Source organism: Heteronotia binoei, chromosome 2 (genome assembly GCF_032191835.1).
Source record: "Heteronotia binoei isolate CCM8104 ecotype False Entrance Well chromosome 2, APGP_CSIRO_Hbin_v1, whole genome shotgun sequence".
Lineage (NCBI taxonomy): Eukaryota > Metazoa > Chordata > Lepidosauria > Squamata > Gekkonidae > Heteronotia > Heteronotia binoei.
The window spans coordinates 14,873,330-14,943,969 of NC_083224.1; the positions used below are offsets into that span (position 1 = coordinate 14,873,330).

The following is a 70,640-nucleotide window of genomic DNA, read 5'->3' on the forward strand; positions in this document are numbered from 1 at the left end:
TGGCTCTTTCCTTCCTTCCCCAGGGGACTGGGAGGAGGGCCTCAGCCAATAGAAGGAAGAGAGGCTATGCTCAGTAGCTCTGCTGTTTGATTGAGAGAGCCTGGAAAAACAAGCTCTCCTTCCCCCCCAAAGAGGAGCCTCAGCCAATGGAGAAAATAGAGATTTTGCTCTGCAGCTCCTGTGCAATTGAGCAAGCCTTGCAAAGCAAGCTGTTATGCAGAAGGAAGCAAGAGAGAGGGAGAAGGAAGCAGATAGCAGCCAGTTGCTCAGGGCCTGATAGAAACCTTCTGGGGGCCTGATTCGGCCCCCAAACTGCATGTTTGACACCCCTGTTCTAATCAATACAGTGCACTAACCTGGATGGCCCAGGCTAACCCAATCTTGTTAAATTTTGGAAGTTAAGCAAGGGTGGCTCCAGTTGGTATCTGGGCAGGACACCACCCAGGAAGTCCAGGGTTGTTATGCAGAAGGCAGGCCACGGCCAACCACCTGTTTGCCTCTCGCCTCGAAAGTCCTACAGGGTTGCCATCAGCCAGCTGCCTTAAGAGCACCTTGCACCACCACAATAAACACACAACGATAAAGGCGAAGCATGCTGCAATGCAGACGGAAGCAAGAGAGCGGGAGAAGGAAGATGACAGCCAGTTGAGCGGGGGCCTGATTCAGCCCCCGGGCCACATGTTTGACACCCTTTGTCCTCGCGCCTTCCCTTGCGACAAAGCCTATGGGCGGAGCCTCGCTGTCAAACTACAACTCCCGCAGTGCCTCGCGGCACACCACCAGCTCGGCGCACTGCCCTCTGGGATTCGTAGTCTATGCGAGCCGGAGCGCCGCAGAGCAGACGACGGCTTCCCGAGGCGTCGCAGGACTACAACTCCCGCCGTGCCCCGCGCCGGCGCATCAACGGAGTCGGGGGGCTGCGAGGGAGCGTCTGTGTTCTTTTCTCGCGGCCTGCCGGACTGCGGCACGGCTCGCCTGGGAGCGCCCGCCGTTATTTGTGCCCCTCTCTCCTCAGCGAAAGGGACTCCCGCCGCCATGGGCGGGGAGGAGGAGATCGTGCGCATCGCCAAGCGGCTCGACAAGATGGTGGCGAAGAAAAGCGCGGTGAGTGCCCCGGCGTCGCCGCGAGCCCCGCTGACTTGACTGACGGGCCGGCCGACCACCCGCCCTTCCCCTCAGCGCTTGGGAGCCCCGCCTCCTTGGCAGCGCGCGCTCTCGCTCGCAGGCCCCGCCCTCCGCCGTGGCCTCCTGAGGGAAACCGCCGCTCCTTAACGACTCCCTCGCCCCGCCCCTCCCTCGCGCCTCCTGAGGCAGTAGCCCCGCCCACAGCAACGGCCCTCGTCTTTAGCCCCGCCTGCAACGGCCGCTCCCCTCAGCGTTTCCCTGGTCAGCTCCGCCCTCCTTTGCGAGTCGGCCACGCCTCTTCCCCTCGAGTGTCTTCTGCCGAACCTTTGGCCCCACCCACCATCTCGCGCGCCCTCCTTTCCGCTCTTTGGCCTTTATAGACTTTTGTCTCTCTCAGATGTTTTCTCATAGTGGGGTTGGCTCCCCTCAGATGGCAAGCTCCGCCCACCATCTGGGGCTTACTCTTCCTGCCTTTGGCCTCAAGGGTCTGTCTTGGTTCCTCACGGGTGGCAAGCTCCGCCCACTGTCATGCTTTCTCGTCACATCTTTAGCCTCAACAGTGCCTTTAGCCCCGCCCATCTGCCTTTCTCTCAGTCTGATTCGCTCCACACAGGTGCCAAGCTCCGCCCACTTTCTCATGCTTTCTCTTCACATTTTTAGCCCTGCCCATCTGCCTTTCTCACAGTCTGATTGGCTCCACACAGGTGGCAAGCTCCGCCCACTTTCTCACGCTTTCTCTTCACACCTTTAGCTCCACTTGTCTGCCTTTCTCACAGTCTGATTGGCTCCCCACAGGTGGCAAGCTCCGCCCACTTTCTCATGCTTTCTCTTCACACCTTTAGCCTAAACCAGGGGTGGCCAGTGGTAGCTCTCCAGATGTTTTTTTGCCTACAACTCCCATCAGCCCCGGCCATTGACCATGCTGTCTGGGGCTGATGGGAGTTGTAGGCAAAAAACATCTGGAGAGCTACCGTTGGCCACCCCTGGCCTAAACAATCTTAGCCCCACCTGTTTGGGATTCTCACAGTCTGATTGGCTCCCCACAGGTGGCAAGCTCCGCCCACTGTCTAATGCTTTCTTTTCACACCTTTAGCTTCAACGGTCTGCCTTTAGCTCCACCTCTCTGTCTTTCTCACAGTCTGATTGGCTCCCCACAGGTGGCAAGCTCTCCTGACTGCCTCATGGTTTCTCTTCACACCTTCAGCCTAAACAAGCTTAGCCCTGCCTGTCTGTGTTTCTCACCATCTGATTGGCTCCCCACAGGTGGCAAGCTCCGCCCATTGTCCTGTACTTTTTCTTCACTCTTTTAGCCTCGCCCTGCCTGGCAATATGATTGGCTCCCTGCAAGTGGCAACCTCCACCCACCGTTTTGTACTTTTCTTCTCGACTTTAGCCTTTGCTTAGCTGTTTCCACTTTTTGGCCTCAACTTGGGCAAGAATGGTCCTGGTGTTAGATATTGTTCATTTCTGCTTTGACATTTCTGCTTTGCTCTTCATCTAAATTTACTTTACATTTTCACCTCACAACAACCCCGTGAGGAAGACAAAGCAGTGGCAATGTTAATTAAGGTAATTAATGTGTTTGAGTTATGGCACTGGCAGAAAAGTAGATAAGATCGAAATGGTGGTCTAGGGTTGCAAGAGTACATGTGTGTGTGTCCTTGGTTCTCTTTGGGATCTTTACCTGGAAGTGATGCTCTAGTTTTTGGGCAAAACTCTGTGGTTTGTAGCCAATTTTATCAGAGTTTTGCCCCCAAACTAGTGTATCACCATGTGACATCACCAATGTGATGATGTTGCTTCTGGGTGATGTCATCACATTACCCTTTGGGTCACTTAACATAAGAACATAAGAGGAGCCATGTAGGATCAGGCCAATGGCCCATCCAGTCCAACACTCTGTGTCACATAAGAACATAAGAGAAGCCATCTTGGACCAGGCCAGTGGCCCATCCAGTCCAACACTCTGTGTCACAAAGGAACATAAGAGAAGCCATGTTGGATCAGGTCAATGACCCATCCAGTCCAACACTCTGAGTCACATAAGTACATAAGAGAAGCCATCTTGGACCAGGCCAGTGGCCCATCCAGTCCAACACTCTGTGTCACAAAGGAACATAACAGAAGCCATCTTGGATCAGGCCAGTGGCCCATCCAGTCCAACATTCTGAGTCACATAAGAGAAGCCATCTTGGATCAGGCCAATGGCCCATCCAGTCCAACACTGTGTCACAAAGGAACATAACAGAAGCCATCTTGGATCAGGCCAATGGCCCATCCAGTCCAACACTCTGTGTCACACAGTGGCCAAAAACCCCCAAGTGCCATCAGGAGGTCCACCAGTGGGGCTAGAAGTCCTCCCACTGTGCCCCAAGCACCCAGAATACAGAGCATCACTTCCCCAGACAGAAAGTTCCAACAATAGGCTGTGGCTAATAGCCACTGATGGACCTCTGCTCCATATGCTTATCCAATCCCCACTTGAAACTGTCTATGCTTGTAGCCGCCACCACCTCCCGTGGCAGTGAATTCCACGTGTTAATCCCCCTTTGGGTGAAGAAGGGCTTCCTTTTATCAGTTCTAACCCGACTGCTCAGCAATTTCATTGCATGTCCACGAGTTCTTGTATTGTGAGAAAAGGACTTCTTTATCTTCTTTCTCTAGTTGGGGGCAAGATTTCCCCTTGCTGGCTACGTGGCTGGCGGCCACAAAATTAGAAGTTCCCCCGCCCGCAGGGGGGGTCTGGCAAACCTCGGTGGCCTCATATTGTTGGCCTGCTCGGCAAGCGGTATCTAGGAATGCCAGGGTGGTCATGCTGAGGCAGGTCAGCGGTGAACCGCCTTGAAACATCTCTTGCCTCGAAAACCCTGGTTCTGAGTTGACGACCGAAAAAAGAAGGGGGAAAAAAAAGATCCGGGGGTCTCAATGTTCCAAGCTAAAATTCTCTTAAGCGGAGGACTAGGTGTGTTCCGCAGCCGTTTCCCTCGAAGCAGAATCCCTTTATGGAAATCCATCCATATATGTATAAAAAAATTAACTTGCGTTTAATTTGCATAAGTAATACAGGTGGCAGAGCTCAGCCGTGCGTGGAATAGCTTTTGGTTTACCTTGCCGAACGTTTGCCTTCTGAATGCCTCCGCGGCGGCTGTCAAAGATGACTGATAATTTGCTTTGCTTTGGCGCAGAGGCAACACACTCCTGCTAATGATGTGCGAAAAAATGCACGGGTCTCTGTTTTCCAGCCTCACGCGCGTCTCGAAGCGGAGACTGGGTTTTGGATGCCCTCTGAAAAAGAGACCCGTCAGCCGTGGCGTGTGATGAGAGAGTATGAAATAATACCCTGCAGAGGAGCTGTCTGAGAAGGTGGCCTTTGTCTACACGCTCTCTTCTTTCCTCACCTCCTGTCATGTGTTCTTCCATGCCCTTCTCACCTTAACCAAAATGGAGCCTGTTCTTCGGAAAATAGTGCTCCCCTTTTAGGACTTCGTCATATTGGCAAAGAGATTGTTTGTTTGTTTTAGCTGGAAGGGGCTACGATCCGAAACAATTGGCCACCGTGGGCCTCCTGGCTACCAGCTGGTTGAGAGAGCACAGGAACGACACAGCTCTTCCCGAATACCAAGAGTCAAGCTTGCCAAAAATGTGGTTTTGCTCAAATGGCAACCGACCGTTTGACCAATAGAAGTATAGTGTTCAGATCACGTGAAGTGATGCTATTGCTTTACTCTGCTCTGGTAAGACCTCATCTGGAGTATTGTGTTCAGTTTGGGGCACCGCATTTTAAGAAGGATATAGACAAGCTGGAACGGGTCCAGAGGAGGGCGACGAAGATGCTGAGGGGTCTGGAGGCCAAGTCCTATGAGGAAAGGTTGAAGGAGCTGGGGATGTTTAGCCTGGAGAGGAGGCGGCTGAGAGGTGATAGGATCCCCATCTTCAAGGACTTGAAGGGCTGTCCTATAGAGGATGGGGTGGAATTGTTTTCTGTGTTTCCAGAATGTAGGACCAGAACCAATGGGTTGAAATTAAATCAAAAGAGCTTCCGGCTCAACATTAGGAAGAACTTCCTGACCGTTAGAGAGGTTCCTCAGTGGAACAGGCTTCCTCAGGAGGTTGTGGGTTCTCCTTCCTTGGAGGTTTTTCACCCGAGACTAGAAGGCCACCTGACAGCAATGAAGATCCTGTGAATTTAGGGGGAGGCGTTTGTGAGTTTCCTGCATTGTGCAGAGGGTTGGACTAGATGACCCTGGAGGTCCCTTCCAACTCTATGATTCTAGAACCACCTGAAGTGTACTCTGGGAAAGCTCCTCGGAGGCCTCAAAATGGCTGCAATCCTGTTCTCTGTAGTCTTTGCCCCCACCTAATTCGCTATATACCCAGACGTTTGCTCCGAACTTCAGAAATGTGTGTCAGGCTTCCCAGAAGCTAACCTTTTGCGCGCACCGGGCTGTCGGTCGAGGGCCCTGCCCCAATTGCTCTCGGAGAGCTGCCGAAGAAAGAGAAACAAAAGAGAGTCAATGTTTTTTCTTTTTCTTTTAAAAAAAAAAAACTGTCCCAGTGATAATCGAAGCCAGTCTTTCCCTCACTGTTCCCTCTTTCTGGAAATGAGAGCAGCTGCAGAGAGCCTCCGGCTCACTTGGCAACAGCGAGCTTCCTTCAGAGATTGGTTTGGCCTTTCTCGACAAAGAGGCGTGTGCAGCATCTTGCATGGCAATCCATGGGGTGGTCAGGAAATCTGATTCAGTATCCATGATACTATGTAGAATCGCCTTTCGAAACGTTAGTTTTTCCTACCCCCACGGGACTTATAAAATGCTCACCAGTTCCAGAAATCGAACAAGCTTGTCTTTTATTACTAAACATGAGGCTTTGGTTTGTTTGTTTTGCTTGGGCTGGCCTTGATTTATTTATGTTTTAATATACTTATATCCCACCCTCCCCTGCCAGGTTTTTAGGGCACCAGAATTCGCACTATGGCAAACGGATAAAGTCAATTCTGAAATATCCAACACAGTAAAGCAGGGGTGTCAAACAGGCAGTCTGAGGGTGAGGTGATTGTGCTGGATCATTGGGCTGATCCAACGTGGCTTCTCTTATGTTCTTAAGAACGTAAGAGAAGCCATGTTGGATCAGGCCAGTGGCCCATCCAGTCCAACACTCTGTCACACGGTGGCCAAAAAAACCAGGTGCCATCAGGAGGTCCACCAGTGGGGACAGGGCACTGGAAGCCCTCCCGCTGTTGCTCCCCCAAGCACCAAGAATACAGAGCATCACTGTTCAAGAGAGTTCCATCAATACGCTGGCTAATAGCCACTTATGGACCTATGCTCCATAAGCATAGGTCCCCCAAGCACCAAGAATACATAAGCATAGGTCCCCCAAGCACCAAGAATACAGAGCATCACTGGTCCAGACATAAGAAAATAAGAGAAGCCATGTTGGATCAGGCCAATGGCCCATCCAGTCCAACACTCTGTGTCACACAGTGGCCAAAAAACCCAGGTGCCATCAGGAGGTCCACCAGTGGGGCCAGGACACTAGAAGCCCTCCCACTGTTGCTCCCCCAAGCACCAAGAATACAGAGCGTCACTGCTCAAGAGAGTTCCATCAATACGCTGTGGCTAATAGCCACTTATGGACCTATGCTCCGTATGTTTCTGCAATCCTCTCTTGAAGCTGTTTATGCTTGTAGCTGCCACTACCTCCTGTGGCAGTGAATTCCATATGTTAATAACCCTTTGGCTGAAGAAGTACTGAGAGCCAGTTTGGTGTAGTGGCTTAGTGTGCAGACTCTTATCTGGGAGAACCGGGTTTGATTCCCCACTCTTCTACTTGCAGCTGCTGGAATGGCCTTGGGTCAGCCATAGCTATCGCAGGAGTTGTCCTTGAAAGAGCAATTGCTTTGGAGTCCTCTCAGCCCCACCCACCTCACAGGTGTCTATTTTGGGGGAGGAAGATAAAGGAGATTGTGAGCTGCTCTGAGATTCGGGGTGGAGGACGGGATATAAATCCAATATCATCTTCTTCCTTTTATCCATTCTAACCTGACTGCTCAGCAGTTCCATTGAGTGCCCACAAGTTCTCATATTGTGAGAAAGGAAGAAAAGGACTTCTTTCTCTACCTTCTCCATCCCACGCGTAATCTTGCAAACCTCTATCATGTCACCCCGCAGTCGACGTTTCTCCAAGCTAAAGAGCCCCAAGCGTTTTAACCTTTCCTCATAGGGAAAGCGTTCCAACCCTTTAATCGTTCTAGTTGCCCTTTTCTAATGCTGTCATATCCTTTTTGAGGTGTGGTGACTAGAACAGCAAACTGCATATTCCGAATGTGGTTGCTGGAGCTCTTGGCCTTCCAGTGTTTTCCCTCTGATCGATCTGTCCGCAGCCTTGCAGAATCGCCCTGCGGACCGAAAAGGCAACTAGAATGATTGAAGGGTTGGAACACTTTCCCTATGAAGAAAGGTTAAAACGCTTGGGGCTCTTTAGCTTGGAGGAACGTCGACTGCGGGGTGACATGATGGAGGTTTACAAGATTATGCATGGGATGGAGAAAGCAGAGAAAGAAGTACTTTTTCCCCCTTTCTCACAATACAAGAACTCGTGGGCATTCGATGAAATTGCTGAGCAGTCGGGTTAGAACAGATAAAAGGAAGTACTTCTTCACCCAAAGGGTGATTAACATGCGGAATTCACTGCCACAGGAGGTGGCGGCAGTTACAAGCACAGACAGCTTCAAGAGGGGATTGGATGAGCATATGGAGCAGAGGTCCATTGGTGGCTATTAGCCACAGCCTATTGTTGGAACTCTCTGTCTGGGGCAGTGATGCTCTGTATTCTGGGTGCTTGGGGGGCACAATGGGAGGGCTTCTAGTGTCCTGGCCCCACTGCTGAACCTCCTGATGGCACTTGGGGTTAGGGTTAGAGTGTTGGACTGGATGGGCCATTGGCCTGATCCAACATGGCTTCTCTTAAGTTCTTATCTTCGTAATCTCTTTGAGATATGAATCAGTAGCAGCTCCTCTTTGTGTGTGTGTGTGTGTGGGGGGGGGTATCAAAAGCCAGCGAGCCTGTCAGTTCAGACCACTCCCCGCCTCTGTGGTAAGCCTCCGCACAGCTCACATTTTGAAAAAGCCCAGAACGTTTATGGAACATTTCCTGGCCGATGGAACGGGTGGAGAAACTACTGGACAGTAGTGATATGTTCCAGGCTGGACATGTGCCCGGTTAGCACTGTAGAAACTTGGCCCGTGCAAATGTTTTTTTGTCATGTGGAGAGGTGGCCGAAAGAAGAGGAGGAGGAAACCCCCGAATTGACGGGTGCAGCTCAAACCAGATTCGTTGAGTTTTTAAAAATCCCTGGATGTACTAAAACCCTTTGGATCTTTAAGGTTTAATAAATGCGTGGGGTTTTGAGTTCAGTAAATCGCTTTCCTCTTGCATCCCTAGATCGATTTTCCCCTGCCTTGCTTGTTGTTGTTTGTTTTCTGGTCTTTCATTTCTGCTTGCAAATATAGTCAGGGACCAGGGACAGTGGAGCTGGCTAGAAGGTGTTTTTTTCTGCTCATCCAGAGACATTTCCAATCAAATCAGGTTTGTTACGGTCATGACCAGGAAGCTTAAAAACAGATAAAAAGACAAGAGACATTTTGATTTGGAAACTTGTTGGAGGAGATGAAGGGGAGGGAAGGTTTCATAGAATCATAGGGTTGGAAGGGACCTCCAGGATCATCTAGTCCAACCCCCTGCACAATGCAGGAAACTCACAAATACTTCCCCCAAATTCACAGGATCTTCATTGCTGTCAAAGGGCCATCTAGCCTCTGTTGAAAAACCTCCAAGGAAGGAGAGCCCACCACCTCCCGAGGAAGCCTGTTCCACTGAGGAACGGCTCTAATGGTCAGGAAGTTCTTCCTCATGTTGAGCCGGAAACTCTTCTATTTAATTTCAACTTGTTGGTTCTGATCCTGCCTTCTGGGGTCACAGACAACAATTCCACACCCTCCTCTATATGACAGCCCTTCAAGTACTTGAAGATGGTGATCCTATCACCTCTCAGCCGCCTCCTCTCCAAGCTAAACAATGCCCAGCTCCTTCAACCTTTCTTCATAGGACTTGGTCTCCAGACCCCTCACCATCTTTGTTGCCCTCCTCTGGACTCGTTTAACAGGTTTAGGTGACACGATCACCTTCTCTTTGGGACAGTCTCCCGAGTTGGATGCCGCTGGGAGTGCTCTGCTTGGATCTGACCAGCAAAAGTAATGCTGGGCTCAGCTGTTAACTTCTCTGCACTGCTGTGAGAAGAGGCAGCGGCTTAGCATGCTGGTTATCCTGGCCCTTGCTGAATCCACGCTGGCTTCCGGGCTCAGTTCTCAACTGCCTGCAACCCACAAGGAACTTTTCCTGTGGTCGTCGACTAGGTCAGGAGTGTCAAAGATGCAGCCCGGGGGCCAAATCAGGCCCCTGGAGGGCTCTTATCAGGCCCCTGAGCAACTGGCTGTCATCTGCTTCCTTCTCCCTCTCTCTTGCTTCCTTCTGCATCGCAGCTTGCTTTGCCAGGCTTGCTCAATCGCACAGGAGCTACAGAGCAAAACCTCTATTTTCTCCATTGGCTGAGGCTCCTCCCTTGAGGACGAAAGGGAGGGATAGCTTTCTTTGCCATGCTCTCTCAATCTCACAGCAGAGCTACTGAGGCAAGCCTCTCTTCCTTCTATTGGCTGAGGCTCCTCCCCCTCCTGGTCCCCTGGGGAGGGAGGGAAAGAGCCAGAGCTTCCTTTGCCCAGTTCCCTGGATCTCGAGGGAGAAATACAAAGAAAGCACCTTTAAGACCAACAAGCACTAATGTTTTTAAAATGTTTTATTTTAAGATTTTTTAAAAAAATTTAGTTGTGTTCGTCTGTGTCCTTTAAAAAGTTTATATCTCTGCTACCTAATCTTAAATAAGAAGACACAGCCCGGGCCCGACAAGGTCTCATTTATGTCAGATCCGGCCCTCATAACAAAAGAGTTCAACACCTCTGCACTAGGGTGCATGATAAACTCATTCACATGTCCATTCCCCTCCAGGGTGGAGTGCTTGCAGATCGCCACCTGCCAGAAGAATCCAGAGTCCTCCTGAGTTTTTATGCAATTCGCTGCTGCAGCCGCTCAAGCCAAAATTTCCCGATTGTGTTCCCGAGAGGACGTCTTGTGTTTCATTGATCCTGTGAATGAACTCATTATTTGCTGGCTTTGTTTCCTGAAGATCTGGTAGAAGCTGTCACGATTAATTTTGACTGTCATTTTATAGCATTTTATTTGTTTCCTTTTTTCAGGAAGGGGCAATGGATTTGCTGAAGGAGCTGAAAAGTATGCCGATAACTCTGGGCTTGCTGCAGGTAAAACTGTGCTGCTGCATATCCTCACTGTCCATCTGGGAATCAGATTTTGTCATCCACACCCCTTTAACGTAGGTCGTTTAATTTTGTGGTCCATGCAGAGACATTAGAACGCCTAAGAGATTAGAAGACTACAAGGGTTCTCTGTATGCTGTTTCTCAAACGGTTCAAATTCTTGTGATAAAGTTTGGTGTAGTGGTGAAGTGTGCGGACTCTTATCTGGGAGAACCGGGTTTGATTCCCCCCTCCTCCACTTGCGCCTTGGGTTAGCCATAGCTATCGCAGGAGTTGTCCTTGAAAGGGCAGCTGCTGTGAGAGCCCTTTCAGCCCCATCCACCTCACATGGTGTCTGTTGTGGGGAAAGAAGATAAAGGAGATTTTGAGCTACTCTGATTTTCAGAGTATGGGGTGGGATATAAATCCAATATCATCACAGGGCGTCTGTTGTGGGGGGAGAAGATATAGGAGTTTGTAAGCCGTTCTGAGTCTCTGATTCAGAGAGGAGGGCGGGGTATAAATCTGCAGTCTTCTTCTATAAAGGTTTTCTGTATGTTGTTTCTCAAATGGTTCAAATTCCCGTGATAAAGATAAAGGTAAAAGCACCGAGTTGTTACCGACCCATGGGGTGATGTCACATCATGACGTTTTCACGGCAGACTTTTTACGGGGTGGTTTGCCATCGCCTTCCCCAGTCATCTACACTTTCCCCCCAGCAAGCTGGGTACTCATTTGACCGACCTCGGAAGGATGGAAGGCTGAGTTGACCTCGAGCCGGCTACCTGAACCCAGCTTCCCCCGGGATTGAACTCAGGTCGTGAGCAGAGCTTGGAACGCAGTACTGCAGCTTTACTACTTTGCGCCGCAGGGCTCTCAATTCCCGTGATAAGGAAACCCCAGTTATGTTTATGTAACCAATTAAAGCAAATGATTGCTTTTGCCAAAGAGTCTGCATGTGAAGACTAGACGATTTAAGGATTTTAACAGTAAAACATAATATAAAAGATTATTATTTAACCCTTTCAAACTTTTAAAATGTCACTTTAAAAATTTGTTAAAAAGATTTACAGTTTGGTCCTATTTGTCTCGCTTTTTGCGTTCTTTGTAAACCTGGGAACAGAACCTAGCCATTTGTCTTGCTGTCTGGTAGTTCCTCTCAGACAGAAGATAATCTAATTTGAGTTTATATGACTTGCCAGGGAACTCTTCTAGCAGCAGGCTGATCATTCCCCTTCGTCTCACTGTATGAAAAGAACAATTCAAAGCATATATGCTCCAGAGAATCTATTTCAGGCCAGGAACGGGGACAGAGCCTAAGTGCATCAGGCGTCCCTTTATACCTCCCCCCTACGACTGCAGATGGCAGGGACATACCCCTAGCTAGGGTAAAGGCCCTTCTGGTGTTGTGAGATTCAAGGACGGCGGCAACTATATATCTACTGTTTGCTGAAGAGAAATAATCTGGGGAGGAAATAATCTGGGGAAGAAATCATTTGTTTTGTACAGTGGCCAAAAAGTTACCCTGGAAAGTCAGCGAACGGGGCATAGGAGACAAAACCTTCTGCTGATGTTGTCTCATAGCGGCGGTTTGCTGCCTCTGAATATAGAGATCCCCTTTAGTCTCTGCAGCTAGTAGCCACTGATGGAACTCTCCCCCACATAGCCGTCTAATCCAGGGGGTGTCAAACATGCGGCCCGAGGGCCAAATCAGGCCTCCAGAGGGCTCCTATCAGGCCTGCGAGCAACTCGCTGTTGTCTGCTTCCTTCCCTCTCTCTCGCTTCCTTCTGCATCACAGCTTGCTTTGCCAGGCTTGCTCGATTGCACTGGAGCTTCAGAGCGAAGCTCCTTCCTTGGGGAGAAAGTGGGGGAAGGAGGGCTAGCTTTGCCAGGCTCTTTCAGTTGCACTGCAGAGCTACTGAGCCAAGCCTCTCTTCCTTCTGTTGGCTGAGGCTCAACAAGCCAGTGAGGTGGGTTAAGCTGAGTGTCTGTGTCCTTTATAAAGTTTATATCTCCCTGACCTGGCATTACATTTTATGATCATAGAAGGGACCTCTAGGGTCATCTAGTCCAACCCCCTGCACAGTGCAGGAAACTCACAAGCACTGCCCCCTAAATGATACACATGGCCCAGCCCACAAGGTCAAGTTCTGGCCCTCATGAGTTCGACACCTCTGGTCTAACCCCTTTTTAAAGCCATCCGTGCTTGCGCTCGTCATGGCATCTATTTGGTAGTGAATTCCACAATCTGATTAGTGGTTGAGTGAGAATGATTTCCTTTTGTTCGTCCTGAACATCTAGAACAGGGGGGTTGAACTCATGAGGGCCGGATCTGACATAAATGAGACCTTGCTGGGCTGGGCCATGTCGGGTTGGGCCAAGCCATGTTGGGCTGGGCCATGTGTGTACCTATATAAAATTAGGCAACAGAGATATAAGTTTTATAAAGAACACAGACAAACACAACTATATATTTTTAAAAAACTTAAAACATGCTTAAAACGTTAGCACTCATTGGTCTTAAAGGTGCTTTCTTTGTATTTCTCCCATGGGATTCAGGGAATTCAGCAAAGGAAGCTCTGGCTTTTTCCTTCCTTCCCCAGGGGAGTGGGCAGGGGAGGGGGGGAGGCTCAGCCAGGCTCTCTCAATCGCACAGCAGAGCTACTGAGCCAAGCCTTCTAAAGAGGCTTGGCTCAGTAGCTCTGCTGTGCGATTGAGAGAGCCTGGCAAAGCAAACTATTCCTCCCCCCTTCCTCCCCAAGGGAGGAGCCTCAGCCAATGGAGAAAATAGAGGTTTTGCTCTGTAGCTCCTGTGCGATTGAACAAGCCTGGCAAACCAAGCTGTTATGCAGAAGGAAGCAAGAGAGAGGGAAAAGGAAGGAGATGAGAGCCAGTTGCTCGAGGGCCTGATAGGAGCCCTCTGGGGGCATGATTTGGCACCCGGGCCGCATGTTTGACACCCCTGGTCTAGTTCAAGCTAGAGACGGGCCCAGGTTGCCAGAGGAGTGAGGTCAAATGACAAAGAAAGGAAGTCGGCCAAATTGAGCTCTTATGCAGCTTAGGCAGGGAATGAATGACTTGACTTGCAAAAATGAAAACGGTACTTTGTGAAACGACCCTGGCGCAAAAAATCCAAGAGTGGTGCTCAGCCCTCGATCGCTGCTGGGTTTGGTTTTGGGTTTTTTTTTTTTTGAAGCTTCCCTTGTTAGCAGTTTTGCCTTGCGAGTTAAAAGATGAACCGCTCACTTCTTGCCTCTCGATTTGCAGTCCACTCGCATCGGAATATCTGTGAACGCCCTCCGGAAGCAGAGCACAGACGAAGAAGTGATTGCACTTGCCAAATCGCTTATCAAGGCCTGGAAAAAACTCCTAGGTAAGGGAATGAGCAGCGCGCTTGAGAAGATTTAGAACAGAGGTGGCCAAACTTGCTTAACATAAGAGCCACATAGAATAAACCTTGGATGTTTGAGAGCCACAAGACATGAGCATTAAACAGGAAGGAAGGAAGGAAGGAAGGAAGGAAGGAAGGAAGGAAGGAAGGAAGGAAGGAAGGAAGGAAGGAAGGAAGGAAGGAAGGAAGGAAAATAGATGGGAAAGAGGGGAAGGAGAGGTGGAAAGAAAGCAACTTTAACTTTAAATGCATTCTCCATGCTGCCGGTTGGCTTGGCTTGGAGAAGCTATTTAAAGAGAGAAATGGCTTCTTCAAGCTGGCCAATGGGGCAGTAGGGGCTTCAAAAGCCACATGATATGTGTGAAAGAGCTACATGTGGCTCCTGAGCCACAGTTTGGCTACCCCTGATTTAGAAGAAGAGCCCCAGTGGGTGAAACCAAAGTGACGTTTTCTCCAGGTTTCTGTTTCCAGCAGGGGCTTGTTTTGACCAAACCCATGGACAAAATGTTCCCTTATTGTTTGTTCCTGGCCCCTATTGTAACCTGTTTTTGTAGCTGGTTGCTAATGGATTTTTTGTGTGCCATTTCAGACACAACCAGTTTAGCAACCGGCTGCTAACAGGTTTTATTTACCTTTTCTCATGAAGCTGCTTGCATCCGGTTAGCATAGCACGGGTGGGCTGTTCTTGAGATAAACTGCTTTCTTCCATTTTTACCTCTTCTTTGCACATCGAATTACTATACTGTGGTGTTTAAAGTGTCTGCAGTGCTTCTAATAACGCCATGCTTCTTTTCCTCTGCTCTTTTTCGCTGCACAATCTTTCTTAAACTTTTTTTGATGTTCTAAGTCGAGCACTATAGTGCTAGTCCAGTATAGCAGTTTAGTGCTACAGCAGCAGCATTGATATGCCTTGGCACCATTGAGATACATTTCCTTCCTTCCTTCCTTCCTTCCTTCCTTCCTTCCTTCCTTCCTTCCTTCCTTCCTTCCTTCCTTCCTTCCTTCCTTCCTTCCTTCCTTCCTTCCTTCCTTCCTTCCTTCCTTCCTTCCTTCCTTCCTTCCTTCCTTCCTTCCTTCCTCTTGATGAATTGCCCTGTCCCGATGAACGCCAGGCTCTGGGTGATGCACTACATAATCACTAATCAGTAAAATCAGTAAAATCAATCAAGATAACAATTTTAAACCCTGATGGCATCCTAATTAAATTTCTTCCAGTCCAGAGTTCTGGACATAGCATCAGGGGAGGGGTAGGTAGAAGAAGAAGATATTGGATTTATATCCTACCCTCCACTCAAGAGTCTCAGAGCGGCTCACAGTCTCCTTTACCTTCCTCCCCCACAACAGACACCCTGTGAGGTGGGTGGGGCTGGAGAGGGCTCTCCCTGCAGCTGCCCTTTCAAGGATAGAGAGCGGCCTACAATCTCCTTTCCCTTCCTCCCCCGCAACAGACACCCTGTGAGGTGGGTGGGGCTGGAGAGGGCTCTCCCTGCAGCTGCCCTTTCAAGGACAGAGAGCGGCCTACAATCTCCTTTCCCTTCCTCCCCCACAACAGACACCCTGTGAGGTGGGTGGGGCTGAGAGGGCTCTCCCTGCAGCTGCCCTTTCAAGGACATAGAGCGGCCTACAATCCTTTCCCTTCCTCCCCCACAACAGACACCCTGTGAGGTGGGTGGGGCTGAGAGGGCTCTCCCTGCAGCTGCCCTTTCAAGGACAGAGAGCGGCCTACAATCTCCTTTCCCTTTCTCCCCCACAACAGACACCCTGTGAGGGGGGTGGGGCTGAGAGAGCTCTGACAGAAGCAGCCCTTTCAGGGACAACCTCTGCCAGAGCCATGGCTGACCCAGGGCAATTCCAGCAGGTGCAAGTGGAAGAGTGGGGAATCAAACCTGGTTCTCCCAGATAAGAGTCTGCACACTTAACCACGACACCAAACTGACTCTCGGCATTGGACAGTCAGCAGTATGCAGGGCAATAGATGTTGAAGTGTACTAGGAAACCCGACCCTAATTATGAATGGCATAACTATTTCCCCACTTAGGACTGTGGATGGGGCACATCCATTTTGAAAATGGCTAGGGACCCCTTACAGAACACCTGTCAGTAGGATGGAGAAACTGTTTAAAGGGTCTCTCTCCGGAGGTAGGGACATGGTGGGATGCACATCGGGAAGGCTGAAGGCTCGTTGGGGATGCCCGTACAGGAAAATTCCTCCGACAGAGGAGGTTGACACCAATTAATACTGCTTATGTGGTGCTGCATAATATAGGCGAAGAGGAAGGGCATTCTGAAGGCCATATAGAGCAGGGTTTCCCAAACTCACCCCCACCCCTGTGTCCAGGGTATTTTTACACTTCTTCGCAGCCCACTAAAATTTGGGGGTGGAACCAGGAGACAGCTATCTGCCTCCCCCCGCCCCCATTTAAACACCTGCTGGGGTGTTTAAATGGGGAGGGAAGCCCAGGAGCTGCATTTGCAAAGGCAGGTGATCTGCCTTCTCCCCCCCATTTAAACACCCCACCGAGTGATTAAATGGGGAGGGAGCCCAGGAGCTGTCTCCCCCCCCCCCATTTAAGCACCCCGTTGGGTGTTTAAGTGGGGAGGGAAGCCCGGGAGCTGCCTTTGCCGTCTCCCCGCCTAGCGGGAAGATCAGCAGTGGTAGCCCTTACTTGCAACCCGGTACTGAGACGTCCATGACCCGGGACCGGGTCGCGACCTTGCAATTGGGAAAAGCTGATATAGAGGGTTATCTCAACAGGGATGTAAGGAGAGTGTGCATGCACACATGTGCACACACACACAGAAATGCAAGAGAAGTTCAAGCCAAAGATATTATATTGAAAATACAGGATCAGTTTTTATTTACGTACGTAGCAGAGAAAGGTAACATCCCCATCGCAGCGCACGCGCACATGCGTACACACAAATGAAACTCTCTGTCATGCAAACTGTTTTAGTTGTAAAATAAAAACGAATCGTAGCCCTTAACAGTTAGTAATGAAGCAAGTAAAAGCATTAGAGAAAGTAGTTATTGTGCAAGAATATTACAGAAGTCACTTGTTAGTAATAAGCCTGATTACTCAAAATAGGTGTCAGTGACTGAAAAGGTTAGAGAAATTAGGTGTTATTGATAAGAACATAAGAGAAGCCATGTTGGATCAGGCCAGTGGCCCATCCAGTCCAAAACTCTGTGTCACACAGTGGCCATAAGAACTTAAGAGAAGCCATGTTGGATCAGGCCAATGGCCCATCCAGTCCAACACTCTGTATCACATAAGAACATAAGAGAAGCCCTGTTGGATCAGGCCAGTGGCCCCTCCAGTCCAACACTCTGTGTCACATAAGAACATAAGAGAAGCCCTGTTGGATCAGGCCAGTGGCCCCTCCAGTCCAACACTCTGTGTCACATAAGAACATAAGAGAAGCCATGTTGGATCAGGCCAATGGCCCCTCCAGTCCAACACTCTGTGTCACATAAAAACATAAGAGAAGCCATGTTGGATCAGGCCAATGGCCCATCCAGTCCAGTCCAATATAAATTTCTGGCCACTGTGTGATACAGAGTGTATATATATATATATATATATATATATACACATACATACATACATATATACACACACACTGTAGCTAATAGCCACTGATGGATTTAAAGGTTAGAGAAAACATGTCAGCAGGGGTGGAATTCTAGCAGGAGCTCCTTTGCATGTTAGGCCACTCCTCGCCCCGGAGGTAGCCAATCCTCCAAGAGCTCACAAGGCTCTTTTTTGTAAGCTCTTGGAGGATTGGATACATCGAGGGGGTGTGGCCTAATATGCAAAGGAGCTCCTGCTAGAATTCCACCCATGGATGTCAGTAATAAAAAAAAGGTTAAGGGCTCTGCGTTGTCAGACGTCAAAGCATCACTCACAATTTCCCCTCTGCTCCTTATGCCTGCGATCTGACAGTTGCTGTCAGTGGGGCGGGCAGTGGGGGGGAAGCATGTAATTGCAGTGCTTGCAGTGAGTCTATGAAGCAGCAGAAAAGTTTGAGCCCAGTAGATGGTTTTGGGTGTGTGCACAGTTCTTCATATGTGTTGAAACAGACTCTTCAGGCCTTATGTAGATGAAGAGAAAGTGTGGGGTGGGGGTGGTTGCCAGGAAGGCCAGTTAGAGCCAAGATGATATTGGATTATATTCTGCCCTCTACTCCGAATCTCAGAATGAGCCAGTTTGGTGTAGTGGTGAAGTGCGCGGACTCTTATCTGGGAGAACCGGGTTTGATTCCCCACTCCACCAAATGCTGGGTGATCTTGGGTCTATCACAGTTCTCTCAAAAGCTGTTCTCTCGGCCCCACCCGCCTCACAGGGTGTCAGTTGTGGGGAGGGGGAAGGGAAAGGAGATTTTAAGCCGCTTGGAGACTAGTGAAGGGCAGGGTATAAAACCAAATCCTCCTCCTGAGAGCCAGTTTGGTGTTGTGGTTAAGTGCGCGGCCTCTTATCTGGGAGAACCGGGTTTGATTCCCCACTCCTCCACTTACAGCTGTTGGAATGGCCTCGGGTCAGCCATAGCTCTCACAGAGCTGTCCTTGAAAGGGCAGCTGCTGTGGGAGCCCTCTCAGCCCCACCCACCCAGCCCCATAGCCAGAAATTTTTGGGTGGGGGGGCCCAGGGCATAAAATTTTGGGTAGGGGGGGGCTGTGGAGGCTTGGCTGCTTTCTCCAGCGGCCAGCTCTCCGGCCCCAGCTCGCTCGCTCTCATGCTCTTGGGGGTGGGAAGAGTCTGGGGGCAGCGGCAGCAGCAAAAATAGGGCTACGGGGAGAGCGGGAGAGGCAGGGAAGAGCCCGGGGAGAGCGGCAGCAGGGAAAATGGAGCCATGGGGAAAGCAGGAGTGGCAGGGAAGCACCTGGGGAGAGCGGCAGTGGTGAGAACGGGGCCATGGGGAGAGCGGGAGAGGCAGGGAAGAGCCCGGGGAGAGCGGCAGCAGGGAAAATGGGGCCATGGGGAGAGCGGGGGAGGCAGGGAAGAGCCCCGGGGAGAGCGGCAGCGGGGAAAATGGGGCTGTGCGGAGAGCAGGGGAGGCAGGGAAGAGTGGCAGCAGGGAAAATGGGGCCATGGGGAGAGCGGGAGAGGCAGGGAAGAGCCCGGGGAGAGCGGCAGTGGTGAAAACGGGGCCATGGGGAGAGCGGGAGAGGCAGGGAAGAATTTGAGGAGAGTGGCAGTGGTGAAAACCGGGGCCCTTGGGGAGAGCAGGGGAGGCAGGGAAGAGCCTGGGGAGAGCGGCAGCAGCGAAAACGGGGCTGCGGGGAGACCAGGGGAGGCAGAAACAAGGTGGGAAGAGCCCGGGGAGAGCGGCAGTGCAAAAATGGGGGAATGAGCGGCAGGGAAAGGAGGGGCCATACAGGAGGAAGGGGGGGTTGGCTAGAGGGGCCTGCACCCACCTCACAGGGTGTCTGTTGTGGGAGAAGGAGATATAGGAGATTGTAAGCCGCTCCGAGTCTCTGATTCAGAGAGAAGGGCAGGGTATGAATCTACAATTCTTCTTCAGAGATACGGCGCTTCTGAGCGTGGCTATCTCGGCAACCATAGACTATAGGGCCGGGCCACTCGAAAAGCTCATTTACAAATGCTCCAGTTGCTGGAGATCCTCGAGCATCTGCAAAGGATGCACTCTACATGGCAACTTGATTTTTGTTGTTGTTGTTTCTGTTTGCTCTCTTCCCTGCTCCCCCGCGCCATGCCCAGATGCCTCAGAGGAGAAGAGTGACGAGAAGAAAAGGCATCCCTCCTTGCCCACTTCCTCCTCCAAGGAGAGCGGTGACTCAAGAGACCAAAGGTAATGCTTCCTCCTAGCCAGAGGCAGCGCTCTGTTATCCCTTCCCACCCTTGCCCGTTTTTCATTTCGAAGGATTAATATGTCCTCCTGTATCGGAGTAGGATTTCTTCTTAGACCTAGCGCAGGGGCGGCCAAACTGCGGCTGGGGAGTCACACTTATCACGTGGCTCCTGAAGCCCCCGCTGCCCCACCAGCCAGAGGCTTGGAGGATGCATTTAAAGTTAAAGTTGCTTTCTTTCTGCCTCTCCCTCCCTCCCCTTCTCCCCATCTCTTGGCCTGCCTGCCTTACAGCTCTCAAACATCTGATGTTCATGTCTTGGGGCTCTCAAACACCTGATGTTTATTCTATGTGGCTCTTACATTGAGCAAGTTTGGCCACCCCTGAGCTAGCATGAAGAAAGTCTGCCTGAAGGGAAGGAGGGGGGGCGGGAAACAACAGAGGGCAGGCCGAAGTAGACCCATCACTTTAGTGCCTCCTTTTTTTAAAAAAGCGACAGATGTAAACGGAAAAAGAAATAAATGTCTTCCAAACCCAGCGACTTCCGTGAATTTATTTTCGATTACCTCTTATTTACGGTTTATTTCATATCCACATCTTCTCGATTCTCTCCCATGCTTGTCTTTTCTTTATTAATAAAAATATCGCTTCTGATTTTGTTGATTTGCTTTGTTGTTTCGTTCCTTTTTTTTGTTTCCTTCACGATTAACACGTCCTGCCCCCTTCCTCCCCATTCCGCAACGCACGCATGCACACACACGCAGTTCACTTATAGGCAGGACCCTTTTTTTGTAGCAGGAACTCCTTTGCATATTAGGCCACACCGCTCCGATGCAGCCAGTCCTCCAAGAGCTTGTAGCCAGTCCTCCAAGAGCTTACAGGGCTCTTCGTGCAAGGCTTACTGTAAGCTCCAGGAGGATTAGGGTTTGTAGAATCTTTCGGGCTCAAGTGCCGTGTTCTACTTGAGCCCGAAAGATTCTACAAACCCTAATGATGTTACCAGCCGTGAAAACTTGAAATCTTTGATCCAGGAGGATTGGCTACATCATTGGGGGGGGGGGGTATGGCCTAATATGCAAAGGAGTTCCTGCTACAAAAAAAGCGCCCCATTTCTAGGAATGTTAAGGCTTTGTGTTTCTGCTTCTGTTGAAGCAGAAGAGATGGCAGCAAGGGAAGCATCTGCTGTTTAAATACAAACAATGTGCCATTGGCTTGCCTTGCAACTTAGCTACAATCTAAGCTGGCAACGCACGTGCTAAATTTCAAGGCGCTCCACTCTGTCTGATGCAGTGATGCTCTGTATTCTTGGTGCTGGGGGAGGGGGCAAGAACGGGAGGGCTTCTAGTGTCTTGGCCCCACCGAAAGACCTCCTGATGGCACCTGGGTTTTTTGGCCACTGTGTGACAGAGTGTTGGACTGGATGGGCCATTGGCCTGATCCAACATGGCTTCTCTTATGTTCTTATGCACAGTTCCCTCAGAGCTGTTCTCTCAAGGCCAGTTCTTGGAGAGCTCTCTCAGACTCACGTACTTCACAGGCAGCGTTCCCTCTAAGCTGAGTTAGCGTGAGCTAGCACGCAGATTTTTAGCCTCCCGCTCACACGTTTTTGTCTTAGCTCGGGAAGGGTGATCCCAGAGCACGCTGATTTTCGCAGCAGCTCGCAGCTGTCATGCCAGCAGCTCACAGCTTTCATGCCGGTAGCGCACGAAGTAGAATTTTTGCTCACAAGACCCTGCAGCTTAGTGGAAACATCGTTCGCTGGGTGTCTGCCATGGGGAGAGGAAGGGAAGGAGATTAGAGACTACTCTTGACTGAAGGGCAAGGTATAAAGCCAACTCTTCACACGGCTACCCATCTTGATCTGTTTTGGTACAGCTGGGCAGCTGCGGTGGCCCTGAAGCAGCAGAACAAAGTTCGAGTCCAAGGGGACCTTTCAGACCCAACAAAGTTTGATTCAAGATGTAAGCTTTCAGGTGCATGCGCACATCTTCAAATACAGCGAGTCAAGGGGAAATAGCGGCCCTTCCAGATCCCTCTTCTAGGGGATGAGTGAAGAGGGCTGTATGGGGGTAGAAGAGCTTGTTTTGCCCAGCAAAACCCACATCGAGGCCTTCTGCAAGTCGGTGCCGGCAGAAGCCATTCTGTCGTTCTGCTGTTCTAGAGAGGCAGAGTATGATGGTGACCAGCAGGAACTCCTTTGCGTATTAGATACCGCACCCCCCTGATGTAACCAATCCTCCTGGAGCTCACCAGATTTGTACACAGTACTTCAAGTGAGGCCACACCATAGATTTGTACAGGGACATGATGACACTAGCTGAGCCCCGTAGCGCAGAGTGGTAAAGCTGCAGTGCTGCAGTCCAAAGCTCTGCTCGTGACCTGAGTTCGATCCCAGCGGAAGCTGGGTTCAGGTAGCCGGCTCCAGGTTGACTCAGCCTTCCATCCCTCCGAGGTCGGTCAAAGGAGTCCCCAGCTTGCTGGGCGGGAAGCGTAGGTGACTGGGGAAGGCAAGGGCAAACCACCCCGTCAAAAGTCTGCCGTGAAAACGCTGTGAAAGCGACGTCACCCCAGAGTCGGAAACGACCGGTGCTTGCACAGGGGGCTACCTTTACCTTTTTTAGTATGATACTGGCTGATTTGTAATCATTTGACAGGACACTGAGATGCAGTGCTTTTGAATTTGCCTCTGTCAAGGCGGCAAACAAGTCACCCTTGGTTCACATTGTCACTCTCCATGGAGATGAACCCACAAAAGGGGACTTCAGGAATGGGCGGCAAGGAATCACAGGGCAAGTCTGCACTGCTAGTTTGGCGTAGTGGTGAAGTGTGCGGACTCTTATCCGGGAGAACCTGGTTTGATTCCCCACTCCTCCACTTGCAGCTGCTGGAATGGCCTCAGGTCAGCCAGAGTTCTCGCAGGAGTTGTCCTTGAAAGGGCAGCTGCTGTGCGAGCCCTCTCAGCCCCACCCACCTCACAGGGTGCCTGTTGTGGGGGGAGAAGATATAGGAGATTGTAAGCCACTCTGATTCAGAGAGAAGGGCGGGGTATAAATCTGCAGTCGTCTTCTTCATTCTATGTTGGTTTGTGCCCGTTTCAATTGTCACGGTTCCATCCCCCCTCGGAATACTGAGGACTGGTTTGGAAAGGGTGCTGTGAATAGAGATATAAAAATTTCCAGAAATAGTGAAGCTATGGGGGAAGGGACTGGGGGGCACCATTTTTTACAGGAAAAAAACAAATTTGGGGAAATTGAAATACATGCAATAGCTGTCTTTCAAACCTATACAGCCAGTTTGGTGTAGTGGTAAACTGCAGCGGACTCTAATCTGGAGAACCAGGTTTGATTCTCCCCTCCTCCACTTGCAGCTGCTGGAATGGTCTTGGGTCAGCCGTAGCTCTCGCAGAGCTGTCCTGGAAAGGGCAGCTTCTGTCAGAGCTCTCTCAGCCCTGCCTACCTCACAGAGTGTCTCTTGTGGGGGAGGAAGGGAAAGGAGATTGTGAGCCACTCTGAGATTCAGAGTGAAAGGGGGAGTATAAATCCAATATCATCATCTTCTGTAGTGACTAGACAACATAAAATGCATCATTTATAACTTAGCGTATAAAATTGTACTATTGTTATATTTAGAGAATTTGAAAGTATAAATATTTCCATTTTCTTTAAGGAAAAAAAAAGGCAAGTATACCCAGTACTTGAGAAAGGGTTGCAAACTGTCCCACCCCATGTTAACGTTGCACATGTATCTTTTAATTTTTGCCATCTTAGAGAAAAGGGGGGGGGGAGGGAATGAACATTGAAGGTCAAATACATATTATCCAGCAGTTAAAAGAAAGGATTATTTGGACATAAACTCTCTCATAGAATTCAATAGGTTTTGGATATTAAGCAAAACTGTATCCAATTGAAAACACTAAACTGTCATTGAACACACAGTTGCATGTTCCTCGTTTCCAAAATTATTTACTACATTTCTAAAAAAAAATATCCCGAAAATGTATATGTCTACTGCATGTGAGGGTCCTTTCCAACGTTCCCCCCCCTAATTTTCATTTCCCCCCCCCCCTCAGAAAAGCTGGAAAAGACCTGAGATTTTTTCATGCTGTCCATTTTGAGGGTGAAAAACCTTGCCTTGAGAAGCATTTTTACTCATTCCAAAAGAGAAAATCTTTCGTTGGAAGTTTTTTTTTTAAGCGCACGCCCAATTTCCCTGTCAAAAAAAAATGGAGAAGGTCCTGGGGCGGGGAGGGGGGGAGGGGCAGACATTTTTGCAGGGCCTTCACAATGCTGAACTTAGGAATCTCGCATAGCCCTGTTCCCCCACCCCCAGCAGTATTTCAGTTCCCAGAGTTCCCTGGAGAGGTGGCACGGCTGTGAAACCAGTTTAATTACGTTGTGTTCGGCTGGCTGAGAGGAACCTCTAGCGGTCAAGACCAACCTTCTGTGACTGAGAAAGGTTCTCTATCTGAACAAGCCCTTCCATTATCATTAGGGTTTGTAGAATCTTCCGGGCTCAAGTGCCTTGTTCTACTGGAGAAAGTTTTCCTTCCAGACGTTTCGTTCTCGGCTGCGGAGAACATCCTCAGTGGCGTCGCAGCCGGAGCAGGCGCTCTGACCTTCTTGGCTGCTGTGCATTGAGTGGGGCCAGGGCTGCTGGAGAGCTGCTATTTCTAGGCTGGAGGGGGTGTGGTGAGAGGGCAATTGGTTTGTGGATGTGCCCATTGTTTGGAGGGGCTTCCTGGAAGGGTAGTGATAAGGAAACTCCATTATCCATTATCCATTATCCATCATCTAAAAACCCTCCAGGAAAGAGAGGTCAAAACGCCTCTTGGGAACTTGTCCCAAGGCTGAACTCCTCACGCTGTGAAGAAGTTCTTCTTCGTTTTCACCTGAAACCTCTCTTTCCTGCCACCTGGGATCTGATCCTCAGAGCTGCCGTTGTGCTAAAATTCAGGATGAGCGGAGGAGTCGCTTACAAAAGAACATTGGAAGAGCCCTGCTCGACCAGACCAGTGGGCCATCTAGCCCACAATGCTGTCTCACGCAAAGGCCAATCAGTTCCTCTAGAACAGGGGTGGCTAACTGTAGCTCTCCAGATGTTTTTTTTTGCCTACAACTCCCACCAGCCCCAGCCATTGGCTATGCTGGCTAGGGCTAATGGGAGTTGTAGGCAAAAAAACATCTGGAGAGCTACCGTTGGCCACCCCTGCCTTAGAGGGCCAGCAACGGGGCTTAGAGGCCAAGGCCTTCTCCTGATGTTGCTTCACGGCTCTGGGATTCAGAGGATTAGTACCTCTGAACGCGGAGGTTCCCCTCAGTCACCAAAGCTAGTAGCCGTTGATAGACTTCTCTTCCAAGAATTTATCCAATCCCCTTCTAATGCTGTTTATTCCCCCATCGCTACGTGAGAGAGGCAGTTTGGGGTAGCGGTTAAGTGCGCTGAACCGGGTTTGATTCCCCACTCCTCCACTTGCAGCTGCTGGAATGGCCTTGGGTCAGCCAGAGCTCTCTTATCTGGGAGAACCGGGCTTGATTCCCCACTCCTCCACTTGCAGCTGCTGGAATGGCCTTGGGTCAGCCAGAGCTCTCTTATCTGGGAGAACCGGGTTGGATTCCCCACTCCTCCACTTGCAGCTGCTGGAATGGCCTTGGGTCAGCCAGAGCTCTCTTATCTGGGAGAACCGGGTTGGATTCCCCACTCCTCCACTTGCAGCTGCTGGAATGGCCTTGGGTCAGCCAGAGCTCTCTTATCTGGGAGAACTGGGCTTGATTCCCCACTCCTCCACTTGCAGCTGCTGGAATGGCCTTGGGTCAGCCAGAGCTCTCTTATCTGGGAGAACCGGGTTTGATTCCCCACTCCTCCACTTGCACCTGCTGGAATGGCCTTGGGTCAGCCAGAGCTCTCTTATCTGGGAGAACCGGGCTTGATTCCCCACTCCTCCACTTGCAGCTGCTGGAATGGCCTTGGGTCAGCCAGAGCTCTCTTATCTGGGAGAACCGGGTTTGATTCCCCACTCCTCCACTTGCACCTGCTGGAATGGCCTTGGGTCAGCCAGAGCTCTGGTAGGAGTTTTCCTTGAAAGGGCAGCTGCTGTAAGAGCTTTCTCAGCCCCACCTGCCTCACAGGATGTCTGTTGTGGGGCGGGGGGGGGAGGTAAAGGAGATTGTTAGCTGCTTGGAGCTTCAGCATATAGGGCGGGATATAAATCTGATTTCTTCTTCTACGTTGGCAGCAAATGCCACATTTTAATCACTTGTATAAAGCAGTATTTCCTTTTGTCCATCCTGAACCTACTGCCCTACGGTTTTATTGGATGCCCTCAAGTTCTAGTATTTTGGGAAAGCGGGGAAAAATTCTCCTTGTCAACTCTCCCAACCCCCCCATGCATAACTTTATAAACCTCCGTCTCTCCTAAGCCGAAAAGTCCCAGCCTCTTCAGCCTTTCATCACAGGGAAGGTGCTCCAGCCCCCTAATCCAGGGGTGCCCAACCTCCAGTCCATGAACCGCTACCGGTCCGTGGCCTGTTAGCAACTGGGCTGTGAGTTTATATTACAATGTAGTAATAATGATAAGAAGACGACATTGGATTTATATGCTGCCCTCCACTGGCGGAGAGTGGTCAAGCTGCAGTGCTGCAGTCAGAGCCCTCTGCTCACGACCTGAGTTCAATCCCCAGCGGAAGCTGGGTTTTCGGGTAGCCGGCTCCAGGTTGACTCAGCCTTCCATCCTTCCGAGGTCGGTCAAATGAGTCCCCAGCTTGCTGGGGGGGAAAGTGTAGAGGACTGGGGAAGGCAATGGCAAACCACCCCGTAAAAAGTCTGCCGTGAAAACGTTGTGAAAGCAACGTCACCCCAGAGTTGGAAACGACTGCTGCTTGCACAGGGGACTACCTTTAGCTTTACTCCACTCCAAATTTCAGAATCTCAGAGTGGCTCACAATCTCCTTTCCCTTCCTCCTCCACAACAGACACCCTGTGAGGGGGGGTGGGGCTGAGAGATCTCTCCCAGAAGCTGCCCTTTCCAGGACAACTCTGCGAGAGCTCTGGCTGACCCAAGGCCATTCCAGCAGCTGCAAGTGGAGGAGTGGGGAATCAAACCCGGTTCTCCCAGATAACAGTCCACGCACTTAACCACAACACCAAACTGACTCTCTGTGAGGAAATTGGGACTGAGACACCCTGTGAGGTGTGCGGATGGGACTGAGAGAACTCCCAAAAGTTGCCCTTTCAAGGACAGCTCTGCGAGAGCTCTGGCTGACCCAAGGCCATTCCAGCAGCTGCAAGTGGAGGAGTGGGGAATCAAACCTGGATTCTCCCAGATAAGAGTCCGCACACTTATCCATCACACCAAACTAATAGAAATAAAGTGCACAGTTATATCATCTCAAAACCATCATCGCCACCACCCCGATCCGTGGAAAAATGGTCTTCTACAGAACCAGTCCCTCGTGCCAGAAAGGTTAGGAACCACTGCCCTAATCATCTTGCTTGCCCTCAGTGAGGCAAGACAAAACAGTGAAATACAGAGAGACCAATAATGTCCTCTCCATTGGCATAGTAAATGCCATTATTGAATGTGGGTGCCCAGAACACCTTTATTAAATCCTCATCAGTACTGTACTTGAAACTTGAAGAAGGGCTCATCTATTGCAGTCAAGCTCAGAGGTTTGGGGCAACTTTATGGATTAACAAACGTTTCGCATGCTTTTGTGAGCCAGAGCCCACTTTCCTCGACACATCCCAAGCCCACAAAACCAGCATGGTGAGATGATTAGTGTGTTGGACTAGGATGGGGGTGGAGGGAGCCAAACTGTGGCTCAGCCTCTTTCGCCCATATCATGTGTGGCTCTTGTAGCCCGCACCATCCTTTCAGCCAGCTTGGTTTCACTCTTTAAACCACTTCTCCAAGCCAAGCCAAGCCAGCCAGCGGCTTGGAGAACGCATTTAAAGTTGCTTTCTTTCCATCTCTTTCTCCCCCATCTTCCTTCCTTCCGTCCTGAGAGCCAGTTTGGTGTAGTGGTGAAGTGTGCGGACTCTTATCTGGGAGAACCGGGTTTGATTCCCCACTCCTCCACTTGCACCTGCTGAAATGGCCTTGGGTCAGCCTGAGCTCTGGCAGAGCTTGTCCTTGAAAGGGCAGCTGCTGTGAGAGCCCTCTCCAGACCCACCCGCCTCGCAGGGTGTCTGTTGTGGGGGAGGAAGGGAAAGGAGATTGTAGGCCGCTCTCTGTCCTTGAAAGGGCAGCTGCTGGGAGAGCCCTCTCAGCCCCACCCACCTCACAGGGTGTCTGTTGTGGGGGAGGAAGTGAAAGGAGATTGTAGGCCGCTCTCTGTCCTTGAAAGGGCAGCTGCTGGGAGAGCCCTCTCAGCCCCACCCACCTCACAGGGTGTCTGTTGTGGGGGAGGAAGGAAAAGGAGATTGTAGGCCACTCTCTGTCCTTGAAAGGGCAGCTGCTGGGAGAGCCCTCTCAGCCCCACCCACCTCACAGGGTGTCTGTTGTGGGGGAGGAAGGGAAAGGAGATTGTAGGCCGCTCTCTGTCCTTGAAAGGGCAGCTGCTGGGAGAGCCCTCTCCAGCCCCACCCACCTCACAGGGTGTCTGTTGTGGGGGAGGAAGGAAAAGGAGATTGTAGGCCGCTCTCTGTCCTTGAAAGGGCAGCTGCTGTGAGAGCCCTCTCCAGCCCCACCCAGCTCACAGGGTGTCTGTTGTGGGGGAGGAAGGGAAAGGAGATTGTAGGCCACTCTCTGTCCTTGAAAGGGCAGCTGCTGGGAGAGCCCTCTCAGCCCCACCCACCTCACAGGGTGTCTGTTGTGGGGGAGGAAGTGAAAGGAGATTGTAGGCCGCTCTCTGTCCTTGAAAGGGCAGCTGCTGTGAGAGCCCTCTCCAGCCCCACCCACCTCACAGGGTGTCTGTTGTGGGGGAGGAAGGAAAAGGAGATTGTAGGCCACTCTCTGTCCTTGAAAGGGCAGCTGCTGGGAGAGCCCTCTCAGCCCCACCCACCTCACAGGGTGTCTGTTGTGGGGGAGGAAGGGAAAGGAGATTGTAGGCCGCTCTCTGTCCTTGAAAGGGCAGCTGCTGGGAGAGCCCTCTCAGCCCCACCCACATCACAGGGTGTCTGTTGTGGGGGAGGAAGGGAAAGGAGATTGTAGGCCGCTCTCTGTCCTTGAAAGGGCAGCTGCTGGGAGAGCCCTCTCCAGCCCCACCCACCTCACAGGGTGTCTGTTGTGGGGGAGGAAGGAAAAGGAGATTGTAGGCCGCTCTCTGTCCTTGAAAGGGCAGCTGCTGTGAGAGCCCTCTCCAGCCCCACCCACCTCACAGGGTGTCTGTTGTGGGGGAAGAAGATAAAGGAGATTGTGAGCCGCTCTGAGATTCAGAGTATGGGGTGGGATATAAATCCAATATCATCATCATCTTCTTTGGGTTCCCAGTGGGGAGAAAAGTGGGATACAAATAAATTCAACATTCCCTAATATTAGTCCAGGTGGGCAGCCGTGTTGGTCTAAAGCAGCAGAACAAAGTAGGAGTCAAGTTGCACCTTTAAGACCAACCGAGTTTTATTCAGAACGTCAGCTTTCGTGTGCTCCAAGCACACTTCATCAGACAACAGTAAGGAATGGCAAGCAGTCCTCAATATAGAGAAAGTGGGCTAGTTAGTGGGTTAGTGTCATGGAAATGGTTTTTAAGCAGTTTTTTAGCCTCGTGACTGCTGTCAGAGCCCTCTGCTCACGACCTGAGTTCGATCCCCGGCGGAAGCTGGGTTTTCAGGTAGCCGGCTCGAGGTGGACTCAGGCTTCCATCCTTCCGAGGTCGGTCAAAGGAGTCCCCAGCTTGTTGGGGGGAAAGTGTAGAGGACTGGGGAAGGCAAGGGCAAACCACCCCGTAAAAAGTCTGCCGTGACAACGTCGTGATGCGACCGTCACCCCAGAGTTGGAAACGACTGGTACTTGCGCAGGGGACTACCTTTACCTTTTTTTAGCAGATCAAAAGAATCGTGAGTTAGGGTCTGGTGTTTGTTATTTAGTGTTAACTGGGCTTCTGTTATTGCTTCAGCCCAGTTGACAACGCTAACTAACAAACACCAGGCCCCAACTCACGATTCTTTTAATCTGCTAAAAAAAACCCCAATTTCCGTGACACTGCACACTAACCCACTAACTAGGCCACTTTCTCTATATTGAGGACTGCTTGCCATTCCTTACGGTTGTCTGATGAAGTGTGCTTGGAGCACACGAACGCTGACGTTCTAAATAAAACTCGGTTGGTCTTAAAGGTGCCGCTTGACTCCTGCCTTCATACACAGGTTAGTGTTTCAAATGCCACGAGACCGCTTGTTATTTCATCTGATTTCTAGCAGGCGACACGAGGGGATCCCCGGGATCTCCTGCCACGTCCCGACCGATAGGTCAAAAGAACAGATGGCTTTCTCTGCCATTCCCATATTTCTTCTGTCATCTTAATTGCAGTTTACGAGCTGGGCTTGAAAATCTTATCGGCTGGATCCCCGGGCTTCTTTGAGAGCCAGTTTGGTGTAGTGGTGAAGTGTGCGGACTCTTCTCTGGGAGAACCGGGTTTGATTCCCCACTCCTCCACTTGCACCTGCTGGAATGGCCTTGGGTCAGCCATAGCTTTCACAAGAGTTGTCCTTGAAACTCTCCCAGATAAGAGTCCGTGCGCTTAACTGCTACACTAACTGGCAAGAAGAAGAGAGTCTCAGAGCGGTGACAATCTCCTTTACCTTCCCCACCCCCCAACAGACACCTTGTGAAGTGGGTGGGGTTGAAAGAGCTCATACAGCAGCTGCCCTTTCAAGGACGGAGAGCGGCCTACAATCTCCTTTCCCCTCCTCCCCCACAACAGACACCCTGTGAGGAGACTCTTGAGTGGAGGGCGGAATATAAATCCAATGTTGTCGTCTTCTTTTTAAGAAGCCCTTTATTATAAGCTGCAGATCAAAACCAAACAGCTTCTGCTCTGAGGCTGGATCTAGAGCGAATGCATGTTCCGTTCAGATGAAAAGAGGAAGCATTTGTGTAATACAAACAAGGCCAGAGCCACTTGGAAAGTGTAGCTTCCGCAGTGTAGATGTGCAGGACACACTTTTCCGGACAGTTTTCCTGCACACTGGAGCTCACGCAGGCAAAAAATCTGGAAAGAAGAAAACTGCAGATTTATACCCACCCCTTCTCTCTGAATCAGAGACTCAGAGCGGCTCACAACCTCCTCTGTCTTCCTCCCCCACAACAGACACCCTGTGATGTGGGTGGGGCTGAGAGAGGTCTGACAGAAGCTGCCCTTTCAAGGACAGCTCTTCAAGAGCTATGGCTAACGTTGAGCCGGAAACTCTATTGATTTAATTTCAACCCATTGGTTCTGGTCCTACCTTCTGGGGCCACAGAAAACAATTCCACACCATCCTCTAGATAACAGCCCTTCAAGTACTACCTATGTAATAATAATACTACCTATCTTTTAGGGATAATACTACCTGTCTTTAAGGCTTGTTGTAAGGATTACAACTTGTGCCTTCCAGCTGGCATGAAGAAAATTGTTCATCCCTTTAATCATGTGTGGAAATGGGCAGGGTGGAGGTTTTGGAAGCAGGGCCTTTTCTGAGCAGGAATGCGCAGGAACAGTTTCGGCTGACTTGGCTTTTGGGGTGTGGTCTAATATGCAAATGAGCTCCTGCTGGGCTCTTTCTACAAAAAAAAAGCCCTTATGTGAGACATATTAGGTGTGGCCTAATATGCAAATGAGTCCCTGCTAGGTTTTTGCTACCAAAAAAAGTTTTGCATGGAAGTAAACTGGGGAGCCAGTGTGGTGTAGTGGTTAAGTGTGCAGACTCTTATCTGGGAGAACCGGATTTGATTCCCCACTCCTCCACTTGCAGCTGCTGGAATGGCCTTGGGTCAGCCATAGCTTTCATGCATGAGTTGTCCTTGAAAGAGCAGCTCCACCCACCTCACAGGGTGTCTGTTGTGGGGGAGGAAGATAATAGAGATGGTGAGCCGTTCTGAGACTTGGAGTGGAGGGTGGGATATAAATCCAATATCTTCTTCTTCTTCTAAATATCCTGTTAAAGTTTCTGGGTCCCCCCCCCCCCCCAATTTTAAAACTTTTATTGAATGTTTGAAAGTACAATATATTGTTAGAAGTTACAGTCGTATCTGCAGAGTCGACCGTGGCAAAAGAAACCCAGTTTGGTGTAGTGGTTAAGTGTGTGGACTCTTATCTGGGAGTACCGGGTTTGATTCCCCACTCATCCACTTGCACCTTCTGGAATGGCCTTGGGTCAGCCATAGCTCTCTTGCATGAGTTGTCCTTGAAAGGGCAGCTGCTTTGAGAGTCCTCTCAGCTCCACCCACCTCACAGGATGTCTCTTGTGGAGGAGGAAGGTAAAGGAGATTGTGCGCCGCTTTGAAACTCTGAGATTCAGAGTGGAGGGTGGGATATAAATCCAATATCATCATCATCTATCTATCTGTCTGTCTGTCTGTTGAGCCAGTTTGGTGTAGTGGTTATCTGGGAGAACCGGGTTTGATTCCCCCCTCCTCCACTTGCAGCTGCTGGAATGGCCTTGGGTCAGCCAGAAATCTTGCAGGAGTTGTCCTTGAAAGGGCAGCTGCTGGGAGAGCCCTTTCAGCCCCACCCACCTCACAGGGTGTCTGTTTGTGGGGGGAGGAAGATAAAGGAGATTGTGTGAGCTGCTCTGAGACTCTGAGATTCAGCGTATAGGGCGGGATATAAATCCAATATCCTCATCAAAACATAATACATTCTAAAGGAGAAACAATTTACATGTTCTACAAATACATAGTATATTTTATCAATGCAACCAGTAAATTACGCTTACTGCATTGAGGAACGTTGCATAATCATCGTGTGGTGCTAAGCTTTCAAGAAAAGGAAACCAGATGGTTTGAAAACAGGACTTAAGAACATAAGAGAAGCCATGCTGGATCAGGCCAATGGCCCATCCAGTCCAACACTCTGTGTCACATAAGAAAAGCCCTGTTGGATCAGGCCAATGGCCATCCAGTCCAACACTGTGCCACATAAGAAAAGGCCCTGTTGGATCAGGCCAATGGCCCTTCCAGTCCAACACTCTGTGTTACATAAGAACATAAGAGAAGCTCTGTTGGATCAGGCCAATGGCCCATCCAGTCCAACACCCTGTGTCACATAAGAACATAAGAGAAGCCCTGTTGGATCAGGCCAGTGGCCCATCCAGTCCAACACTCTGTGTCACATAAGAAATCCCTGTTGGATCAGGCCAAGGGCCCCATCCAGTCCAACACTCTGTGTCACACAGTGGCCAATATATGTGTATACACACACCCACACACAACTTAAAGTTGGCAGAGTCTGAATTAAGATTTGGGTCTGATCATTTGTCTAGTGTGCAACTGTTAAAAGTGTCTGTTAAAGGGGCAGGGCATTTGTCTCTAGTTCAGTTACATACGTAACCCCCCCCCCCCCCCCAAGTCGCAAACGACTCGACGCCAGCCCCAGCGAGGGGTCTTCAAGGCAGGCGAGGAGCAGGGGCGATTTGCCGTTGCCTTCCTCCGCAGGGCCTTCCATGGCAGTCTCTCACCCAAGCACCAACCCTGCTTAAACTTCCAGGGTCTGATGAGATTGAATCGCTGCCCTTCCCTCCAGAGAATCTTTCCCTGTGGCGATTCGTGTAGGTTTCGGCTATGGGTGAATGTTTGCAGTGATTCCCACACAAATACAAGTTCTCGGAGAGCCAGTTTGGTGTAGTAGTGCGGACTCTTATCTGGGAGAACTGGATTTGATTCCCCACTCCTCCACTTGAACCTGCTGAGATGGTCTTGGGTCAGCCATAGCTCTGGCAGAGGTTGTCCTTGAAAGGGCAGCTGCTGTGAGAGCCCTCTCCAGCCCCACCCACCTCACAGGGTGCCTGTTGTGGGGGAGGAAGGAAAAGGAGATTGTAGGTCGCTCTCTGTCCTTGAAAGGGCAGCTGCTGGGAGAGCCCTCTCCAGCCCCACTCACCTCACAGGGTGTCTGTTGTGGGGGAGGAAGGGAAAGGAGATTGTAGGCTGCTCTCTGTCCTTGAAAAGGCAGCTGCTGGGAGAGCCCTCTCCAGCCCCACCCACCTCACAAGGTGTCTGTTGTGGGGGAGGAAGGGAAAAGAGATTGTAGGCCGCTCTCTGTCCTTGAAAGGGCAGCTGCTGTGAGAGCCCTCTCAGCCCCCACCCACCTCACAGGGTGTCTGTTGTGGGAGAGGAAGGGAAAGGAGATTGTAGGCCGCTCTCTGTACTTGAAAGGGCAGCTGCTGTGAGAGCTCTCTCAGCCCCACCTGCCTCATAGAGTGTCTGTTGTGGGGGGTGGGGAGAAGATAAAGGCGATTGTAAGCCGCTCTGAGTCCCTGATTCATAGAGAAGGGCGGGGTATAAATCTGCAGTCTTCTTCTTCTATTGCAATAGATGTCGCATATTCCAAAACTATCAACCTTTTTTTAAACGGCTGATTATGTGGCTTTTTGGTTTTTTAATGCAGAAGGAGCCTGATCGCATAGGCACATTCTTGTCCATATGTGTTGGGTTCGGACAGGGGTGGAGGCAAGCTACCTGTTCTCCCCCGCCCCCCATTTTTTTTTCACTCTCCCTGTCTTTGCAAGTTAAACTGTGTAAAACTTGGCTCAGTCATAAGAACTGGACTTCTTATGAGGAAAGATTGGGGGTGGGGAAAGGTAAAGGTAAAGGTAGTCCCTTGCGCAAGCACCAATCGTTTTTCGACTCTGGGGTGACATTGCTTTCACAAAGATGGGGAACCAACACGTAAAATTAGCAATGACTGTTTCCCAGTCCTGCTTTTGAACAGTCCGATACATTTCCTCATACGTTCCTCATTTCCTCAATACGTTCCAGCCGTTGTTCAATCACTTAATTAATTGCTGTTACTGACAATTAACCACAGGCTAATGCCTTTTTTTTTTAGTGTTCCACGATGAACACTCCGTAGTGATGGTCCTTGTGCGAGAGAATTCCCAACAACTTGTGTTCCTAGGAAGCAAATGCTAACTGTTTGTCTCTTCTCACCTTCCTTACTCTTTCAGCTGAATTGTCTGCTTTTATGCCAAGGAATCTAACAACTGTCTAGGACAGGGGTGTTAAACATGCGGCCCAGGGGCCGCATCAGGCCCTCGGAGGGCTCCTATCAGGCCCCCCGAGCGACTGGCTGTCATCTGCTTCCTTCTCCCTCTCGTTTGCTTCCTTCTGCACAATAGCTTGCTTTGTAAGGCTTGCTCAGTCACACCACGATAAGCAGGAGCGGATCTACATGTTTTTTGAGGGGGGAGGGGGATGAAAAAACGGTGCCCCCCTAACGGACTCATTCTATCTTATGGGCCCGAAGACTCCATGCCCAATTTGGTGCCCCCCCCCTCTGGTGGCACCCAAATCAAATCAAAGTTTAATACGGTCAAAAACCAATCAATAGAATACAAATAACTTAATAAAATACAATCGGATAATACTACTATAATGAGAATAAAACATACACAGTATAAAATATGATTTCCTCCCCAAAACAAAACCGAGGCGTTCAATTGGGTATTTCCCTTAGGCATTGCTTCCGGAGACTTATAGCTTGCGAAGCAAATTTTGTCACACATAAAGTGGTTCCTTTATTCCTATCAGCCAATAATTTATCTAGCTGAAATCTGGTATTTCTTCCAGGGACACTGGAACAGATCGGGAGTATATAATCGGCCCTAATACGCTGATATAATTTACATTGGAATAATACATGTTCCCTATCTTCCGGTTTATTGTCCCCACAAATACACAATCTCTCCTCGTATAACTGTCCTGTATATCTGCCCTCAATAATAGCTGACGGTAACATATCAAATCTGAGAAAACATATCAAATCTGAGAAAAAACGGTGCCCCCTAACGGACTCATTCTATCTTATGGGCCCGAAGACTCCATGCCCAATTTGGTGCCCCCCCTCCGGTGGCACCCAGGGCAAGCACCCGCCTCTGCCCCCCCCCCCAGATCCAGCCATGACCGTAAGTACTTTATTTTGCCTGTTCCAAACCTGCTGACCATCGATCTCGACAAAGCTTATCTGAATTGATACCAGCAAAGCCCAAATTCTCAATCCCCCCCCCCCTTCCCGCCCATTCATTCAACTTTCACATTCCCATCAGGCTACGGTTATTTGACGTCTTTAAGGCAGGCTGAGAAATTTGAGAGCTACTGGCCCAGCAGGAAGTGTGTACCTCTGAGTCGCGAATATTACGGGAGCTGTAAGGCTCCAGAGATAAGAAATATTAAAAGAAATATTTCTGAAGCTGACCCATGGTTGAGAGAGCCTCAGAGTAAAGGCCTAAGTTATTCATAGATGCATCTCTTGACGAAGATACTAATCGAAACGGGAAATGAAACGATCGAAATTCCGTTGAGAACCTACTTTATGCACAGTTGGAGAATATATTCATATCACTTTAAAGAGCATAAGACCATAAGAGAAGCCCTGTTGGATCAGGCCAGTTGCCCATCCAGTCCAACACTCTGTGTCACATAAGAACATAAGAGAAGCCATGTTGGATCAGGCCAGTGGCCCATCCAGTCCAACACTCTGTGTCACATAACAGGAGCCATGTTGGATCAGGTCAATGGCCCATCCGGTCCAACACTCCGTGTCACATAAGAACATAAGAGAAGCCCTGTTGGATCAGGCCAGTGGCCCCTCCAGTCCAACACTCTGTGTCACATAAGAACATAAGAGAAGCCCTGTTGGATCAGGCCAGTGGCCCCTCCAGTCCAACACTCTGAGTCACATAAGAACATAAGAGAAGCCCTGTTGGATCAGGCCAGTGGCCCATCCAGTCCAAAACTCTGAGTCACATAAGAACATAAGAGAAGCCCTGTTGGATCAGGCCAGTGGCCCATCCAGTCCAACACTCTGTGTCACATAAGAACATAAGAGAAGCCCTGTTGGATCAGGCCAATGGCCCATCCAGTCCAACACTCTGTGTCACATAAGAACATAAGAGAAGCCCTGTTGGATCAGGCCAGTGGCCCATCCAGTCCAACACTCTATATCACACAGTGGCCAAAATACACACACACACACTGTGGCTAATAGCCACTGATGGACCTCTGCTCCATATTTTTATCCAATATGGATTTTTATCCAAAAATCCAACACTTCTGAGTGTTGAACAGGTCTTAACATATTCCTAGGAAGCCTGGAACTGTAATGGAACTTGGTGGTTTAGTCTATGTTATTCTGGATATTGTATTTATTGGCAACAGTGTGTGTGTGACAACATTTTGAATTTTCCTCATAAGTAATGCTAGCGCTTTGTGTATTATTTCTGCGTTGGAGATATTAAGTACATCGTTTTCATTATACAAGGGAAATATCTGGTGTTTTCTGGTTGAGAAATTCTTCTAACAACTTCAGTTTCTCTTGTCGCTCCCACAGAAGGCAGGACCCTCCGAAGACCCCGACGACTCCCAAAATCACCACCTTCCCACCGGTGCCTGTCACCTGCGACACCGTGCGCAACAAGTGCCGAGAAATGTTGACCTCTGCTCTGCAGACAGACAGTGAGTTGGCAGGAGAACGACGGGCGCGGGGCGTTTCCTCTTCCCATCCTCATTCTCATAAGGGCAAATGATCCTGGGCAAATGATCAAGTCCGTGGCAGGGATGGTGGCTCAGTGGTAGAGCATCTGCTAGGTAAGCAGAAGGTCCCAGGTTCAATCCCCGACATCTCCAACTAAAAAGGGTCCAAGCAAGTAGGCGTGAAAAACCTCAGCTTGAGAGCCTGGAGAGCAGGGGAGGGACGGTGGCTCAGTGGTAAAGCATCTCCTTGGGAAGCAGAAGGTCCCAGGTTCAATCCCCAGCATCTCCAACTAAACAGGGTCCAAGCAAGTAGGCATGAAAAACCTCAGTTTGAGACCCTGGAGAGCAGGGGAGGGATGGTGGCTCAGTGGTAGAGCATCTGCTTGGGAAGCAGAAGGTCCCAGGTTCGATTCCTGGCATCTCCAACTAAACAGGGTCCAGGCAAGTAGGCCTGAAAAACCTCAGCTTGAGACCCTGGAGAGCAGGGGAGGGATGGTGGCTCAGTGGTAGAGCATCTGCTTGGGAAGCAGAAGGTCCCAGGTTCAGTCCCCGGCATCTCCAACTAAAAAGGGTCCAGGCAAGTAGGCGTGAAAAACCTCAGCTTGAGACCCTGGAGAGCAGGGGAGGGACGGTGGCTCAGTGGTAGAGCATCTGCTTGGGAAGCAGAAGGTCCCAGGTTCAATTCCTGGCATCTCCAACTAAACAGGGTCCAGGCAAGTAGGCATGAAAAACCTCAGCTTGAGACCCTGGAGAGCAGGGGAGGGACGGTGGCTCAGTGGTAGAGCATCTGCTTGGGAAGCAGAAGGTCCCAGGTTCAGTCCCCGGCATCTCCAACTAAAAAGGGTCCAGGCAAGTAGCCATGAAAAACCTCAGTTTGAGACCCTGGAGAGCAGGGGAGGGACGGTGGCTCAGTGGTAGAGCATCTGCTTGGGAAGCAGAAGGTCCCAGGTTCAGTCCCCGGCATCTCCAACTAAACAGGGTCCAGACAAGTAGGCATGAAAAACCTCAGCTTGAGACCCTGGAGAGCAGGGGAGGGACGGTGGCTCAGTGGTAGAGCATCTGCTTGGGAAGCAGAAGGTACCAGGTTCAGTCCCCGGCATCTCCAACTAAAAAGGGTCCAGGCAAGTAGGCTTGAAAAACCTCAGCTTGAGACCCTGGAGAGCCGCTGGCAGTCTGAGTAGGCAATACTGACTTTGATGGACACAGGGGCGTCTGATTCAGTAGAAGGCAGTTTCATAGGTTCATAACGGCCTGGTGAGACTGAGAAATCTTTTTCCCCTGCTGTGCCTTTTCAAGTGGCAAAACAGCTGCCGCTGCCCCCCACAGTTGTTTCAGCACTTGAAAAGCCAGAGTGGGGGGGTGGAACAAGATCACCTGGCCCCGTTGCCATGGGCCTCGCAGCATTTTTTAGATGACTTAATTCTTTAAAATAGTGTGGGCAGCCGCAGGCCTGATCCAGTTCAGCCCCAGCTGTGCAGCTGGGAACTGAGGCTGAACCATGGAGGCCAAGACTTGTGCGCCATTTGTTTGGGAATAAAAGCAGCAATCCGTCACAGAAGAAGAAGAAGAAATTGAATTTATACCCCACCCTCCACTCTGAATCTCTGCGTCTCAGAGCGGCTCACAATCTCCTTCATCTTCCTCCCCCAAAATAGACACCCTGTGAGGTGGGTGGGGCTGAGAGAGCTCTGACAGAAGCTGCCCTTTCACGGACAGAGGCTCAGAGCAGCCTACAATCTCCTTTCCCTTCCTCCCCCACAACAGACACCCTGTGAGGTGGGTGGGGCTGAGAGAGCTCTCCCAGAAGCTGCCCTTTCAAGGACAACTCCTAGGAGAGTTATGGCTGTCCCAAGGCCATTCCAGCAGGAGTGGGGAATCAAACCCAGCTCAAGTCCACACATTTAGCCACTACACCAAACTGGCTCTCATTACCATAGACTCATAGAATTGGAAGGGACCTCCAGGGTCGTGTAGTCCAACCTCCTGCACAATGCAGGAGACTCACAAACACCTCCCCCTAAATTCACAGGATGTTCATTGCTGTCAGATGGCCATCTAGCCTCTGTTTAAAAACCTCCAAGGAAGGAGAGCCCACCAGCTCTCGAGAAAGCCTATTCCACTGAGGAATCGCTCTCACGGTGAGGAAGTTCTTCCTAATGTTGAGCCGGAAATTCTTTTGATTTAATTTCAACCCGTTGATATAATTTCTGGTCCTACCTTCTGGGGCCACAGGAAACAATTCCACACCATCCTCTATAGGACAGTCCTTCAAGTACTTGAAGATGGTGATCCTATTACCTCTCATCCGTCTCCTCTCCTGGCTAAACATGCCCAGCTCCTTCAACTTTTCCTTATAGGACGTGGTCTCCAGACCCCTCTCCATCTCCGTTGCCCTCCTCTGAACCCGTTCCAGCTTGTCTATATCCTTCTTAAAATGCGGTGCCCCAAACTGAACACAAGACTCCAGGTGAGGTCTTACCAGAGCAGAGTCAAGCAATACCATCACTCCACGTGATCTGGACACTAGACTTCTGTTGATACAGCCCCAAATTGCATTTGCCTTTTTAGCCACCGCATCACACTGTTGACTCATGTTCAGCGTATGGTCCACTAAGACCCGAGATCCTTTTCGCACAGACTACTGACATGGGTTCTTTCTGGTCCCCCTGTTTCTGTTTCTCCCTAGACGACTACGTTGCTATCGGCGCCGACTGCGAGCAGCTCGCTGCCCAGATTGAAGAATATATCCTTGCACTGCTTGTGGTATCGGGAAAGGCCGTCTGCGAGCGACTGACATTTCAAATGCAAGCTCTTAGTGCTTATATTTTACTGCTCTCTCGCCATCACCACGTGTGTGAATCAAACCCCCTGGGGCAGGGGTGTCAAACATATGGCTCACAGAGGGCTCCAATCAGGCCCTCCAGCAACTGGCTGTCGTCTGCTTCGTTTTTCCGTGCCTGCTTTTTTCCATCACCGTTTTGTGTTTCGTCCCAGATAAGCCAGAGCAGCAAAGCAGCCTTTCCCTCTCCCCCCGTCCCTTTTCCCAAAGGGAGGAGGAGGGAGGAGCAGCCTCAGCCAATGAGGGAACTTGGCTCTATAGCTCTGCTGGGTGATTCAGTTTGTTAGGCTCAATTAATCACTCTGCAGAGCTAATGAGACAAGCCTCTCTTCCTTCTAATGAATGGCTGAGGCTCCTCCCCCTCCTGGTGCCCAGGGAAGGCAAGAAAGAGCCAGAGCTTCCCCATCATCGGGAGAGTTACAAAGAGTGCTTTTAAGACTAGCCACGATTTAGTGAAGGTATGAGCTTTTTGCCTTGCTACAGAGAGAGAGAAGAGTTTTGTTGGGCTTCTTATGGGAGTCACTGGGTTCCCCTCCTCTTTGTCACTGTACTCATGCCCTCCAGTCTTTCTCAATAGGAAAGCATGTGGGTATAAAGCATTGTGGGTGTAACTGGGTTCCCCTCCTCTTTTTCACTGTACTCATGCCCTCCAGTCTTTTTCAATAGGAAAGCATGTGAACTGTTTAGAAGAGAAATATCAGCATTAGGCTGAGAGTGTGTTCCACCTCAGGTTTACCCAGCAAATTTTCCTTAATTTTTCTTTCACATTTTCCTTTGATTGGGGGTCTTGAATTTAGACTTCCCAGACAGTAGCCTGACACTGACCACTGTACGTGACTGTCTCTCTGTTCTTGTAGTTGTTTTTTTGGGGGGGAGTTGTATTTTTTTTTTTAGTTGTAGTCATTTTTCTGGGGGAAACGATAGTTTTGTAGACGAGCACATAGCCCTCAGTCTGTGCCAGGGTGCCTTCACATGTTCTTGACTAGTACGTGAAGCAACTTCTGCACAAAAGTTCACAATGCCCAGCTGCTTCACGTTCCTCTGGGTCTTAGGCTCAAAGCATTGACCATGAGATGTCTGTAATGAATGTCAATGAATCAAAAGCAGGTTTGCAGCTTACAGATGTGCACACCTGAACAAGACTGGTACAGCACAGGCATTGTCTGCAGTTTTTGATGCAATAATCCATCGCAAGAGGTGACATTTATCAGAGACTGTAAAACAAAATATTGCAAGCGGGCTAATATTTTAAGCATGTTTTATTTTTAAGGTTTTAAATTTTTTGTGTGTGTCTGTGCCCTTTAATCGTTTGTCTGTGCCCTTTAATCGTGTGTCTGTGCCCTTTATAAAGTTTACATGTCCTAGGTTTTATGGTTACCATCTGTTGGGGTTTAATCCCAGGGTGAAGCATAGTGAAGGCAATAAATATGTCAAAATTGGAGACTGACGAAATGCTAAAAGTAATTGTGGAATGTTGGCAGTAATTAACTGTGCCTGCACACAAAAGCTTATGCCCAGAATTGCACATGAAAGCTTATACCCAGATTTTAATTTTGTTGGTTTTCAAGGTGTCACTGGATTCAGGCTTTGTTCTGCTGCTTCAGACCAACACGGCAACCCACCTGAATCTAACAACATTTGTGGGAAGGGAATGAGTTCTCATGAGTCATTGCTCACTGTCTGTAGAAATGGGCATAGATCCAGGTGGGCAGCCATGTTGATCTGAAGAAGTAGAACGAAGTTTGAATTCAGTGGCACCTTTAAGACCAACAGAGTGTTAAACAAAGGTTAAACAAAAGCTATGAACAATACTTTTTGTGTTAGTTGTAGATTTTCCAGTCTGTATGGCCGTGGTCCTTGCATTATAGAACCTAACGTTTTGCCAGCAGCTGTGACTGGTATTCTCGGAGATATAACACAGAAGGCTAGAGTTCTCTCTATGTCAAAGTGAGAAGATGGTAGGCAGGTAATTTATATCTACCTGGAGGAGGGCTGAGTCATTATCTACTTCGTTCTTTAACTTTTTCGCTAAGATTAGAATTTCAACAGCCAATCCACATTTGCAAAAGAACCTCCTCAGAAAAGCTCCTCCATTAGCATGTCACAGCCTGAGAAGCTCCTACAAGATAATGACTCAGCCCTACCCCACCTTCCCGAGTAGATACAAATTACCTGCCTACCATCTTCTTCTCACTTTGACACAGAGAGAACTCTAGCCTTCTGTGTTAGACCTCTGAAGATGCCAGTCATAGCTGCTGGCAAATGTCAGGTTCTACAATGCCAGGAGCACGGCCATACAGCCTGGAAAATCCGCAACAACGAATGAACTCCGGCCGTGAGAGCCTTTGACAACATATTGAAACTTGTTTGGTCTTAAAGATGCCACTGAATCCAAACTTTCTAGAAATGAGCAGGGACTCTCGAAAGCTCATCCTCTGATGCAAATTTTGACAGTGTTGAGAATACTGCTGGACTAACGCCAGGGCTTGTTTTTGTAACAGGAACTCCTTTGCATATTGGGCCACACACCCCTGATATAGCCAATCTTCCTGGAGCTTACAGGAGGACCTGTACTAAGAACCCTGTAAACTCTTGGAGGATTGGCTACATCAGGGGTGTGTGGCCTAATATGCAAAGGAGTTCCTGCTACAAAAAAAGCCCTGACTAACACGATGACCAGGGGTCACTTTGTAGCAAAATAGGTGGCAGAGCTCATTAGCATAACTCATTAGCATATGTCCCCCACCACCACCAAAAGCAACCCGATGCAAGAAGGGAGAACCCCGGGCAAGTGAGGCCTGCTTGGGCTGGCTAGAGATCCAGCCAGCCCAAGCAGGCCTCACTTGCCCGGGGCTCTCCTAGGCTGCCCCCCACCCCAGTCAAAAGGCCAGCAAGACACCCGCCACCCAAAATCACATAAGGAGTGGAGAAAGGGTGGTGTGGGCTTCTCCAGGGTTAATGAGGGCTGCTGGGGGTGTGGCAAAGCCTCTGGCTGGCGGGCTGCTCCTAATCCAGGGATTGTTATGCAGCTGCACCTACTATTCAATGGACAAGGTAGGCGGGGTGGAAGAGGGGAAACCCTCAGAAAGGTTCAGGAGCTGCGCTCTTGTGAGCTCCTGCTGAATCTGAGGCCTAACGATGACTCATCTTGATCTAGGAAGAAAAATTTCCCCTCTAGTTCTCGAGAAGTCCTGGAGTTTGTCTGCTGACATGAAAGCCTCCTGGTCCGGGCCGTTTAGGGGACGAGGGCAGCTAGTGCGTTAGGGCTGGAAGCGGGACAAGCGAAAGCCTCTTGACAGTGGATGCTCCTTAATAGCCTTTGCACTCATATACCAGGATGTCAAGAACACAGACCTGAAGTACAAAAATCGCGTCAGGAGCCGCCTCTCCAACTTGAAGGACTCCAAGAACCCCGACCTCCGGAAGAATGTCTTGTGCGGAGTGATCACGCCAGAGCAAATTGCGGTGATGACCTCAGAGGTGAGGTAGGGGCGGGGAGGGAGTGGGGCTCAGTCCACCTGAATGTCCAGTGTCCATTTTTCATTTGCTCCAGACGCCCGCGGCCTCTGCCAGCATAATGATCAACAACTGCAACAGATTGGGATGAAGGCCTGCAGGGCTTTTTGGAACTCCTTTCTGTATTAAGCCATGCATCCCTGGTGTAGCCAATCCTCCTGGAGCTTACAGTAGGCCCTGTCAGAAGAGCCCTGTAAGCTCCAGGAGGATTGGCTACATCAGGGGTGGGTGGCCCATGGATGGAATTCTAGCAGGAGCTCCTTTGCCTATTAGGCCACACTTCTCTGATGTAGCCAATCCTCCTGGAGCTTACAGGGCTCTTCTGACAGGGCCTACTGTAAGCTCCAGGAGGACTGGCTACATCAGAGGGGTGTGGCCTAATAGGCAAAGGATCTCCTGCTAGAATTCCACCCATGGGCCACCCACCCCTGATGTAGCCAATCCTCCTGGAGCTTACAGGGCTCTTCTGACAGGGCCTACTTGCAGCTGCTGGAATGGCCTTGAGGCAGTCCTAGCTCTCGCAGAGTTGCCTTTGAAAGGGCAGTTTCTGTCAGAACTCTCTCAGACCCACCTATCTCACAGGGTGTCTGTTGTGGGGGGGGGAGTGTCAAGCATGGAAGATTCAGATAACCAAGTAATTGTTTAATACAAAGTCTCCATTTATTGATAATCCATTATTGCTTCAAGGTGGAACACCTTGAAAGTGATACCAGGTACAGTGTAGCAAGAAGCTTTAAGGGTTACATCAAAGCACATAGGAGTGGTAGTCTAGAGACGTGAATCACTACAAGTAGGCAACTCGCTATCTTTGCGGTTGAAACATCCCTCGGTCTCACGCATTCCTGTTACAGTTGATATTTACTGCGTGTGAAGCTTTTCCGGGAGGCAGCTCTCAGCAAAGCCAGGCATTCCTACATTTGTTACTCAAAAGGTGGGAAAAGGAAAAGGGAGGTGAGAACAGAGGGGGGGTTATGTAGCTTTGATATGCAACAACAGGGAAAGAAAGTCTAAAGGAAAGAACAATAATTAAAGCTTAATACTGAATGCAAATCACATGCTTGACAGGAAGGAGATGAAGGAGATTGTGAGCCCCTCTGAGACTCTGATTCATAGAGAAGGGCGGGGTATAAGTCTGCGGTCTTCTTTTTCTGTCCACTCAGCTTCTTCCCTGGGAGACCCCCAGTGTTAGCTGAACTGTAGCCATCTTTAAAGTTTGTTGCTAACCAAGAGAAACGGCCTTGAATATCAAAGTAGAAAATGCAGATGTCAGTAATGCTCAGTGTGAACCTTCTTTTCCCTTGATGCTAACAAAGGCAGAGTTTCCCTCCTTTGAAGACAAGGGGCCTCCAGGGCTAGCCGCTTGGCTGTCCCCGAAGGCTAGTAGCAGCAATGAGATAAGAGCAGGAGGCCGTGTGAATCTTTGCACCTCACCTCAGCAATGTTTAGAATTGTAGCTTTGTGTAATTCCCTTTGATGTACCCTGTGGAGAAACGCCATTTTAGTCAGTGGTGGTGCTTCATTTGGCAGGGGTCAGTAAATCCCTCAGCAGGCTTTGTAGCCTTCCCCTCACTCCCCCCCTCCCTTCCAGAGCCAAACCAACAACGCTAGGGGGAAAATCTCCTAGAGAGGCAGGAAGTGCTTTTGTTCTTGGCATGTGTGTTAGCAGGAAGAGAAGGGCAGTTGGAAGCCAGCGCTCGAGCGAGCATGTGGTGAGCAATGGAGGCTCCTGCCTGGGAGGCCCCAGGCAGTCAGACCAAGTAAGTCATTCTCATAGACAGGGCAAGTGTAGACCAGGGACAATACGATGCGTTTAAAAACCACCTTTATTTTGTTATGCTGTTTGCTGTGCGTGTGCTGTGCTGTGCTAACTTTTTAAAGGCAACTGTTTTTGTTTTGTTTTTCTTTCCCTATCTTTTTCTCTTTTTAAATAAATATATTTTTACTGTTTAAATGCTGGCAGTCAATCTCTGTACCACCTAGATCCCCAAACCGCTCTAGACCACGCTGTGTTAAGAAGGGGGCCCCAGGTGAAGGGGGGAAGGCATGCAGTTGGATAAGGTGCCAGTCCTCCAGGGGTGCCCCAAAGAAGTGCTGAGGTCTCTGTGAAACCCAAGTGCAGGGTGGCAGGGGACCTTGAGGCCTGGCCTCACAGCTGGAGAGGGGGATTGGGAGTCCTGTTCCTCTCAATCTGAACCCCGGGACTGAGCAGGTGGTGGCAGCGAGCCCAAGGGGCAGGAGGAGAAATAGCTCCCTCCAGGAGTTGGCGACTCCATAGGGAGCTGACGGGACCGGGTCTGAAGGCAGAATCGGGCCGGTTCCGCCACATACCCCAATATAGCCAGTTCCTTCATGCCGCAAGGCATCAGTCTCAATCTTCCAACGTTCAGATACTTATGGATTATCAAATAAAGCCTAACTTTGCAACAATCGAAGGCCTGGTTGATTTGAGATCTTTCATCGCCTGACACCCAGCTGTCTCCTTTCACCTGCTAAATCCTCTGGCCAGCTGTGCTGACCCCACCTGCTCACTAGTGGAGTGGAGACATTCTCTCTTTACTCTTTTCCCCGTGACTTGGGGAACTTTTCCCATGACTTGGGGAACTATCCCGAGCCCTGCATGGGGAAGGGCGGTCTACGAATCCTATAAATAAATCTTGACTTCCTCCTGCCTTCTTTCCCCACCAGGAAATGGCCAGCAACGAGCTGAAAGAGATCCGCAAAGCCATGACCAAGGAGGCGATCCGGGAGCATCAGATGGCGAAAACGGGAGGGACCCAGACCGACCTCTTCACCTGCGGGAAGTGCAAGAAAAAGAACTGCACCTACACCCAGGTGAGGCTTGGGGCTGCTCCTGAACACCCTGAAGCAGGGCTGGCCAAACTTGCTTAATATAAGAGCCACACAGAATAAACATCATATATTTGAGAGCCGCAGGAAAGGAAGGAAGGGAGGGAGGGAGGGGAAGGGAGGGAGGGAGGGAGGGAGGAAGGAAGGAAGGAAGGAAGGAAGGAAGGAAGGAAGGAAGGAAGGAAGGAAGGAAGGAAGGAAGGCAGGAAGGACAGGAAGGAAGGAAGGAAGGAAGGAAGGAAGGAAGGAAGGAAATTGTTCATTAATGATTTTTGGCCACTGTGTGCACCAGACTGTTGGACTTAAGAACATAAGAACAGCCATGTTGGATCAGGCCAACGGCCCATCCAGGCCAACACTCTGTATCACACAGTGGCCAATAGTTTATATATACATATATATATACACACTGTGGCTAATAGCCACTGATGGACCTCTGCTCCATATTTTTATCTAACCCCTCTTGAAGCTGGCTATGCCTGTAGCTGCCACCACCTCCTGTGGCAGTGAATTCCACATGTTAATCACCCTTTGGGTGAAGAAGTACCTCCTTTTATCCATTCTAACCCGACTGCTCAGCAATTTCTTGAACGCCCAAGAGTTTCTTGTATTGTGAGAAAGGGAGAAAAGTACTTCTTTTCTCTACCTTCTCCATCCCATGCATAATCTTGCAAACCTCTATCATGTCACCCCGCAGTCGACGTTTCTCCAAGCTAAAGAGCCCAAGCGTTTTAACCTTTCTTCATAGGGAAAGTGTTCCAAACCTGTAATCATTCTAGTTGCCCTTTTCTGCACTTTTCCCAGTGCTATAATATCCTTTTTGAGTGCGGTGACCAAAATTGCACACAGTATTCTAAATGAGACCGCACCATCCAGTCCAACACTCTGTGTCACATAAGAACATAAGGGAAGCCATGTTGGATCAGGCCAATGGCCCCTCCAGTCCAACACTCTGTGTCACATAAGAGAAGCCCTGTTGGATCAGGCCAGTGGCCCATCCAGTCCAACACTCTGTGTCACATAAGAACATAAGAGAAGCCATGTTGCATCAGGCCAGTGGCCCCTCCAGTCCAACACTCTGTGTCACATAAGAACATAAGAGAAGCCCTGTTGGATCAGGCCAATGGCCCATCCAGTCTAACACTCTGTGTCACATAAGAACATAAGAGAAGCCCTGTTGGATCAGGCCAATGGCGCATCCAGTCTAACACTCTGTGTCACATAAGAACGTAAGAGAAGCCCTGTTGGATCAGGCCAGTGGCCCCTCCAGTCCAACACTCTGTGTCACATAAGAACATAAGAGAAGCCCTGTTGGATCAGGCCAATGGCGCATCCAGTCTAACACTCTGTGTCACATAAGAACATAAGAGAAGCCCTGTTGGATCAGGCCAATGGCGCATCCAGTCTAACACTCTGTGTCACATAAGAACATAAGAGAAGCCCTGTGGGATCAGGCCAATGGCCCATCCAGTCCAACACTCTGTGTCACAGAAGAACATAAGAGAAGCCCTGTGGGATCAGGCCAATGGCCCATCCAGTCCAACACTCTGTGTCACAGAAGAACATAAGAGAAGCCCTGTTGGATCAGGCCAATGGCCCATCCAGTCCAACACTCTGTGTCACATAAGAACATAAGAGAAGCCCTGTTGGATCAGGCCAATGGCGCATCCAGTCTAACACTCTGTGTCACATAAGAGAAGCCCTGTTGGATCAGGCCAATGGCGCATCCAGTCTAACACTCTGTGTCACATAAGAACATAAGAGAAGCCCTGTTGGATCAGGCCAATGGCCCCTCCAGTCCAACACTCTGTGTCACATAAGAACATAAGAGAAGCCCTGTGGGATCAGGCCAATGGCCCATCCAGTCCAACACTCTGTGTCACATAAGAACATAAGAGAAGCCCTGTGGGATCAGGCCAATGGCCCATCCAGTCCAACACTCTGTGTCACATAAGAACATAAGAGAAGCCCTGTTGGATCATGCCAATGCCCATCCAGTCCAACACTCTGTGTCACATAAGAACATAAGAGAAGCCCTGTTGGATCAGGCCAATGGTGCATCCAGTCTAACACTCTGTGTCACAGAAGAACATAAGAGAAGTCCTGTTGGATCAGGCCAGTGGCCCCTCCAGTCCGACACTCTGTGTCAAATAAGAACATAAGTGAAGCCATGTTGGATCAGGCCAATGGCGCATCCAGTCTAACACTCTGTGTCACATAAGAACATAAGAGAAGCCCTGTGGGATCAGGCCAATGGCCCATCCAGTCCAACACTCTGTGTCACATAAGAACATAAGAGAAGCCCTGTTGGATCAGGCCAATGGCCCGTCCAGTCCAACACTCTGTGTCACATAAGAACATAAGAGAAGCCATGTTGGATCAGGCCAGTGGCCCATCCAGTCCAACACTCTGTGTCACAGAAGAACATAAGAGAAGCCCTGTTGGATCAGGCCAATGGCCCCTCCAGTCCAACACTCTGTGTCACAGAAGAACATAAGAGAAGCCCTGTTGGATCAGGACAATGGCCCATCCAGTCCAACACTCTGTGTCACAGAAGAACATAAGAGAAGCCCTGTTGGATCAGGCCATTGGCCCATCCAGTCCAACACTCTGTGTCACATAAGAACATAAGAGAAGCCCTGTTGGATCAGGACAATGGCCCATCCAGTCCAACACTCTGTGTCACATAAGAACATAAGAGAAACCATGTTGGATCAGGCCAAGGGCCCATCAGTCCAACACTCTTGTGTCACAGAAGAACATAAGAGTAGCCCTGCTGGATCAGGCCATTGGCCCCTCCAGTCCAACGCTCTGTGTCACATAAGAACATAAGAGAAGCCCTGTTGGATCAGGCCAGTGGCCCATCCAGTCCAACACTCTGCGTCACATAGAACATAAGAGAAGCCCTGTTGGATCAGGCCAGTGGCCCCTCCAGTCCAACACTCTGTGTCACATAAGAACATAAGAGAAGCCCTGTTGGATCAGGCCAGTGGCCCATCCAGTCCAACACTCTGAGTCACATAAGAACATAAGAGAAGCCCTGTTGGATCAGGCCAGTGGCCCATCCAGTCCAACACTCTGAGTCACATAAGAACATAAGAGAAGCCCTGTTGGATCAGGCCAGTGGCCCATCCAGTCCAACACTCTGTGTCACATAAGAACATAAGAGAAGCCCTGTTGGATCAGGCCAATGGCCCATCCAGTCCAACACTCTGTGTCACATAAGAACATAAGAGAAGCCCTGTTGGATCAGGCCAGTGGCCCATCCAGTCCAACACTCTGTGTCACATAAGAACATAAGAGAAGCCCTGTTGGATCAGGCCAATGGCCCATCCAGTCCAACACTCTGTGTCACATAAGAACATAAGAGAAGCCCTGTTGGATCAGGCCAGTGGCCCATCCAGTCCAACACTCTGTGTCACATAAGAACATAAGAGAAGCCCTGTTGGATCAGGCCAATGGCCCATCCAGTCCAACACTCTGTGTCACATAAGAACATAAGAGAAGCCCTGTTGGATCAGGCCAATGGCCCCTCCAGTCCAACACTCTGTGTCACATGAGAACATAAGAGAAGCCCTGTTGGATCAGGCCAATGGCCCCTCCAGTCCAACACTCTGTGTCACATGAGAACATAAGAGAAGCCCTGTTGGATCAGGCCAATGGCCCATCCAGTCCAACAGTCTGAGCTCACACAGTGGCCCAAATTAATGAATGAACAATTCTATTTGGCTCTTAACGTCAAGCAAGTGTGGCCACCCCTGCATTGGCCGCCAGGGAGTGGTGGACCGGTCAGAGTCAACGTGCTTCAGTTTTGTGCTGTTCCCTGTTGCATCGCGTCAGACTTTGCTGAGGGACTCCCCCTGTACATGTGCATTGCGGGAAGTGGGATGCATTACACGTGACCGGGAAATGGGCACCCTCGCGCTTGAGCCCCTGTGCGACTTGGTCAAGGAGACCTTTGCACTGGTTTGTGACCCAAACGTCCAAAGTTTGGTTGTGGCTACTTGATTTTGGACCCGGAAGTCGGTGACGAGGAATTTTCTTTCTTCCGGTTAAAGATTTTTATTTTTTTTCATATGAAAAAAGGGGGAAGTGGATATAGAACAGTTGTAAACTGTTCAAAAAGTATCGAAAACATTCCCCATATCGCTGTATCGCCGAATATAAAGAAGCTTGTTTATTTATTATGATTTATTTATTGCTTTCAATTTCTATCCCGCCCCCTCCGCAAGCGGACTCAGGGCGGCTAACGACATTCGTTTTTACAGATAAAAAACCAATAAAGAGTAGCTACAGTTTAAAATCATTGAAAAACATTTCATTTCCTGGTGCTGTATCACTACAATATAATAATAGAAGCGGTGATCACGTGGCACTCTATAAGGATGTCACGTGGCAGCTCTCTCCCGGTTAGATCTCAAAGGCCTGTCGAAACAGTTCGGTCTTACAGGCCCTGAGGAAAGCAGAGAGATCCCGCAGGGCCTTTATGGCCTCCGGGAGAGCATTCCGCAATGCTGGTGCTGCCACCGAGAAGGCCCTAGCTCGCGTCAGCCGCAACCGTCATATCACTATTATTACACATTTAGCCTCTCATCGCAGTGGTCATATAGAGCTATATTGTAAGTTCCCATTTCGATTGTCAATTTAGTTCACGTTTGGTTTAGATTCCAATCAAACAATTTGAAGAGTATCTACCGCCATTCATCATTAAAGCAGCTTAAGTATCTAACCAGACGTATAACTTCTCCCAATATTTTCTTGCTTCCTCTTTGGATGAGGAGTAATTTTATGCTATGGCAGGCGTTGTGGGAAGAGATTGCTGCAAAGTAGTGCAGGTGGCTGTATGCACCCTAAATCGCCATGGCTTCTTTCTGCCCCACAGGTGCAAACCCGCAGTTCGGATGAGCCGATGACCACTTTGTCGTGTGCAATGAGTGTGGAAAACCGCTGGAAGGTAAGGGCATCCTGGTCTAATTCATGGCGGCACATTTTACTTAGTAAACGGCCGACTTCCCCCCAAAAAACTTACTTTCCAACCTACCATTGTCTCCGCAAGGAACGAGATTTGCGGTCCCTCCGTCCTAATTGGAGGGAACAATGCAATTCGGGAACAGAATTTTCAGCAGACGTTTTGCAGGAGGAGAAAAGGTTAAGCTGCCTCTCCCGGAGATTTCTCTGCTCAGACTGGCAGCCTTCATTGGCTTCTTCTCAGCTCACACAAAAGAAAACAAAATGCTCTAAGCTGTCCACATGGTACGTTTGCAGAGAGAGGTTTGGTTTGGATTCTACCTAAGTCTTCTACCTCTAGGTGGGATTCCCCCACCTTTACTACTGACTCCCCCTTTTTCTGTGAGTCCCGTGGCACAGAGTGTTAAAGCTGCAGTACTGCAGTCCTCAGCTCTGCTCACGGCCTGAGTTCGATCCCCGGCGGAAGCTGGGTTTTCAGATAGCCGCTCAAGGTTGACTCAGCCTTCCATCCTTCCGAGGTTGGTCAAATGAGGACCCCAGCTTGCTGGGGGGAAAGTGCAGATGACTGGGGAAGGCAGTGGCAAACCACCCCGTAAAAATCCTGCCGTGAAAACGTTGTGGGGTGACATGATAGAGGTTTACAAGATTATGCATGGGATGGAGAAGGTAGAGAAAGAAGTACTTTTCCTCCCCTTTCTCATAATACAAGAACTCGTGGGCATTCGATGAAATTGCTGAGCAGACAGGTTAAAACGGATAAAAGGAAGTACTTCTTCACCCAAAATGTGATTAACATGTGGAATTCACTGCCTCACTGCCACAGGAGGTGGTGGCGGCCACAAGTATAGCCACCTTCAAGAGGGGTTTAGATAAAAATATGGAGCAGAGGTCCATCAGTGGCTATTAGCCACAGTGTGTGTGTGTGTGTGTGTGTGTATATATATATATATATATATATAAGTTTTTTTTGGCCACTGTGTGACACAGAGTGTTGGACTGGATGGGCCATTAGCCTGATCCAACATGGCTTCTCTTATGTTCTTATGTTCTCCTCTGCCTCTCGCAGTTCTGCTGAGATGTCTCCGACGAGACCGGCGCCAGCCAATCCCGGGCCCGATCTCCGACATGCATTCCCCCACCCAGCACCGCCAGCGAATTTTGTACCGTTTTCATCGCCGAGTTTGCTTTGCGCTCGTCACATCCAGCGAGGGAGGACGACCCGGCTGCCTGTTAGAACGCCGGCCCGAAAACAGCAGCTGGGAACGGATGTTGGGTCAGTGCCACCTGGAAAGCTCGCAACTGGACTGCCTTCATAGTTTCTCTTCCTAATCCGTATTGTCAGGAGTTTGGAACAGTATTAAACTTCTTCTCTCTCTTTTTTTTTTTTAAATCTGGCCCGGCATTGAATCTTGCGGCTTTCCTTGTTTCTGTTGTACCTTCTCTAAAAAAAGGAACGCGTCCATCTAAATCTGCCCAGTCGAGGCAGGAGAAGCTCCCTTTGTGATATGTAGAACGTTGCTGCAGATTCAAACTATTCCAGACAGGGGCGTTCTCAAAAAAGACTTTGTGGCGTCTTTCGTCTGCAAACTGCAGCTCACAGAACCGGCTGCATGAACCAGTTTCAAATCGGTTTAGATGCGTGGTGTGGACTAGGGGTGGTCAAACTTGCTTAACATAGAATAAACTTCAGATGTCTGAGAGCCGCAAGACATGAACGTCAGATGTTTGAGAGCTGAAAGACAGGAAGGAAGGAAGGAAGGAAGGAAGGAAGGAAGGAAGGAAGGAAGGAAGGAAGGAAGGAAGGAAGGAAGGAAGGAAGGAAGGACATAAAAACATAAGAGAAGCCATTTCTGATCAGGCCAGTAGCCCATCCAGTCCAGTACTCTATGTCACATAAGAAGATAAGAGAAGCCCTGTTGGATCAGGCCAATGGCACATCCAGTCCAACACTCTGTGTCAGATAAGAACATAAGAGAAGCCATGTTGGATCAGGCCAATGGCCCCTCCAGTCCAACACTCTGCGTCACATAAGAACATAAGAGAAGCCCTGTTGGATCAGGCGAATGGCCCATCCAGTCCAACACTCTGTGTCACATAAGAACATAGAGAAGCCCTGTTGGATCAGGCCAATGGCCCATCCAGTCCAACACTCTGTGTCACATAAGAACATAAGAGAAGCCCTGTTGGATGAGGCCAATGGCCTATCCAGTCCAACACTCTGTGTCACAATAAGAACATAAGAGAAGCCCTGTTGGATCAGGCCAATGGCCCAACCAGTCCAACACTCTGTGTCACATAAGAACATAAGAGAAGCCCTGTTGGATCAGGCCAGTGGCCCCTCCAGTCCAACACTCTGTGTCACATAAGAGAAGCCCTGTTGGATCAGGCCAGTGGCCCATCCAGTCCAACACTCTGTGTCACATAAGAACATAAGAGAAGCCCTGTTGGATCAGGCCAGTGGCCCATCCAGTCCAACACTCTGTGTCACATAAGAACATAAGAGAAGCCCTGTTGGATAAGGCCAATGGCCCCTCCACTCTGTGTCACATAAGAACATAAGAGAAGCCATGTTGGATCAAGCCAATGGCCCATCCAGTCCTACACTCTGTGTCACATAAGAACATAAGAGAAGCCCTGTTGGATCAGGCCAATGGCCCCTCCAGTCCTACACTCTGTGTCACATAAGAACATAAGAGAAGCCCTGTTGGATCAGGCCAATGGCCCCTCCAGTCCTACACTCTGTGTCACATAAGAACATAAGAGAAGCCCTGTTGGATCAGGCCAATGGCCCCTCCAGTCCTACACTCTGTGTCACATAAGAACATAAGAGAAGCCCTGTTGGATCAGGCCAATGGCCCCTCCAGTCCTACACTCTGTGTCACATAAGAACATAAGAGAAGCCCTGTTGGATCAGGCCAATGGCCCATCCAGTCCAACACTCTGTGTCACATAAGAACATAAGAGAAGCCCTGTTGGATCAGGCCAATGGCCCATCCAGTCCAACACTCTGTGTCACATAAGAACATAAGAGAAGCCCTGTTGGATCAGGCCAGTGGCCCATCCAGTCCAACACTCTGTGTCACATAAGAACATAAGAGAAGCCCTGTTGGATCAGGCCAGTGGCCCATCCAGTCCAACACTCTGTGTCACGTAAGAACATAAGAGAAGCCATGTTGGATCAAGCCAATGGCCCATCCAGTCCAACACTCTATACACACAGTGGCCAAAAAACCCCAGGGGCCATCAGGAAGTCCATCAGTGGGGCCAGGACACCAGAAGACCTCCCGCTGTTGCCCCTCCCAAGTACCAAGAATACAGAGCATCACTTGCCCCAGACAAAGATTTCCAACAATATGCTGTGGCTAATAGCCACTGATGAACCTCTGCTCCAGTTGTTTATCCAGTCCCCTCTTGAAGTTGGGACTGCTTGTAGCTGCCACCACCTCCTGTGGCAGGGAAGGAAGGAAGGAAAATAAACGGAGGACGGAGGGAGAGGTAGAAAGAATGCAACTTTAAATGCTTTCTCCAGGCTGGCTCGGTTTGGTGAAGTGATTTAAAGTGTCAAATGCCTTCTCTAAGTGAGGCCACGGGGTGCTGAGGGCTTCAAGAGCCACACAATATATGTGAAAGAGCCACATGTGGCTCCCGAGCCACAGTCTGGCCACCCCTGGTGGAGACATTTCCCTTGGGCTTGGCTGTCAGTGGCAGAGAAAAGGGGGTTACTTTCGTCAAGGGGGGAAGGGGTGTGTGGGGAAGAGGGCATAGAGCTACAAAGCCAGGCGGTAAAAGCCCTGTACGGAGGGATGATACGAGGATCGTCCACTTAATGAGATACATCTGGAATGCCACTTGAGAACTTGGAGTAGAAATAGTTTTTCCAAGAGAGACTTGATTTTCTTCCAGCTCCCCGGTTTACGACTAGAAGCCGCGCACCAAATATTCCAACGCAGGGGTCCTCAATGTGGCAATACCTACCCCTGGTGCCTGCCAAACAGGGCTTTTTTGTAGCAGGAACTTCTTTGCATATTAGGCCACTTACACAGCCATAGCTCTGGCAGAGGTTGTCCTTGAAAGGGCAGCTGCTGTGAGAGCCCTCTCCAGCCCCACCCACCTCACAGGGTGTCTGTTGTGGGGGAGGAAGGGAAAGGAGATTGTAGGCCGCTCTCAGTCCTTGAAAGGGCAGCTGCTGGGAGAGCCCTCTCAGCCCCACCCACCTCACAGGGTGCCTGTTTTGGGGGAGGAAGGGAAAGGAGATTGTAGGCCGCTCTCTGTCCTTGAAAGGGCAGCTGCTGTGAGAGCCCTCTCCAGCCCCACCCACCTCACAGGGTGTCTGTTGTGGGGGAGGAGGGGAAAGGAGATTGTAGGCCGCTCTCTGTCCTTGAAAGGGCAGCTGCTGGGAGAGCCCTCTCCAGCCCCACCCACCTCACAGGGTGTCTGTTGTGGGGGAGGAAGGGGAAGGAGATTGTAGGCCGCTCTCTGTCCTTGAAAGGGCAGCTGCTGTGAGAGCTCTCTCAGCCCCCACTTGAATGCTGATTGGCTGAAACCAGTGTCAAGCATTCTGGGGATTGTAGACTGTCTCTTTCTACTGAGACACAGGCCTCACAGGCTCCCTAGGCCCACGAGGCCTCTGTCTCAGCCCAGCACAGATCATGACAGCTCCGCCTCCTCTGACAGCCATTTTGTGGTTGCACCCACCGTCCACAGATCATGACAACTTGGCCCCGCCTCCTCTGGCAGCCATTTTGTGATTGCACCCACCGTCCCGTGTCAGAATTCCAAAAGTGCCTGCAAGCTCACAAAGCTTGGGAAACGCTCCCCCCCACCCCGCCCCGCTCCAGTGCACTGAACACCTATCTCGGTTCCTGGCCATTTTATTGCCTGTTTGCCCCTTTTGAATCCTTGGAGGGAGCTGAGAGCTCTGCTTGACAATCTTCACCCTCCCTCAGAAAGCACAGTCGTTTCTTAGGCTACAGACAGAAACCGGTTCCTTTGTTCGCTCCTCTCCCCAGAGAGGAAATGTCATGCTGCAAGAAAGGTGCGCGAACCGTACTTCCTCTGAGACATTTCCACAGAATAGGGTTCCTCTTTGAGCAGAGCTGGGATAGGGAGGTGCGATTAGCGAATGCCAAAAACAGGCCTCGGATTCAACAGGAGCTCACAGGAGCACAGCTCCTGAACCTTTCTGAGGGCTCCCCCTCCTCCTCCCCACTTACCTTGTCCATTGAATAGGAGGTGCAGCTGCATAACAATCCCTGGATTAGGAGAGCGGGCAGCCAGCCAGCCACCAGGGGCTTTGCCACACCCCCAGCAGCCCTCATTAACCCCTGGAGAAGCCCGCACCGCCCTTTCTCCACTTCTTATGTGATTTTGAATGGCGGGTGGCTTGCTGACCTTTTGACTGGGGGGGAGGCGGCCAAGGAGAGCCCCATGTGAGCGAGGCCTGCTTGGCCTAGCTGGATCTCTAGCCAGCCCAAGCAGACCTCGCTCACCCAGGGCTCTTCTTTCTTGTGTCAGGTTGCTTTTGGCTGGTGGGGGTGGTGGTGGCATATGCTAATGAGTTATGCTAATGCGCTCCACCACCTATTTTTCTACAGAGTGACCCCTGCCTGTAAGAAATACCAAGACCTCAGAGTGTTTTGTTACCCAGCCTCCTTTACCTGGAACTGAACCTTGGAGCTTCTGCATTCAAGCAGGCAGGGCTTTTTTGCATATTAGACCACACCCCCTCGATGTAGCCAATCCTCTAAGAGCTTACAGGGCTCTTCGTGCAGGGCCTACTGTAAGCTCCAGGAGGATCGGCTGCATCAGGGGTGTGTGGCCCAGGGGTGGAATTCTAGCAGGAGCTCCTTTGCATATTAGGCCACACCCCTTTGATGTAGCCAATCCTCCTGGAGCTTACAGGGCTCTTCGTACAGGGCCTACTGTAAGCTCCAGGAGGACTGGCTGCATCAGGGGTGTGTGGCCTAATATGCAAAGGAGTTCCTACTACCCAAAAAAGATCCTGCAGGTAGGGTTGCTAGGTCAGGAAATATCCGGGGACTTTGAGGGTGGAGCCAGGAGCAAGGTTGTAATTGGCAAATGAAGAAGAAGAAGAATTGCAGATTTATACCCCGCCCTTCTCTCTGAATCGGAGACTCAGAGCGGCTTAAAATCTCCTATATCTTCTTCCCCCACAACAGACCCCCCCTGTGAGGTGGGTGGGGCCGAGAGAGCTCTCCCAGCAGCTTCCCTTTCGAGGACAACCTCTGCCACAGCTATGGCTGACCCAAGGCCATTTCAGCAGGTGCAAAAAGAAGAAGAGTTGGTTATTATACCTTGCTTTTCTCAACCCTACGGAGTCTCAAAGAGGCTTACAGTCACTTCCCCTTCCTCTCCTGCTTTGTGCTGTTTAAAAACTAGGAAGCAACAGAGCGGATGCTTGAGACACAGAGCTCCGTCTCTGGCGGGGGTGGGTGGCATAATATGCCTTTCTAGTCTGACTGCGCAGTGGGAAAAATCTGTGCCCATCATTTGCCAGCCTCGGATCATAGATTTTGTCGTTGTTCAGTCGCGCAGTCCAATCTGACTCTGCGACCCCGTGGACCAAGTCATGCCAGGCCCTCCTGTCTTCCACCATCCTCCGAACTCTGCTCAAATTTGTGCTTGTTACATCAGTAACACTGTCCAGCCGTCTCCTCTTTTACTGTCCCCTTCTTCCTTTCCCAGCATCAGGGTCTTCTCCAGTGAGTGCTCCCTTCTCATTGGGAGGCCAAAGTCTTGGAGCTTCAGCTTCAGCATCTGACCTTCCAGGGAACAGTCTGGGTTGATTTCCCTTCGGACTGACTGATTGGATCTTCTTGCAGCCCAAGGGACTCTCAAGAGTCTTCTCCAGCACCACAGCTCAAAAGCATCTATTCTTCTGCACTCGGCTTTCCTTATGGTCCAGCTCTCACAGCCATACATTACTACTGGGAATACCATCGCTTTGACTATATGGACTTTTGTGGGCAGGGTGATGTCTCTACTTTTTTATTATACTGCCCAGGTTTGCCGTAGCTGCCCTCCCAAGGAGCAAACGCCTTTTAATTTCATGGCTAGGGTCACCATCGGCAGTGAGCTTGGATCCCAGAAATGCGAAGTCTGTCGCTACTTCCATGTCTCCCCCTTCTGTTTGCCAAGGAAATTTACTGAAGCACTTTTCTCGTCTCCCCTAGCAGAATGACAAACACCATGCAAAATACAGACGCGAAAAAACGTTTCCCCCCCTTTTTCTTTCACAGGCCGGCCAGAAAAAGAATTGACGTTTGCCGCTGCTTTGGGTGGGACTTTGAAAAAAAATTGCGGATTGGGGGAAGGCGGTCAGATCTAGGGAAAGGCTTTGACGTCACGGTCCGAAAATGCAAGAGTGTTTCGGGCCTTCGCCGCACGCGTTTTGTGCCCGGATTCCACAACTGCTTTGTGCCGTGCCAGTCTGAGAACCAGCTAAATATGGCCAACACAACAGACAGCCCGGCCCTTTTAAGCATTGCAAAAACAACCGCTATTTATCTCCCCAGCCCAAAGCAATTCCACTCCAGCTGTAGCCGTTCCATCGGCAGAAAGACATGTGATACTTTCAGCTAATGAATTGCTCCTGTTGCTATGGCATTCCTTCACTCGCCGGAGACTTGTGGTGCCTGGACAGGGTCTGTTTTATGTTTGGGGGGATACCACACCCCCTCCCACTAATCAACAAGTAGAGATCTCAGTAAATGAACTCAGTAAATGAACCAGGAGGCAAAATCAGGGAAAGGACTTGGCCAGACTAGAGAGCCAGTTTGGTGTGGTGATTAAGTGTGTGGACTCTTATCTGAGAGAACTGGGTTTGATTCCACACTCCTCCACTTGCAGCTGCTGGAATGGCCTTGGGTCAGCCATAGCTCTGGCAGAGGTTGTCCTTGAAAGGGCAGCTGCTGTGAGAGTTCTCTCAGCCCCACCCACCTCACAGGGTGTCTGTTGTGGGGGAGGAAGGTAAAGGAGATTGTGAGCTGCTCTCTGTCCTTGAAAGGGCAGCTGCTGTGAGAGCCCTCTCAGCCCCACCCACCTCACAGGGTGTCTGTTGTGGGGGAGGAAGGGAAAGGAGATTGTGAGCTGCTCTCTGTCCTTGAAAGGGCAGCTGCTGTGAGAGCCCTCTCCAGCCCCACCCACCTCACAGGGTGTCTGTTGGGGGAGAAGACAGAGAAGATTGTAAGCTGCTCTGAGTCTCTGATTTAGGGAAAAGGGCGGGGAATAAATTTGCAGTCTTCTTCTCCTCTGCCCTGTTGTTGGCCCTCCTGAGGAACTGATTGGTGGCCACTGTGTGAGACAGGATCTTGGACTAGATGGACCACTGGTCTGATCCAGCAGGGCTCTTCTGATGTTCTTATGAAGGCCTCAGTCTCTCTGCCCTGTTGTTGGCTCTCCAGGGGAACTAGTTGGCCACTGTGTGAGACAGGATGCTGGACAGATGGACCTTCACTGGTCTGATTCAGCAGGGCTCTTCTGATGTTCTCATGAAGGCCTCAGTCTCTCTGCCCTGTTGTTGGCTCTCCAGGGGAACTAGTTGGCCATTGTGTGAGACAGGATGCTGGACTAGATGGACCTCTGGTCTGATCCAGCAGGCCTCTTCAGATGTTCTTATGAAGGCCTCAGCCTCTATGCCCTCTTGTTAGCCCTACAGAGGAACTGGTTAGCCACTGTGTGAGACAGGATGCTGGACAGATGAAGAAGACATTGGATTTATATTCCGCCCCCCACTCAGAGTCTCTGAGCGGCTCACAATCTCCTTTATCTTCCTCCCTCGCAACAAACACCCTGTGAGATGGGTGGGGCTGAGAGAGCTCTCTCAGAAGCTGCCCTTTCAAGGACAACCTCTGCCAGAGCTATGGCTGACCCAAGGCCATTCCAGCAGCTGCAAGTGGAGGGGTGGGGAATCAAACCCGGTTCTCTCAGATAAGAGGCCAGACACTTAACCGTGACACCAGAACCACTGGTCTGATTCAGCAGGGCTCTTCTACTGTTCTTATGAAAGCTTCAGCCTATATGCCCTGTTGATGCTCCTCCAGAGGAACTGGTTGGCCACTTTGTGAGATGAGAGGCTGGACTAGATGGACCACTGTTCTGATCCAGGAGGGCTCTTCTTACGTTTTTATCAGGAGAAGGCCTTGGCCTCTGTGCCCTGTTGATGCCCCTCCAAATGAAATGGTTGCCCACTGTGTGTGTGGGAAAGTTAGACTAGATGGACCACTGGTCTGATCCAGCAGCGCTCTTCTTAGGTTTTTATAACTCTGTAGAGTAGAAGAACTCCTAGGAAGGAATTTACGGTATCTCATTCATTGTTGCTGCAGATAAAGTGGACATTTCCACCAAGGCTCCATGAGCTTTTTTCCTGGTCGGTCTGCTGGGCGAAAACATCAGAAGTGCCTGCTCTGTTAAAAATGGCGATTGGAAGGACAAAAGCCAGAGAAGCCATCTGTATCCACCCTGTGGAGTATTGTGTTCAGTTTGGGGCACCACAATTTAAGAAGGATATAGACAAGCTGGAACGGGTTCAGAGGAGGGCGGCGAAGATGGTGAGGGGTCTGGAGACCAAGTCCTATGAAGAAAGGTTGAAGGAGCTGGGCATTGTTTAGCCTGGAGAGGAGGCAGCTGAGAGGTGATAGGATCACCATCTTCAAGTACTTGAAGGGCTGTCATATAGAGGATGGGGTGGAATTGTTTTCTGTGGCCCCAGAAGGTAGGACCAGAACCAATGGGCTGAAATTAAATCAAAAGAGTTTCCGGCTCACATTAGGAAGAACTTTCTGACTGTGAGAGCAGTTCCTCTGTGGAACAGGCTTCCTCCTTGGAGGTGGTGGGCTCTCCTTCCTTGGAGGTTTTTCAACAGAGGCTAGATGGCCATCTGCAGCGATGAAGATCCCATGAATTTACAGGGAGGTGTTTGTGAGTTTCCTGCATTGTGCAGGGGGTTGGACCAGATGACCCTGGAGGTCCCTCCCAACTCCATGATTCTATCCCTAGGCATGCAGGGAGCTGTTGACGGCCATTCTCACTGTTTCAACGCTCCCAATGATACATGGAGAACTCCTGGCCAGGTACACGTGCATGAACATACCTGAAGCTGCCTTCTACTGAATTGGTCCGTCAAGGTCGGTATTGTCTACTCCAACTGGCAGCGGCACTCCAGGGTCTCAGGCAGAGGTCTTCCACATCACCTACAAGTTGAAGACACTTGACACACATACATGCACATCATTTCAACCCACCCCCCCTTGGGCAAAGGAACCAGCAAGGTACTAACGACCGACAGCAGGAAGGGCCCAAATTTGCCTAATGTAAGAGACACATAGAACAACTATCAGATGTTTGAGAGCCACGAGACATGAACATCAGATGTTTGAGAGGAGGCAGGGAAGGAGAAGGAGAGGGAGGGGACGAGGGAGGGAAGGAAGAAGGAAAATAGATTGGGGGGAGGGAGAGGTGAAAAGGAACAACTTTAAATACATTCCCCCAAGCTGCTGGCTGGCTTGGAGAAGTGCTATAAAGACATAAATGTCTTCTCCAAGCTGGCTGATGGGCCAGTGGGGACTTCAAGAGCCACATAATGGCTCCAAACTCACAGTTTGGCCACCCCGGGCCTACACTGTAAGCAGAAGCAAGTGCCATTGCCCTGTTTTGCTGGAATGCAGATTTGGGCGCTTCGTATGACTGCAGGGTTAAATTTCTTGCTCAGGAAATATCCCGCAGGCATCCACGCTGCTGCAAATCACACAGAGACGGGCAGAAATGTGTGCCTAGTTCCAATATAGCTTTGGCTTGCCTTGAGGTTTTCACAGCCAGGGGAAAACATTTCTGTTTGAGTTGTTAGTTTTTGTTTTTCGATCGCGTCAGGTCTCATCTTGCCTTCTTTAGTTGGCCTATTCCTGGGCCCGGTTCTCGCATACCGTTCCTCGATTCGAGGCTTCGGTTTGCGATGAAGGCTCCGAAAAGCTTTTAAGAGTGTTTAGCGGTTGGGTTTGAGGGGTTTTTAGCGTGGGCGTATTAAATATTTTAAAACTTATTGTGCGGCAGTCATCCTGCTGAGAGCAGAGGATCAAAACGTCTTCCATAAATAAATTTCCACAACTTAAGTGAAGCAACGCACACAGGTTTCCTTGACCACTGCCTACCCGAGAAACTGGAATGTGCCTTATTTGGTTTTTTCACCTCTCCTCCAAAGATCCGGGGCTGCATTCCAGGTTCCTTTTTCCTCCCATTTTATCCTAATGACAACCGTAGGAGGTAGGTTGGGCTGAGAAAAGCTCAGTTCATAGTAACCCAGAGAGTGTCATGGCTGAGCAGGAATTTGAATCTCCTTATTCCTAAAATGACTTGCTAATTACTACAATCACATTGGCTCCATTCCCCACCCCACCATCACATGCAAAAGAAAAACATCAGAAGAGCCCTGCTGGATCAGACCAGTGGTCCATCTAGTCCAGCAGTTCCTCTGGAGGGCCAACAACAGGGAGCAGAGGCCAAGGCCTTCATAAGCACATCAGAAGAGCCCTGCTGGATCAGACCAGTGGTCCATCTAGTCCAGCCTCCTGTCTCACACAGTGGCCAGTCAGTTCCTCTGAAGGGCCAACAACAGGGCAGAGAGGCCGAGGCCTTCCTAAGAACATCAGGAAAGCCCAGCTGGATCAGACCAGTGAGGTAGGGTTGCCAAGTCCAATTCAAGAAATATCTGGGGACTTTGGGGGTGGAGCCAGGAGACTTTGGGGCGGAGCCAGGAGACTGGGGGCAGAGCAGGAACAAACGTGTAACAAGCATAATTGAACTCCAAAGGGAGTTCTGGCCATCACATTTAAAGGGACGTCTCACCTTTTCAATTCCATCCTTCTATAGGAAATAATGGATAGGGGCACCTTCTTTTGGGGCTCATAGAATTGGACCCCCTGGTCCAATCATTTTGAAACTTGGGGGGTATTTTGGGGAGAGGCACTAGATGCTATACTGAAAATTCAGTGCCTCTACCCCAAAAAACAGCCCCCCCAAAGCCCCAGATACCCGCGGATCAATTCTCCATTATTTTCTATGGGAATAAGTCTCCATAGGGAATAACAGAGTTCCCAGGAGACATTTCCCTCCCCTCCCCCCGCTTTCTGACGACCCTGAAGCGAGGGAAGGTCTCCAAACTGGGGGATCCCCTGCCCCCACTTGGGGATTGGCAACCCTACAGTGAGGGCCCATCTAGTCCAGCCTCCTGTCTCACACAGTGGCCAACCAGTTCCTCAGGAGGGCCAACAACAGGCAGAGAGGCTGAGGCCTTCATAAGAACATCAGAAGAGCCCTGCTGGATCAGACCAGGGGTCCATCTAGTCCAGCATTCTGTCTCATACAGTAGCCAACCAGTTCCTCTGAAGGGCCAACAACAGGGCAGAGAGGCTAAGGCCTTCCTAAGAACGTATAAAGAGTCCTGCTGGGCAAAACCGTGCCACGGGGCCGGGCCGCGCTCAGTCTGTCCAGAGCAGCATCCTGAAAGGGCGCCTTCGCTGCCGCTGACTCCTTCCCTCCCCTCTTCCTGGCTGGGAAAGGAGTCAGTGGCAGCCAAGGCGCCCTTACAGGACGCTTCTCGGGATAGACTGAGCGCAGCCCGGTCCCGCAGCGCAGTTTTGCCCGGAGACCCAGTGATCGGGCAAGAGGAGGGGAGCTTTAGAGAGCCGGAACACAGCAGTAGATCTAGTTCCCGCATTGAAATCCATGGTGTGGGGAAGGGTCGGGAGGGAGGAGGAGGCGCGGAGGGGGGGGGGGGGATGGAACCGTGGGGGGGGAGGCGCAGGGGGCACTTTTTTTGGGGGGGGGCGCCAGGCAGCAAGTCTGGGTCCATCTAGCCAAGCATCCTGTGTCACACAGCGGCCAACCAGTTCCTCAGGAGGGCCAGCAACAGGGCAGAGACGCCGAGGCCTTCAGAAGAACATCAGAAGAGCCCTGCTGGATCAGACCAGGGGTCCCCATCTAGTCCAGCGTTCTGTCTCACACAGTGGCCAACCAGTTCCTCAGGAGGGCCAGCAACAGGGCAGAGATGCCGAGGCCTTCAGGAAGAACATCAGAAGAGCCCTGCTTGATCAGACCAGCGGTCCATCTAGCCAAGCATCCTGTCTCACACAGCAGCCAACCAGTTCTTCTGGATGGCCAACAGAGCTTAGAGGTTGAGGCCTTCCCCTGATGTTGCCACAGTTCCAAGGAGATAAATGCTTGGAATCCCAGGTTCATGTAAAAAACCTCTTTTTCCACCTCTCCCTCCCCCCCCTCCTTCCTTCCTCTCTCTGACATTTATTCTATATCATGGGTGGCCAAACTAGCATCACATAAGAGCCACACAGAATAAACGTCAGATGTTTGAGAGCCACAAGACATGAATGACAGATGTTTGAGAGACAAGGAAGGGAGGAAGGAAGGGAGGGAGGGAGGGAGGGAGGGAGGGTAGGGAAGGGAGGTGGAAAGAAATTAACTTTAAATGCATTCTCTAAGCTGCTGGCTGGCTTGGCTTGGAGAAGTGCTTTAAAGAGACAAATGCCTCCTCCAAGGCAGCCAACAAGGCAGTGGGGACTTCGAGAGCCGCACAAGATGTGTGAAAGAGCCACGTTTGGCTCCTGAGCAATAGGTCGGCTACCCCTGTTCTACCTGGCTTTTACGTTAAGCGAGTCTGGTCACCCCTGCTGTAGAACAAAGTTCTGAGAAAGGCAAATAAAAGCTGGCTCGTTCGCCCTAAGTATTCCGAACGGCTCAACAAAGGACAGATGTGGAGGTGAGTGACGACAGGGCCGAAAATCCAGTTTCCAAAAAGCACACACACACCAGCTTCCCAATCCACAAAACTCCCCAAGAGAAGTCCCGGGAGCTGGGAGGAGCTGAGACATTCTCTGGCCCCAACGGAGCAGCCTGTTGTGTGGCCCAGGAAGCCGAAGTCTTTCATATCACACACCAGAGAATCTGCTCGCGTTAGGGCAGCTGTTTGGATTCTCTGCAATTGCAGCGCTGGACACCCACGGACTTGGGGGAATCCGCGAAGTCGTCGGTGACATTTAAAAGTCGCGCCGGATTTGTGCCCCAGGCTGGCCTGATTTCATCAGGTCTTAGAAGCTAAGCAGAGCTAGCTCCAACTGGTACTTGGGATGGGAGACCACCGAGGAAGTCTGGGTTGTTATGCAGAGACAGGCAAACGAGTCCCTGCTGGCCTTTTCCCACAAAGAAGCCCTGTGTGAAACAATGGGGCCATCAGGGGGTGTGGCCTAATAAGCGAATGAGCCCCTGGTGGGCTTTTTCTACAAAAAAACCCCTGCACAAAACAATGGTGATGTCAGGGGGTGTGGCCTAATATGCAAATGGGTTCCTGCTGGCCTTTCCCCACAAAGAAGCCCTGTGTGAAACAATGGTGCCATCAGGGGGTGTGGTCTAATATGGAAATGAGTCACCCCCTGGATTTTTTCTACAAAAAACCTTATGTGAAACAATGGTGATAGCAGGGTTTTTTGGCCCAATATGTAAATGAGTCCTGCTGGACTTTTTCTACAAAGCTCTGTGCAAAACAATGTTGCCATCAGGGGTGTGGCCTAATATGTAAACGAGACCTTGCTGGGCTTTTCCCACAAAGAAGCGAAACAATGATGCTATCGGGGGTGTGGCCTAAGAAGAAGATATTGGATTTATATCCAGCCCACCACTCTGAATCTCAGAGCTGCTCACAATCTCCTTTCCCTTCCCCCCCCCCGCAACAGGCATCCTGCGAAATAGGTGGGTGGGGCTGAGAGGGCTCTCACAGCAGCTGCCTTTTCAAGGACAACTTCTGCCAGAGCTATGGCTGACCCAAGGCCATTCCAGCAGCTGCAAATGGAGGAGTGGGGATTGGGAACCAAATCCGGTTCTCCCAGAAAAGTGTCCACGCACTTAACCATTACACCAATCTGGCCCTATTTCCTTTCCCCTCCCCACAATAGACACCCTGTGATGTGGGGGGGCTGAGAGGGCTCTCCCAGCAGCTGCCCTTTCAAGGACAGAGAGCGGCCTACAATCTCCTTTCCCTTCCTCCCCCACAACAAACACCCTGTGAGGTGGGTGGGGCTGGAGAGGGCTCTCCCAGCAGCTGCCCTTTCAAGGACAGAGAGCGGCCTACAATCTCCTTTCCCTTCTCCCCCACAACAGACACCCTGTGAGGTGGGTGGGGCTGGAGAGGGCTCTCAGAGCAGCTGCCCTTTCAAGGACAACCTCTGCCAGAGCTATGACTGACCCAAGACCATTCCAGCAGGTGCAAGTGGAGGAGGGGGGAATCAAACCCGGTTCTCCAGATAAGAGTCTGCGCACTTCACCACTACACCAAACTGGCTCTCTAATTTGCAAATGTGTTCCTGCCGGGCTTTTTTGAAAGAAAGAAAGAAAGAAAGAAAGAAAGAAGAAAGAAAGAAAGAAAGAAAGAAAGAAAGAAAGAAAGAAAGAAAGAAAGAAAAGAAAGAAAGAAAGAAAGAAAGAAAGAAAAGAAGAAGAAGAAGAAGAAGAAGGAAGGAAGGAAGGAAGGAAGGAAGGAAGGGAAGGAAGGAAGGAAGGAAGGAAGAAAGAAGAAAGAAAGAAAGAAAGAAAGAAAGAAAGAAAGAAAGAAAGAAAGAAAGAAAGAAAGAGCCAGCCCTGAGAGTGGCACACGGTCACCTTCCCTTCCTCTCCCCACAAACAGACACCCTGTGAGGCAGGTGGGCCTGAGAGAGGTGGGGCTTGCCCAAGGTCACCATGCTGGCTGCATATGGAGAGGAGGGGGGCGGGAAACCAAGCCCTGTACTCCAGATTAGAGTCCACTGCTCTTAACCAGGCCACGGCTGCCTCTTCACTGTTTACTCTTTGCTACACTGCTTTATAGAAAAGATCTGAATTGCACAATCTATGGTTGCCATCTCTGGGCACAGAAATTCCTGGAAAGCTGAGGTGGAACTTGGGGAGGGAACTCAGCAGGTGCAGGATGCTATAAGAGAGACCCCCCTCCAAAGCAGCTGTTTTCTCCAGGAGAGCTGGTAGCAGATGTTGAAAGCATGCATTGATCCGTGTTATAGAGAAAAGAGAACCGTGGCTCTCGTGAAATGTCGGGAGAAAAGGCTGAAAACTTGATAAGCAAAACCGTGAGGGGCTCCTTTAATAAGCAGTTCCTTCCTCTTTCCATCTAAGCCACAAGCGGAACACCTAAAGACTCCACCCGCGTCTACACGACAGTTTGTTTCGAAGAGGCAGTTGCCCTGGAGAGACTGAGGTAGTGATTTTATGGGGCTTTTCAAATATGAAGCGTTCCTTTGTCTTATTTTATTTTTGCACTCAATAAGAACACATTTACACACTTATAGTGCAATAGCGTTATTGTTTCCAGTGGTTTTTCGTAGGTTTTCTCCACGGGGGACTGATCGCGAGTCTGGAGGTCGGTTGTGATACCGAATTTCAGGACCCCGCCTGGTAAGGCTAGCTCTGTCCTCTGGCTCCCAAAACAAAGGGTATATATATATGCCCTTAAAAAAAACTCATTACTCTGCCCTCTGCCATTAAAAAAAAGCAAATCCCAAGGTAACAGCTCCCATTCACTTCTACTTGGAAGCTAGGCTGTGGCATTTCTTCTCTAGTCTTATTCTCTGTGTATTTTATACAGTACTTATGAGCTTTACAGTTCTTTTCTCCTTCTCCCTTATTTTCAAAGAACATCAGAGAAGCCGTGTTGGGTCAAGCCAGTGGCCCCTCCAGTCCAACACTCTGTGTCACATAAGAACATAAGAGAAGCCATGTTGGATCAGGCCAATGGCCCCTCCAGTCCAACACTCTGAGTCACAGAAGAACATAAGAGAAGCCCTGTTGGATCAGGCCAATGGCCCATCCAGTCCAACACTCTGTGTCACATAAGAACATCAGGGAAGCCATGTTGGATCAGGCCAATGGCACATCCAGTCCAACACTCTGTGTCACATAAGAACATGAGAGAAGCCCTATTGGATCAGGCCAATGGCCCATCCAGTCCAACCCTCTGAGTCACATAAGAACATAAGAGAAGTCATGTTGGATCAGGCCAATGGCCCCTCCAGTCCAACACTCTGTGTTACATAAGAACATCAGAGAAGCCGTGTTGGATCAGGCCAATGGCCCATCTAGTCCAACGCTCTGTGTCACATAAGAGAAGCCGTGTTGGATCAGGCCAATGGCCCATCAAGTCCAACGCTCTGTGTCACATAAGAACATAAGAGAAGTCCTGTTGGATCAGGCCAATGGCCCCTCCAGTCCAACGTTCTGTGTCACAAAAGAATATAAGAGAAGCCCTGCTGGATCAGGCCAGTGGCCCCTCCAGTCCAACACTCTGTGTCACATAAGAACATAAGAGAAGCCCTGTTGGATCAGGCCAATGGCCCCCCCAGTCCAACACTCTGTGTCACATAAGAACATAAGAGAAGCCCTGTTGGATCAGGCCAGTGGCCCCTCCAGTCCAACACTCTGTGTCACATAAGAGAAGCCCTTTTGGATCAGGCCAATGGCCCATCCAGTCCAACACTCTGTATCACATAAGAACATAAGAGAAGCCATGTTGGATCAGGCCTATGGCCCCTCCAGTCCAACACTCTGTGTCACATAAGAACATAAGAGAAGCCCTGTTGGATCAGGCCAGTGGCCCCTCCAGTCCAACACTCTGAGTCACATAAGAACATAAGAGAAGCCATGTTGGATCAGGCCAGTGGCCCATCCAGTCCAACACTGTGTCACATAAGAACATAAGAGAAGTCATGTTGGATCAGGCCAATGGCCCATCCAGTCCAATGCTCTGTGTCACATAAGAGAAGCCGTGTTGGATTAGGCCAATGGCCCATCCAGTCCAACGCTCTGTGTCACATAAGAAAAGTCCTGTTGGATCAGGCCAATGGCCCCTCCAGTCCAACGCTCTGTGTCACATAAGAATATAAGAGAAGTCCTGTTGGATCAGGCCAGTGGCCCATCCAGTCCAACACTCTGTGTCACATAAGAACATAAGAGAAGCCATGTTGGATCAGGCCAGTGGCCCATCCAGTCCAGCACTCTGTGTCACATAAGAACATAAGAGAAGCCATGTTGGATCAGGCCGATGGCCCATCCAGTCCAACACTCTGTGTCACATAAGAACATAAAGAGAAGCCATGTTGGATCAGGCCAGTGACCCATCCAGTCCAACATTTTGTGTCCCACAATGGCCAAAAAACCCCCAGTTGCCATCAGGAGGTCCATCAGTGGGACCAGGACACTAGAAGCCCTCCCACTGTGCTCCCCCCCACTATCACCAAGAATACAGAGCATCACTTGCCCCAGTGTTCCAACAATACCCTGTGGCTAACTCACTGGAGAAGATCCTGATGCTGGGAGACAGAATGCAACAGAAAGGGATGGCAAAAGATGAGATGGCTGGACAGTTATTGAAGTAACAAACATGAATTTGAGCAGACTTCGGAGGATGGTGGATGACAGGAGGGCCGGGCGTGACTCTGTCCATGAGGTCATAGAGTCGGACTCGACTGTGCAACTGAACAACAAAAAATAACCACTGGTGAACCTCTGCTCCAGATGCTTATCCAGTCGCCTTGAAGCTGCCTGTATGTAGCCACCACCACTTCCTGTGGCAGTGAATTCCATGTGTCAATCACTCTTTGGGTGAAGAAGTACTTCCTTTTCACTGTTCTAACCCGACTGCTCAGCAATTTCATGGAGTGTTCAGAAGTTCTTGTGTTGTGAGAAAGGGAGAAAAGTCCTTCTTTCTCTACTTTCTCCATCCCATGCATTGTCTTGTAAACCTCTATCATGTCACCCCGCAGTCGACATTTCTCCAAGCTAAAGAGCCCCAAGTGTTTTAACCTTTCTTCCAAGGGAAAGTGCTGCAACCCTTTAATCATTCTAGTTGCCCTGTTCTGCACTTTTCCCAATGCAATATTAGATGTGGTGGATTAAATGTGTTTCCGAGTTTCAACTGTTCAGAAAAGCCAGGAGGGCAGCCTGCGGAATGGCCCAGAGGGTGCCTTACATTTACCAATGTGGCTTTAGATGCAGTCTCATTTCCACATAAAATCAAAATAAGCGACCGAACCCACAGGGATGCTATAAGGGCCATCTTCAGGGGTGGAATTCTACCAGGAGCTTCTTTGCATGTTAGGCCACACCCCCCTGATGT

The 70,640-nt window shown here is 50.2% G+C and overlaps 1 protein-coding gene across 1 annotated transcript; it reads left to right on the forward strand.

The window, feature by feature from the left end:
- The first annotated feature begins 912 nt into the window (after window positions 1–912).
- Window positions 913–52,850, forward strand: TCEA2 (transcription elongation factor A2). Its single transcript, XM_060233212.1, has 10 exons — window positions 913–1,104; window positions 10,434–10,496; window positions 13,759–13,864; window positions 19,603–19,693; window positions 37,148–37,272; window positions 39,977–40,033; window positions 43,455–43,609; window positions 46,331–46,477; window positions 51,375–51,446; window positions 52,527–52,850. Exons 1-10 carry the CDS (start codon window positions 1,036–1,038, stop codon window positions 52,533–52,535), a joined length of 894 nt encoding a protein of 297 aa, XP_060089195.1. The 5' UTR covers window positions 913–1,035; the 3' UTR covers window positions 52,536–52,850.
- Window positions 52,851–70,640: the final 17,790 nt, after the last annotated feature.

Excerpts from the sequence above, each read along its gene's own strand:
- TCEA2 (XM_060233212.1), top strand. The coding sequence starts at position 1,036 with ATGGGCGGGGAGGAGGAGATCGTGCGCATCGCCAAGCGGCTCGACAAG. Across the intron at positions 10,497-13,758 it reads TAACTCTGGGCTTGCTGCAG|TCCACTCGCATCGGAATATC; the intron begins GTAAAACTGTGC and ends CTCGATTTGCAG. Across the intron at positions 13,865-19,602 it reads GGCCTGGAAAAAACTCCTAG|ATGCCTCAGAGGAGAAGAGT; the intron begins GTAAGGGAATGA and ends CGCCATGCCCAG.